At 38.2% G+C, this 66,686-nt stretch overlaps 3 pseudogenes; all 3 read right to left on the reverse strand.

The window, feature by feature from the left end:
* Positions 1–2,000: 2,000 nt before the first annotated feature.
* LOC133285707 (two-component response regulator ORR23-like) lies at positions 2,001–4,603 on the reverse strand (annotated as a pseudogene).
* An 895-nt stretch (positions 4,604–5,498) lies between these two features.
* LOC133285709 (protein IQ-DOMAIN 3-like) lies at positions 5,499–15,257 on the reverse strand (annotated as a pseudogene).
* Positions 15,258–23,601: 8,344 nt separating this feature from the next.
* Positions 23,602–31,084, reverse strand: LOC133285710 (uncharacterized; annotated as a pseudogene).
* Between the last annotated feature and the right edge of the window lie 35,602 nt (positions 31,085–66,686).

Consider the following 66,686-nt stretch of genomic DNA (forward strand, 5'->3'; position numbering starts at 1 on the left):
TAAATGTTAAAAGATTACAGTTAAGCTCAAGATCCAATCAGAACAAATCAGTTCTTGATCAAGATGAAGAATTGTAAAAAGAGCAAAGGAAAGAAAACAAGACGCAAGAGCTTATCCTGGTTCACGCACCTTAGTGCAATGGGATGCCACGTCCAGATCGAAGATGGCTTAGTTTTTATTACAGATTAAATATCTAAGTTAAAATCAAACAACACACATGCAGTTCCAATAAAAACACATCCAATACACTGTTAAAAATTTATCACAAAAAACAAGAAAAAAATAGGGAGGAGTACACCTTGTTTTGGGATCTGTACAACCTATCACCAATATTTGATTATCAGCAATCCTTAGCTCCAAATGAATATTATCCAACAAGAACTTATATGCCAAAGGAATATGTAAAAAAAAACCCTAATTTTAACACCAATAATCAATGAGAATCTCGGAATTTTCTTTACTGCTATTCTATGAAGCACCGACTCCGACACGGCGTTTTCGATACGTTCCTAATACGTTCTCATTACGACTGTTAATTCGTCGATACGATACAATACGTTTTTTATACGCGTATCCGATACGTTGGAAAAAAAATTCGGAGTATCGGTGCTTCATAGCTGCTTTTCACCAAAAATTATAATTGGAAGCTCTTCGTAAGAAACTGACAGCCTATTATCCTAAGTTTGCATAGTCTAATTTTTACTTTAACATATCCTATAACAGAAATGCATTTAACAAATTTATCATTACTTTTAATAAAATTACACAATTGCCCAAAAAAAGGTCCCATTTGATTAAAAGTGTTAATATAGCTTCACCTAAAAGCTTAAGCTTTTGGGCTGAAATGATTCTTTATATGGTATCAGAGCCTCGGTGTCACAGGTTTGATCCTCATTGTCCTCCATTTACTAAAAATTAATTATGTCTTGTAGAGTTTCTTAGCATAAGTAAGTTGTAGCCTGATGCATTGTTTACCCTTTGAGCCCAATGGACTCTCGTGTGAAGAGGCGTGTTAGATATATATAAAATCATTAATATAGCCTCAACCAAAAGCTTAAGCTTTTGGGTTGACATGGTTTTTTATGAAATGAGAGATGAAAATATATAGATGTTGTACCTAATATGCAAATATAGATGTTGTGTTGGCCATATAATACATGAACGCTGAATATTTAGCAAGCAAAGCTTGCTTAATAGTTGTTTAAGATAGGTCCCATATGTGCTAAATGTACCTAGTCTGTGATATAAAGCAGAGTTTGCTAGAAGGTTGGTATGTAGAATGGTTGCAAACTCTTAAAAAATAGCTCAGTGACTCATTTCACACAGACCACAAAGTAGTTCACAAAAATAGGATTTTATTCTAATTTAATTCTAATTGGCTCATGTTAATAAACGTGAATTCGTTGAAACCAGCATACAACATCTTTAGTAGGTTCAAATCACATGTCGCATTATGGTTGTTTGCTCAGGTTAAAAAAAAAAGATGAGGGTAAAAAAGTGTGATAGAAAGGTTTTTTATTTTTATTCATTGTTGTCTAATGAAGGATGAGTAACATTAGTTACATGAATACCACAAAAGTTAACAAAATTGGCTGAATGTTAAAAAAATGAAGACAACTAAATCATATTATGTCCAATATATTCATGATCCATTTGATGCTGGTACAACTTCCACCATTTTGATGCTGCAAGACTCTTGGTGAATCAGAAGGAAATATGTTCATGATCCAACAAGTAATCATCAAATCCCTTTTCTCCATCCATTAATATATTGAAATCCTGCATCATAAACAGTCTTACATAAAATGTTGTGAATAAGACAAAACTTAAGTGTTTTCATTTTAGACCAAAACGATGGAATTAAACAAAGAAAGATGGAGCAGATTTGAATCAGGTTAGACAATACCGATGGAATTAGAAAACCATTTAAAGAAAGATAAAATGGGAAGTGTTAATTTCTTAAAAATTAAACAAATACAAGAATATTTGATCATGCCTGTTTAACCAATATCACTCACTATGTCATGTAAAGTACCAAAAATATCCTCCTCGGTGAGTTCTTCTTGGGGCTGCAAAATGTAGGCATCATTTGACTTCATTCCTGCATCTAAATAGGATTTATCAACTTTTGTGGATTGGGTGATTGATGGAGCAGCCTCACTCAGTTGGCCAACCAAGGATGCATCAATTCTCTTTTTGCTTGAATCCTTTAAGATATTGTCAAGTAAGCCTTCTTTGCATTGCAGCTCCCCTCTAGCATCCTCCAAAGGAATACCAATAGCACTTGTGGAAGAAAAATCAACTGGATTGTTCCCTATATGAGAATTAGAGGAGGAAAACTTCAAGCTATTCAGAGGCAGTTGATCTTCATATAAAACCTCATCCAAAAGTGAAGAATTGCCAGGAAAGTTAGAGGAAACCACATATCCATTTGACCCATCAATTGAACTAAACTGCTCAAAACTAGTTATATAGTTGCTCTGCTGAAATTGGTTAAACTCGATTGAGTTTGGAATTCCCTGTGATAAACTTGAGCTTTGATTTGCAGAAAACATGCACGGCTGGATGTTTCCAAGTGTTTCTATGGAGTTGTTTATATTTTGTGTCTCAATAGATTGGACCGGTGCAGAGGGATCGATTCTTCTTGATCCAAATGAGGTGTCAAAATTTCCATATCTATCTATTGAATTCATTTGCACGTAAGAATCACTACAACGCGACGCAGCAACCATGCTAGCTTGTTGAGTTGTCTTCTTGAGGCAGCCAAGTTTGTATTTCTGCAATACAAAATAAGAGTGAGCTTATGCACTGTTATCGCAATACAAGTTATGGATTAAAGTTATGCATTTTTATGGATATCGATATTTCCTAATTAACTTTGTTCAAAATTTTAATAAACCATTAGTTTTAAACCATCATTTGCTTAAAGTTAAAAAGTATATTACCCCTTCAACTTTGATCATTGTGCCAAAATTGAAACCGAAGGGGTCTATATGCCAAAAAGTAGATATCATTTGTATTTTTTTTAGTAAACAAGATCATTTGTATTTTAAGCATAAACAGTCCAAAAATTTATGATAAATAAGGAATTTAAAATTCATACCTGTAGATGGCTTGCTACATTTTCTCTTGTAAGACCTTCAACATTCATCAAGTGAAGTATTTTCTTAGGAACTGCCTCTACAATAACAGTTGAAGAAAGATCATATTAGAAATGTCAATATCCATGTTGAGGTATCAAGTTCACATTATAAGTTCAATTTTCACATGTCAAACAGAAAAGGAAAATTAAATTTCATTATCATGTAAACTCACTATCAATGCCCAGTGAATTGACTGCAGCAAGAAATTTTGTTTGCAAGTCATCATTCCATTTTAAACGAGGCTTCTTTTGATTTGAAGGTTCCTCATTCTCTTTTGCATTCATTTCACCATTTTCTTCTTCCACACACGGTTCCTTCTTTTCTTACCATGCATTTGATTATGGTCAGCATTACTTTCTAATGTGATACTTTGACTACCTTCCCCCGCTATATTGCATGCTTTCTCCTCATTGAAGTGCGTATTTTGACCTTTGCAATCAATCTTTCTTCGCGCTACATGTTGCCATATATTCTGCAGTACTTGGATTCGAGGAGGTTTAATTATATAGTCACATGCGCCAAGTATAACACTTTTCTTCACGACCTCTATATCACTCAATTCTGACAACACTAGATCACCAAAAAAAATAAACAATGAAATAATAAATATCAGTAATCTCATAATAAGGAGAAGTAAATAACTTGTTGAATACATGCTAAGACAAGAGTATTTGAGCTTACTTATGACAGGTATGTCCATTTCATGTCCCACTATCTCTAGTAGCTTAAGTCCATCCATGTGTGGCATATTTACGTCGGTAATAACGAGGTCAAACATATTTCTATTTGTCCTCAACATATCTAATGCCTCAATTGACTGAATAGTTGTAGTAACTGCAACAAATATAAATCAGATGTTAGATTTATTCAGCATCGTAAAAGTTAAAGACCTCATGCAATATCAAAGTATATTGATTCTCCCAATAAGAAATTTATAGTTCTCACAGTAATGGGTTGTAAAGAACTTCTTATTACTCATACTTGAATTCCCAACAATATTTGGCAACACAAGAAAATAACTTTTTAAAATATTCTAATTTCAAAAGAAGTTTCAACTTTAAAAGATTTAAGAAAACGCTCGTCTTGCAAAGAAAGAAATTCTGAGTTGAAAATTTAGAAAATTGTCAAGTGATGTATATATAAGCGACAGGACACAATATCTGCCAATAGATTTAAAACTTTAGAGTGGCAACGAACTATATGTTCAGTTTATCACTACGCAAAATAAAGCATGACCCCACAAGCAAAAATCAATGCAGTTGATGAGCAAAAAATCAATGCAGACTCGAATTAAGAGAATAGGAAGAGAGAGGTGACAAACCCTGATACTGGCATTTGCGAAGCATGTTCCCTAACACTTCGAGACAAAGTTGATCATCGTCAACAAGCAAAACACGCATACCCACTGGAAAATGGTCTCCAGCCCCATCTTCATCTATCAAATAATTCTCCAGAGTCATCTTGAACCAGAATAAACACCTATATGAGAAACCAAGCAATGGTCAGATATCACAAATCACAGAGCAAAAAGCCCAAACTTTGACAACATAAACCTTATTTTTAATTTACCAAAAACAAAAAACCTCGTTTTTAGGGCCTCTTTCACCTAACATACAAACAATACATGACAAAAAATAAAAGGAGAAAGAGAACACAGGAAAATACTTGGAAAGTGATGGTAACTATTAGAGAGGAGAACAATAGATACCTATATGCAAAACCAAGCAAAGATTAGATATCACAAATCACACAGAAAATGCTCCAAACAAAAACAATTAAAAGAAACCTTGTTTTCAGGGCTGTCTTTAACCAAACAAAGAAACAATGCAACATGAGAATTAAAAGAAAAGAAAGAAAGAAACAGAAGAAAAGACTTGGACAGTGATGGTAACTAGTAGATAAGAGAACAACAGACACCTGTATGCATAACCAATCAATGATCAAATATCACAAAATCACAAAGAAAATGCACCAAACAAAAAGAATTAAAAGAAACCTTGTTTTCATGGCTCTTTAACCAAACAAAGAAACAATGCATTATATAATTTATTAAAAGTAAGTATATTTTAATATGCAAATTTTGAATATAAGCTAACTTCTAAAAATATTCTTTTATCCGCGAATGGTCATTGGTACAAAAGAAAAAAATCGGTATTGTGTTTTTACTGAGTTGGTTTCAACCTAATCAACGTGGCGGAGGTAGAAATTTTAATGACGAGGCGAAAAAAATATATTATATTATAAATAAAAATACTTGAAATATAATACAAATATAATACAAAGCAAATCTTTGAACAAATCAGACTCCATTTAGCATACATAATCAAAATCAAATGCACGGTTAACAAATTAAACTCACTGCGGATGAACAAAACAAAATGCAATCACTTTACCATTCAGAAAACTAAAGTAATCCACTGACAAATAACAAGTAGCATGAATATGAGCAAAGTGTTCTAGCAAGCTACAATGAAGTCCAAAACTGAAAATATAAAAAAAAAAGAGTAATGAAAGCATTAACGAGAATTAATGGAAAACAAAATTTTAATATTCATGGTTGTCTTTAAAAAAAGAATTAACGAGAATTAAAATAAAAAAAGAAGAAGAAAGAAACAGAAGAAAATACTTGGACAATAATGGTAACTATTAGAAAATAGTGAAGGGTTTAATTCAATTCAATTCAATTCAAACCAATAATGGAAAACACAATTCATACAGTGAAACTCTCTTCCTCTTTGTCAGCTGCCAAAGGCTTTGCTCTGTCTTATTTTTTATTTCTCTTATCTTTTTTGTTTGTTTAAGTACATTATGTCGTTAACTTTTGATTCCAATGCGAAAGATATCACAAGACACAAGGAAAATGCTCAGAACATTGACAACAGAAATCAAATCTTGTTTTCAATTTACAAAACAAAAAAATAAATAAAAGAAACCTTGTTTTCAATTTACAAAACAAACAAGAAATAAAAGAAACCTTGTTTTCAATTTACAAAACAAAAAGAATTAAAAGAAACCTTGTTTTCAATTTACAAAACAAACAAGAATTCAGAGAAGAAAAAGCGAAAATAAAGACAAGGCATGGAGAGGGAGGGAAGACCTGAGAGAGGGAGAAGATGAAATTTAAAGAAGAAGAATTCACTCAAAAGTCTCTTACTCTTTCTCTGCTCCCAACAGACAAGAAAATCGTTAACCTTGTTTCCTTATTCAAACTCTCAATAGAAAACAATGGAGTCGCCACCAAAGTTTATTTAGGAAAACATTGAAAAAACCTTTTTTAAAGGCAACTGGTCTTTGAAAACAAAAGAAATGGATTCGGGAGTCGAGTACGAGTAGGGAAGGTATTAGCACCCTACACCGTCTGTTAAAACGGTTACCTTATATTAATTGTGCAAATTATTGATAATATTTTAAATATTTATTTCACCCTAAATAAATAAAATTGATCGTTGGAAAAGAAAACTAATTTTGAAATTTTATTTTTGTACTTGACGGGAAGAGTCCCGCTCCGACGTATCCCTCGGTGCAATAGGGAACTCAAAGCTACGTCGTTCTGTAGAAAATATTTGTGTGTTGATTGATTTTAATTTTGAAAGTAGTTTTAAAGAAAATAATTTGAAAGTTTTGGATTTGATGGTTTCGGAATATCAAACTGTCGCAGTTAAAATAATCTGAAATGATAATTGCAGGATTAACAAGTTGTCTCAACTCAGCTAATCCTTTCTTTTAAAGAATAATAATATTCATATTAATCTTTTTTGTTATCGTAAATTTTGTGTTAAATTTGATTTTATTTTGAATCACCAAACCGTCACGGTCAAAATAAATATGTGGAGTTAACAAGTCGTCACGGCTCAGCTGACTCCCATTTCAGTTGATATCAAATTAATTTTTGGCTAAATTATAATTTAACACCCCATACTTAGACCCCTCTCCAGAAAACCACCTTATACTTTTAATTGAAACAATAAACCCCCTTAAACTATGTCATTAATGCAATTAAGCATATCTGTTAAGAAAACATCTAATTCTGTTAACTCTCACGTGATCAAAAAATATTCCACCAAGTCCTTCTCTTCCTTTCCAAAAAACAAAAATTGTTCATGTTTCGATATCTTCATCACCGTATCATTCCTTTTAGGGTTTTCTCAGCATCTAATTTTTCCTATAAAAGAAATTATTATTCTTCATTCTCTTCTTCCTTTTCTGTATTGACTCCCAATGGTTCATGTTGGAGTGTGCCGCAATTAGCTAGGGAAATATTCAACCCACCTCAATTTTCTGCCATCGTAACATTCCCTATCTTTCTCAATCAGGCAGTTATTTTCGATTGAAATTAAATAACTTTAAATTGCATTTAGAGATCCTATCTTCCATGAAAAACAATTGAGACTTAAGATATCTATAGCTGTATTGGATTTGCATTTATTCTTGTATACTATTGTCTACTGTGACAGACTAATGTAATAATGATTAATGTATTTGATAAGTTTTATTATATTAAAATAATCTTCAAAAAGAAAAGACTCTGATACAAATTAACAATTTGAAAAGCTTTAAGCATGGTTGATAATTGTTAGGAACATGCAAATGCATGGGACAAAATGAAATGAAAAATGCTGGTGGAGTTCATTAATAAAAATATGGATTTGACAGTGCTAAATTCAGATTTGATAGATTTTTAGTTCTTTTATTCAAAATGGAAGCCAGGAATTAACCACCACAATAAACTATTAGTACATTTTTTTTATCAAACAAGAAAAACATATTTTGTTGTTAGGCCACTAGGAAAACCTCTCATGAGAGACCAAGCTCAAGAAGACTCCAAAGGAACGTCAAAATGTATAGGAAGTCACGAAAGGCGATCAAGAAGATATTGCATGCTGATAATGGTGATGGAGGCAAAACAAAGAAATTTTAATTTAAACATGCCAAAAAATTTAACAGAAAACAGAAGACTAGTAGTTTTAAAAAACGCCCAAGATCCACTATTCTAGAGCAAGAAGAAGAAAAAAAAAACAATTTATAGGAATGATATTTGACCAGAAAAGATGTAAAGAACTACAAACCAAAAAGCAACCCAGAAACAAGAAGATTAGGGAACACAACTATATACATATATATATTTTTTTGTGGGAGAAATTAATTATCGTCACTTAAAAATCGATATAACCAACCCAATGAAAAAAGCATCTGTTGGAAAATGGGATTTTAGATGCTTTAGCGAACGATAGAAAGAATGATAAGGTGATCAAGAAATAGAACATTGATTTTTAGAAATGAAGATTGGACGATTTTCGATCATCACGTGAGATAGTTAACAGAGTTGGATGTTTCTTTTAACCGATATGCTTAATTGCTTTAATGATATAGTTTGAGGGGGTTAATTATTTCAATTAAAAGTAGGGGGTGATTTTCTGAATAGGGGTACAAGGTAGTAAATTGTAATTTAGCCTTAATTTTTTATTCTGTTTTAAATTAACCCAAAATCAATAATTTTAAATAAAACTTTGATTTTTTGTTTGTTTGTTTATTATTACTAAATAGTCTAAAATCATCGGACTGTCACAGTCGAAATGATTCTAAAGAATAAAGGAATTAACAAGATGTCACAACTCAGCTAATCATTTTAACATATATTTCATGTTACTTTATGATAACCTTAAATGAATTTTTGAATCACCAAGTCGTCTCGGCCAAAATGATTCAAAACCAAATCTATGGGATTAACAAACCGTCACGGTTAAATTACCCATGTTTACGTTAGCAAAATATTTTTGAACTTCCTTTTCACAGAGGTCAATATATGTGAAATAGATAAACCAATAATATTTTTGAACTTCCTTTTCACAGAGGTCAATATATTAACTAAAGGAAGAATTTCAAACATAATTGAAATACTGGGTTTTTTATTTTAATCATCGTTAATGGAGAAGATTTCAAAATTTAAATCAATACATTTAAGGGAAGAAACGTTCAACATTAAACACCGATTAAAAATAATAAAGAAATGGCAATCGACATTAAATGAGAAGATGATTATTGAGATCAATAAAGCTAATAATAATCTAAACAAAAGATGGAAATAAAATCAGTAACGAAAATCAATCTTTTAGAAGGAAACACATGAAAGATGTAAACATTAAATGACAAAAACTAAGTGATGACAACTCAAAAAAAGATTTTAATCATTTAGCATTAAATGCCAGAAACCTAGGTTTTCGATATCAGACCTTTATTTAGATAGCAAGAAATACTATATGTTAAAAACTTATTTGGAACAAGTCATAAGTAGAAACTCTTTACAGATTCATTTAAAAAAAAAAAACACACACCTGTTAGAACGAAGGAAAGGAATGAAATATTAATGGGAGGTGTGATGAAAAATTTATGACGACGGGTTGAGTTTGAACCATCTTTGTTTGAGGGAAGGTTTAAGTTATAATACTCTTTATACATATCAAGAACCAACCACAGTCAATATCGCTTTTTTATTTTTATTTGTGTTTTATATTTATTTGAGCAGATATTATAGACGAAAAGGGATCACTAGAAAAGGTACAAAAAATATCATTGGTGCTTTATCATATGAGTATAGAGAAACTAACCTCTGATTACAAACGAGATGGACTATGTTTCACTATTTCTTTGCTTTTCTTTTCTTTTTTTTTCCCTTTTTTGTTTGCACTGTCTTTAACATGCTGTCAATACTGTTACCCTTTTTATAATATGCGAGGGAACCAAGATTTTGGGTGGGTCGTTCTTGGACATTGTTCGGTAAGATACAGATTTAAATTAATGTATTCTTGTTTTTTAAAGTTGTTTATATTAATGTATTTTTTTTTCATATTTAGTTTTCCTAATTAAAATGAAAAAGTAATTTCCCTTGTTGACATTGTTTGTATTAATATACTTAGTTTCCAAATTTATATTAATGTGTTTAATTTGCTTAATTTGTTTATATTGGTTAATAAAGTTTCCAAATTTATATTAATGTACTTAATTGCCCCATTCATCAATTTGCACTCAAGAGAGCCAAAAGGTCTTTGCTGGTCTTCTAGGAAGGAGATTTTTTTTTTTTTTTATAACATACGAAGGAGATTTAATTTTACAATCAATCTGTTGATATTGTTTATAATAATCTACTTTCCAGATTTATATTCTCAGATTTATATTATAAAATTTTGCCAATCTAGTTTCCTAAAAAGGCCTTGTTTATATCAATAATCATATAAATATTTTTGAATTTTGTAAGATTTCAAAACATGATTCTGATTTATAAAGTGATATTTTAAAATTATTGTATATTTTTTTTTGTAGAAAAAATTATTGTACATTTATTATTAGGGATTAGTGTTTGTTTTTTTTTTTGGTGAATTGTATTTGTCCTTTTAAAATAATAGAATTGTGCTATTTTACTCAAAACTACTATTTTATAGTGAAAGAAACAGAAATCGTAGAGAAATAAAATTATAGATTTATTTAATTTAAATATTTAATAAAAAGTAATAATTCAAATTAACATGGCTGCTTTTTAAAAGGATAAATATTTTTTTCTTATTATTAATAATAAAAAATTTACTATTGACTTTTTTTTTCTCTTTTTGACCGAAAAATCAATCCTTTTTTGGTGTGTGTAGATACCGAAAGAAGAAGAAAGATTAATAATGAATAATAAAAATATTTCTTTTATGATTCTTTTATAATATATTCTCAACATGTCGCTAGTTTGTTGCTTGGGACATTGAGTATGTATAATGATGGATTTTATTTTGGGTAGAAACTTACGATGGCTCTCTGCATACGTAAAATTAAAATGGACAAAATGGACACTATAATGAAGGAAATAAAACAACGACATTTGACCTCACATTTGGGAGTCAATCAACTTAATGAAATATAAAAGTACAAAGAACATACTCCCCTAAAAGGTTACATCAAATTTAAAATTTAAAATAATAATAATAATAATAATAATTTGTCACTCTTGAAACCATTCCAGCCATATAAAGGATGTTTGGCATTGATTCTGAAGACAGTATAAGAAACTGATAAACAACTACTATGAAAGCCTATACCACCTTTTATTAAATCTTCATTCATATGTGACAGTAGCAATATCCTTATTGGAAACCATTTCAACCTTAGGAGACCAGAATACCTCTTTGAACCAGCTGAAGAAGAAGGGAAGAAAGCCTCTTCTTTGCAGAAACATAAGTTCCTTTCTCAAGTGATGGTCTTTGCATTTTGGACCTGGCCTTTGCTGAACTTGTAGGTGCCATGTACCTTGGAAGGGCAGGTGAGCTTGCAAGGCTCTCATCATTTCTCACTGAAGATCCTGCAATGCTAATGTCTGCGAAAACGTTCTGACTGAACACTTAACATGCTTCTCTAGTCATCGTCGCCACCCCAAGCACTACCTTTTGAGCTTGATGGCCTAGCCTTTCCAGTAGTAGATGACAAAGATGGGGCCTTTGAAGCTGGTGTTGAAGGGGAATTGTGGGTGGAAGGTCTTTTTCCTTTTTGGCCAAGAGAGGAAGCTTTGTTATCATGATTATGGTAATGGAGAGAATGCAATTTGATGATTTCCCCAACAGACATGGTATGGCTTGCAACACTCTTTATAGATGCATGATCATTGTGATCCATACTGCTTCGGCTCTCCCATGGCGGCACAACCATCCATCTCTCTAACCAATTCCAGCCCCATTGGGGATTTTTGGATCCATAAATGTTGGATTTACTGATTTTGAAGAGTTCTTCCATGTTTGCAGTTAGATGATTAGTTATACATAAAATAAATCACTTATATTCAATATAATACAAGTGCATCAATGCATTTTCATCTCTTTCACATATTTCATTTAAAAAGAACAATTCAATAATGCCTTGATGAGATATATATATATGTATATATATATATATATATACGGGGAAAGATCCGTTTACAAACTTTTTTTTACAAATTACATTAAATATGACCGGTCATACACTCTTGATTGAAGTATAACCGGTCATACTTAGTGTAATTTGTAAGAATTTGTTAACAAAACAAGTCCTGGTTGGTGATAGTTTCATGTTTGACCTGATACCATATTAACTGTTGTCAGTTGTCACTTGTCACCAAGTATCTATCTTGCCTATGTAACAACCTTGAATCCAATGACTATTTTATAAGATCAGCAAGCATTGGCCAGCCCTGACTAGTAACATTCATATGTAAATCAGTCTAATTAATGGGATTTCATTTATCTTGAATTGTGTATAGTGCCATCAGAAATACATTAATATTTAATCCCCAGAGTAATATTACGGAACTATACCATACTAATATCTATTTCCCTAGGCATATCTGTAAAATGACTTGAAAAAAGTCATTCTCCCAATTCATGTTTTTATCTTCACTTATGAATTTCTTTCAAACCTTATCTTAGCTAATTTCACTATATTTGTCTTCTAGAATTTTTCATACACCATTGTTAACTATCTTTAGCTATTTTGTGAATAATTAGTTAATTACAAATGTAAATAAAGAAATTTGTCTGCTAATATATTAATTCCAAGCCACCATAATTAACATTTGCTCAATTTTACTTCTAATACTCTCTTTTTTTTGGAGGGGAGGGTGTTAAGAAAATGAACCACAACTGATGTAGAAATATCAAAATGGATTTATTTTTGCACAGGCTTTTAGTAAGAGACTTAAATTGATTGAATCCAGAATTAATTAATCTCTATTCGATTAAAATCCAAAATAAAAATAAAATAAAACCATAAATGAGGTAGTCTCTTGCTACTTGATGTAAGAATGAATAGGCCAAAGCTCTCTATCTTCTCAAAGCAGCTTCTTGCCTCTGCAACGATTTTACTTCAATTTGCTCCTTGGAGTGCAAGCTATCATCCCATTCTTCTCCAACCTGCGGTAAGAGTATGTGCCACTTCAATACAAATTTTAGAAGCAGTACTCATAATATTTCAAGTTTTTGTTTTAAGAAGTAAAATCACCCATTCCCTATAACACACATTCTTTTCAAAACCTGCATTGTAAACAAGGAAAATATACACGAGTGCTTACCGCAGCTCGCAAAAGTTCTTTTTCATGTTTCTCCTGCAGTTGCTCTGAAGAGCCTGGTTATCCTCAGACATTCTAATTCTCCTCTCACGAATCTGAGACTACAATCTTACTAGAGTTTGCATGCATTGTAAGGTACTAGTTGTTTGTCGTTTGACAGATTGGCCTTGTATTAATGTTTTCAACCTCACCAAACCTTTTAAGGCTTGTAAATTCGTAATGCCCTTCTTGCCTGAAAGCTCAAGAACAAGAATAATTATATATGCTTACAGGGAACTGAATGCTGTTGGGAATCAGTGAGAGTAGTGATATTGGTTAGAAATGAACTAAGTGGGGACTATATATATAAGTAAAAGTATCCATTGAGCTCTTGTAGAGATAGAATTAGTTTGGTATCCCTCAAGCCCTCATGGGGGTGTAGTATCTTACTGCGTAGGTGTTCAAAGTAGCAGTGAAATGGACCAAAGCACAAGGAGAGTCACTATTGGTGGTTATTCTAGGTAGGGCTGAGAGTAACAGCTCATGAAAGTAATGGATGCAAGAGGCCTCTTCAATGGAGAAGAGGGGTTTATATAAGTGAGAAATATTCACTAATGATAAGAGAAAAGAGCCATAACTCTCATAACCGTTTTCCCAATACCTCAATGCTACGACTGATGACGCTGGAGTGAGGGTAAGATCCATATGTTCACTATGGGGAGGCAACGGGTCTTTGCAGACCGGCTTATATGTATTGAGCTATGTAGGCCATTCTAGAACACCCATAAACCTAACACCTCAGGGTTTTTTAGGTTGAGATCTAATGTGAGTCAACTTATTGTGATGGCTTTGTTGCTTAGCCCGATGGTATTTCTCCCCTACCATGGGCTTCCTGGTTTTCCTAAATCCTAACAAATGCAACATTGGTATAGATACAAATTTTGTTCATAAAGAAATGATTATGGTGTGCATTACATACTATATATAATACATTAAGGAACCAAAATTCCTGTAGATAACCATGAAATAAATTCATTGGAAGAAAATCAAAATGAGAGTCCTTGAAATCAATGAAATGAATAGAACAAATTTAAAATTTCTCCAAATCAATGCAGCATTCTTATAACTATCGCTTAGACCCAATTACAACAACTACATTAATTTTATTTAACAAAAACCAGGAAAAAAAAGGATGCAAATGTATATAATTGCTTTCATTTTCACTCTCTGTCTTTCTCTCTCTCTCTTTTTTCTTCTTCTGTCTTTCCCCATGAAAAGAAAGGAAATTCATACTGCAAATCTGTGCACAGCCAGATTCAACTAACGTAGGATGAACAAATTTTTTTCCGAAAAAGAGGGGTAATTTCTTTCTTTTTTTGAAATTTAGTAGTTTGGGTAAGCGGGTGAGCCTCGAGCAATGACAAAGCTACTCGTTAGTGACAAAAAGGTCACCGGTTCAAATTTAAGAAACAGCCTCATTTAAAAAATGCGAGAGTGAGACTAATTTCCTTCATCCCTACCCTCACAAATAACGGTTTCATATGGGTAATGGTTTTAAAGTTTGTATATCATTACCCAAAATAAATGATGGCAAGAAGTTCTAACCAAATATCCACGGAATGCTGTCTGAATCTTGATAGATGCTATTTCTTCCTTCGTCTTTCCAGTGTAATGAGGCATACAGTGAGACGAACAACCTCTGCAGTAGCCTGGGAAGCAGCAACAGCAGAGCAAAAAGCATGTTTGTTCTGTTCATTATGTGCTTCAGTTAATTTAACATCTTCTATCAGTGGAAGAGGGGGAGCAACAAGAACTGGTGCTTCTTCAGATGCCACCCTGTGACACCCATTACCTTTTGTCTTTGACTTGTGGTTTTTCTGCTTTTTCTTTTAAACAACAAAAATTAATGGATAGAATTAGAAATTGCTCAGATTTCAAAATCAATAATGTAAAAAATATTTTCTTCTTTCCCATAATGTAGTACATAATATTTAAACCTTATCTTTTCTGGAATCTGAATTAAAAACTTTCTTCACTGAAGAAAATCAACTCCTTTTCCTCCCCATTTGCTAGTCCTGTTACTTTTAGGGAAAAGAACAAACAAATTAGATCTTAATATCGAGCCAGACATTGTCCAAAAATGGGAATATAAGAAGAGATAAGATGAACAATCTTATGTTGATAAAATTCAACTAGGTTAACTAGAAACTGAAACTAAATAGCAAAAACACCACCCCAACAAAGTAAAATATATGCTTTCAGAAAATTTGGTATTTGTAGTGAACAAATAGATAAGAACCCATGTCAAAATCTCAAATCTTCAGAAAAGAAAGACAGTATTTTGATTGAAAATTACAAAAACCAAAAATGCCAATTTAGTAATGCTATAGGAAAATGGAGAAGAACCCATATAGTATAATACAAAAACCATTAAACCCATGTCAATTTTTCCAATTTTGAAAGAGATAAATTACAAATGAAGAATGCAAATGTAGTATTCAATGAACAAATGGAGAAGAACCAGATAGTATAATCCCAAAAAGTAAAAAAAAAATATTAAACCCAATACCAAAGTTCCAACTTAGAAGGGCTGGATTAACTAAAACTACAAAAACCACAAAAAAAAGTAGCAGAATGGACAAATGCAGTGAAAACATTCCAATACCTTTGCATGAGAATCCCAGATCTATGGAAATGAAAGGTACACAAGTTGAGGCCCACTAAGTGTCCCCCAAAGAGAATAAGAGTGAGGGACCGACCCGATCTTGCTTTCGGGAAATGAAAACTATCTCAAATCAACATGGTAACTAGTCGCACTACTGTTCCTATTCCTATTTTTAATTTCTAGGCGTTAATTACTAAAAGCAATTGGTTACGCTTTCACACAAATAGATATATCAGCACTAAATATTATATGGATTAGAGGCTATTTATTTTTTAAGATAAATCTGAACTTTTTATTTATGTATCAACTATAATTTAAATGATTATATTATTGGATAGTATTAAATTATAAATATTCATTTAAAATACTTTTATTCTTTATTTTATCTAAATTTAAATGTTGTTCTACCACCAAGCACGTTGTAACACCCCGTATATATACAGTAGTGGTATCATTACATCGTATTAAGCGGTGTTTAATTAAAAATGCCGAATATTCTTTTTCTTTTCAATTATGACGTCATTATCAATTACCAACTTGATTACTTAATCAATTTCATAAAATATCACCTGTATGTAAATTGCAATAAGACATCTACTGAAATACCTCAATATATAAATAAAGTGTGTATCTAAATCACGGCATTACATCTCGTAATCCGGACAATATCCTGATACATTATTACAACTCCCAAAAGACTCAAGACGAAACAATACTATGTGTCATGGACAATCCCCATGCTCACCAAATAAACAGCGTAAACAACAAGTCTTAACATAAAACTCCATAAACACGAACTGAAGCTATAAGCATATAAGCAGCATGCAAATCCAGCATCCAACATGTCAGCATAAATAACAGCAAATCTAACTCAGCTCCGGCCTTCTGCCGCCTAAGGTCTCAACATTACCTGATCCAGAAATAAGCATTCCCCAAACGTGGGGTGAGATCTCTAAACAAGAAATCTCAGTAAGACAAGGGGTCCTCAAGGATCTTCCACCCCAAGCTCACTTACATGTGCAATATAAGTTCTAAAAGCATTTATATCATTATCAGTTCCAAAACTATGTAGTGCAACAGATATCTATGGCATGTGTGTTTATCACTATCTACTGGCCAGAGAAATGTAGGAATACGTCTATACCTACATGTAGTACAAGGAACACCGCTTGCACCTCACCCACAGCCTCACCCTATTGTATGTTCTACATACTCAGGCTTACCGTATAGGTGGAACACCTCCATGCATATCAACAAGGCACTAACATACAATAGCTCAACAGCATTTCCAAACATCAAAAGCATGTAACACAGCATGCATATACCATACCCCCATGGGACATGGTGGAACCACAACATGGCTAAACCGAGGACACGAAAGCTTACCTTGCAAGCTCACTATCCAAAGCCAAGAGTCCTCACAGCTCAAGTCCAACACACAGCAGATCACAATCTGATTTAGGACCAGCAAGTGTATCAACATACATAACTCAAAAGCATTAACATAAAAACTACGTTCTCCTTAACGATTTACGTCTTAAGGCTTCCAACAAAGCCACAAGCCCTTAATCACATGATTCTGACTTAGTCCATTAATTACAGAAGTTCAACTTCATCAATCTAGGGTCCACAAACCCCCAATAGCCTACTGTACACACAGCACAGCTACTGTTCTACGAAATCCCAGAATATCCGGATATTCCTCGGGTACATATCCGGATATGCAATATCCGGATATCCCACTGTGCATATCCGGATATCAATATCCGGATATCCTGAATCCCATATCCGGACATCACATATCCGGATCCGGATATGCACAGTGGGATATCCAGATATCACATATCCGGATATCCAATATCCGGATATTCCACGGGCAGATATCCGGATATTTCACGACAGAATGCAGAAACTGCATTTCGTGAAGATATCCTTCCAAGGTTGGGTTTTTACCGATTTTAAACACTTAAACATGCATTTCTAGGTGGGTTTGACATTACCCAACGTTAAGTTATCATCTTTTAGCCTTAACATGCATCAAGCTTCCATTTTTAAGCATAAAACTCAAGTTCCAAGGTGGTGATCATACCACAAGCTAAAAACAGGGGATGAAGGTGCTCTTGGAGCTCACACAACACCTACAAGGTTCTGACTTGGCCCAAGCATGAAAATGATGCACAAGGTGGCTCTTTTACTCAACAAGGAAGCTCCTTGAAGCTTCAAAACACCAAGAGCAAGATGGCTCTTCTTCAACTCTCAAACTCAGAACCTAAACCTCACAAGCAGCAACTCAAACACTCAGAAAATGGTACCTTTCTCCCTCACCAAGGAAAAAGTCACTACTCAACTTGTATAGTGTTTACAACGAAAAGTAATAGCGAGGCTGAAAGAAATAGTGAGTGAAGGAAATCAAGAAAGGAAGTAACTTGGCCACAAAATGGAGAAGAAACTCAAGGAGGAGGCCTCAGCTGGTCAGCCTCCTGTCGCAACCGTATCGCGACGTGACGGCGAAAGAATATTGAATGGTTAAAACAATGGAGTCGCCACCAAAGTTTATTTAGGAAAACATTGGAAAAACCTTTTTTAAAGACATTGGTCTTTGAAAACAAAAGAAATGGATTCGGGAGTCAATTACGAGTAGGGAAGGTATTAACACCCTACACCGTCCGTTAAAAAACGGTTACCTTATATTAATTGTGCAAATTATTGATAATATTTTAAATATTTATTTCACCCTAAATAAATAAAATTGAAAATTGGAAAAGAAAACTAATCTTGAAATTTTATTTTTGTGCTTTACGGGAAGAGTCCCGCTCCGACGTATCCCTCGGTACAATAGGGAACTCAAAGCTACGTCGTTCTGTAGAAAATATTTGTGTGTTGATTGATTTTAATTTTGAAAGTAGTTTTAAAGAAAATAATTTGAAGGTTTTGGATTTGATGGTTTCGGAATATCAAACTGTCGCAGTTAAAATAATCCGAAATGATAATTGCAAGATTAACAAGCTGTCTCAACTCAGCTAATCCTTTCTTTTAAAAGAATAATAATATTCATATTATTATTTTTTGTTATCGTAAATTTTATGATAAATTTGATTTAATTTTGAATCATCAAGCCGTCTCGGCAAAAATGAGTCAAAACAAAATGTGTGGGGTTAACAAGCCGTCACGGCTCAGCTAACTCCCATTTCATTAATAACAAATTAATATATTTTATTTTTTTATTATTTTTAATTAACCTAAAATCAAATAGTTTTAAATAAAACTTTTGATTTTTTGTTTGTTTGTTTATTATTACTAAGTGGTCTAAAATCATCGGACTGTCACAGTCGAAATGATTCTAAAGAATAAAAGAATTAACAAGCTGTCACAACTCAGCTAATCCTTTTAACATATTTTCCATGTTATTTTATGAATTTTGAATCACCAAGCCGTCTCGGCCAAAATGATCCAAAACGAAATCTATGGGATTAACAAACCGTCACGATTAAATTACCCATGTGAATTTAATATGATAATTTTCATTTAGAAATATTGATAAAATCTAAATGGGTTTTACGTCATTATTAGTATAATGTAAAGAAGAGATGAATTTGCAATATTGTTTTATGAATGCGCATACCAAAAATGACGCTGGCTAATGTATGTTATTAAAATAATCCAATCATGTTATAATAATGTTACCATTGTTAGTATAAAGCAAGTCAAACAAAATGGTATATTGCTTCGTGAGTGTGCAGGCCATGGAGCTTATGTTGATGATCTATAACAAAATCTATTTAACAAGAATCAAAAGATACAAAGCAATATTAAAATATTAAATCATGCAACATGGCAGCATTGCATCATCGTGAAGGTGTATGTATAGATGCCAACAAAATTGAAATTTTTCTAATATTAAATATTCCCTTCATAAGAATCCAAAAAGGGATAACAACACTGCAATATTAACATGTTAGAATATTGTCCATGGAAACATATTATGGATACATAGATTTCTTTGTAAAAGCGTAGCTGTACCCAAAAGTGTGATGAAAAATAATTTTGCATGTGATATTATTTAGCTATAATATTTTAATCATGCCTTTAATATTTGATGTCTATCATAACTTCATGCAAAGAAGTGCACACTAATTAATTCTTCTCATATCACAAAGACAGTAAGAAACAAATTAAATTAGACAAACTCATGCATCAATATTCACATACCATCTTCATGCCACAAACAAAGCAAATAGAATAAATAAAATATGTGCCTATACCACATATAGTTAAAATCGAGAAACAGTATGCTAATATTAACGTTGTGCAACTCGTTTCTCCAGCATTTAAAACACACTCCAGATACATGCTTACGATCCACAATCAATAGTAAGCATAACATTCAATAGTAAGCATAACATTTACCCACTATTATATCTTTGAGACTTTTTTAATCAATTAACAGTGCATTGGCAATAATACTGATTTGAACCAAAACAACATACTAGTCCCTAAGCATGTGAGACCCTCACGATGAAGAGCAGTAAGGGATGATCTTCTAGTGGTAGCTTGCAGCGCTGGATGTAGCCTGGGCAGCAGCCTCCCTCCCTTGTTAGCGAGACTTGCAGTGGGTAAACTAATAGGTAGTAGCTGATTTAAGCTCTTCAAAAAAAATGTATTGATCTTGGGTTGGCCATCAAGATTATGGTGAGAGTTCAAGATGAGAGATGAAGATCAAATTTGTATCTGGTTTTATGCATCTAGGTGAATGACCATGGAAAAAGGAATCGGTCCTCTCTCTTTTTTTCTGTTCATTTTCTTTTAAAACATCATCCCTTCTCTCTGAGTTCTGTCTTTTCTTTTTTGGCTCTTTTTTTTTTTTTTTCTAACTCACAAAATTTTTAGTAGCTTTTTTTCTCCTAACCTCCCTTTTTATCGATCCTCTAGTATTTACAGAGTGATCCAAAAGATTTCTTCGCAAGAGGGTATTTTGCACCTCTTCTTTTTTCAAATTATGCAGGCTTTCTTATTCAACAGTGCGGCGCCTCTGCTTTGCTTTATGGCCCTTCTTCCACCGTTTCAAGCTCTACTTTCTATAGCCCCTATGCTTTATTTCCTTGTTTATTTTTTATTTTTTTAAATAACCCAACAATTTGGCTATTAGATATAGATAACAAGTGGATTTATTGAAACTTAATGATGAGTGATGGGTGGAAAGCAGTATCAACGTTTCCTTTTCATTAAGAAACCTATATTACTATCATTATGATTATTATTTTTTAAATAAATAATAAAAATCTGAACTCTCTCTTTTTTTATCAATATCTCTCTTTTACTTACTATTTTTTTATTAATATTTTTTATTCTCTATTTTCCTTTTTTCTTTTATAAAACAAAAATAATGATAATAGAAATTTCACATTTTTATTTTTTATATTTATATATATTTTTATATATGAGGACAAAATTGAGTGGTTACAGCTGCCCCTCTTTACTTATCTTTAGTAGAAAATATGAAGAACTGTAGTTTTCATATTATCATTATAAAGAATAAGTAAAGACGTGAACTCTCATTTTTTGTCCGGGGAACATATGAGGTGGTGAATATTAAGGTGAAAGATAATCAATGACGAGCACAAGGGCTCGAAAGGTAAACGATGATGGCGCGGGAGGCCTAAAGGTATATATATGCAGGATTGAGATCCCGGCTTTAATAGGAAAAATAAGTATGCTCTAGATAAGCTGTCAATTTCGAGTTATCAAACTGTCACAGTTAAAATAACCCAAAATTATATTATAAAATTAACAAGCCGTCACGGCTAAATTAATCTCAGTTGTGAGACAGGGGACCCAACTTTGATGATTGAAGGACAGAGGATCTGAATAATTATGGCGTGGGATTGAGGGCCCAAATTTAACTTAAAAATAAAATGGTTCGGGAAAATGGACCTGAATTGAGCTAAAAATAAGTGGTGCTGCAGAATGGACCCGTCTTAACAGAAATTTACAGGCGCGGGAGAGTGGACCTGTCTTGTTAGAAAAATTAAAGGCGCGGGAGAATGGACCCGCCTTGGCATAAATTTAAAGGCGCGGGAGAGTGGACCCGCTTCGACAAAAAATTAAAGGTGCGGGATAGTGGACCCGGCTTTGACAGAAATTTAAAGGTGCGGACTTGAACCCGGCTTGGACAGAAATTTAAAGGTGCGGACTTGACCCGGCTTTGACAGAAATTTAAAGGTGCGGACTTGAATCCGGCTTTGACAGAAATTTAAAGGTGCGGACTTGAATCCGGCTTGACAGAAATTTAAAGGTGTGAACTTGAACCCGGCTTGATAGAAATTTAAAGGTGCGGACTTGACCCGGCTTTGACAGAAATTTAAAGGTGCGGACTTGAACCCGGCTTTGACAGAAATTTAAAGGTGCGGACTTGACCTGACTTTGACAGAAATTTAAAGGTGCGGACTTGAATCCGGCTTGACAGAAATTTAAAGGTGCGGACTTGACCCGGCTTTGACAGAAATTTAAAGGTGCGGACTTGAACCCGGCTTGACAGAAATTTAAAGGTGCGGACTTGAACCCGGCTTGACAGAAAATTTAAAGGTGGCGGACTTGACCCGCTTTGACAGAAATTTAAAGGTGGTGGACTTGACCCGCTTTTACAGAAATTTAAAGGTAGCAGACTTGACCCGCTTTTACAGAAATTTAAAGGTGGTGGACTTGACCCGCTTTTACAGAAATTTAAAGGTGGCTGACTTGACCCGCTTTGCAGAAATTTAAAGGTGGCGGACTTGACCCGCTTTACCAGAAATTTAAAGGTGGCAGACTTGACCCGCTTTTACAGAAATTTAAAGGTGGCAGACTTGACTCGCTTTGACTAGGTGTAGGCATGAGTGCCATTTATGTAAAGAACCAAGATGTTTATAATAATAATTAATATTTTTTTTTGTAATGATGATGCAAGATGCAATGCATGTCACAAAATGTAGACACTCTCAAAAATTTACAAATTGGATATTTTCTCTCTCCTTTGCTTCCACGACAACCCTTAGTTCTGTCGCCTTGCAGTTTTAATTACCTCCTAACTCAGGAGTGAACTGGAAAGTGTTCTTGTTTCTTGCTTCATTTTGTGTACCCAGACTGTGGTGCTGGTCCTTTGAACTATACTCTTGATATCTGTTACCTATCGTACCCTGCTTGTGGGAGATTTATCGTGTTTACCATGATCCTTTGAAGCAATTATAGTAATTCTCAATGCATATATGATATATCACATATTTCATATTTCAGTATAAGCTTATCATAGAAAATGCATATGCAATCAACAACAGAAGTGAAGAAGAAAAAAAAATGTCATTATATGAAAAAGGTACAGTACAGATGAGTCATAGGAAAGAAATTTAAAAGGTAATGGTAAAAGATAGGGTTTCGGCTCATCCAGTGATGCTCTTTCCAATGACCAATGCTAGCTTCCCTTGCTTATCATCTTGAACATGCCCTAATCAACTTCCATAGATACCGGTTGCCCCAGCCCCATGTGCCTTGAGTGTCTAATCTGCTCCAGTTTGGGAGATCTTTTGATGCTAGCTTGATATATCAAGAGTGATACTTTACTTTTTAGACCCTAACTTTTGCCTAGGTTGCTCTTTCGAGTTTTCAACCTACCAGGTCGCTCTAAGTTTTGCCTAGGTCGCCTTTTCAGGTTTTCAACCTAGCGAGCACTTTTTTTTTTTTTTTTTTTTTCTTGTTTGTTTGTTTGTTTTTTTTTAAGCATAATACTTCTTGACTGCATCTGAATTGACCGGGAGTGGTAGATCTTCACCGTCCATCATTGTGAGTATTAGGGCCCCTCCGGAAAAGGCTTTCTTCACAACATAGGGCCCTTGATAATTGGGAGTCCACTTTCCTTGGTGATCCTTTTGAATGGGAAGAATCTTTTTTAGCACTAAATCTCCTTCCTGAAATTGTCGAGGTCGTATTTTCTTCTCATAAGCTTTCTTCATCCTCTTTTGATATAATTGGCCATGACAAAGAGCATTTAATCTTTTTCCTTCAATAAGATTCAATTGATCAAGTCGAGATTGGACCCACTCTGCTTCTTCCAATTCTGTCTCCATCAGGACTCTCAACAAGGGAATCTCAACTTCAATAGGAAGCACTGCTTCCATTCCGTACACCAACGAGAATGGGGTTGCACCGGTTGAGGTACGAATAGAGGTGCGATATCCGTGCAAGGCAAAAGGAAGCATTTCACTCCAGTCCCTGTATGTTATCACCATCTTTTGAATAATCTTCTTGATGTTTTTGTTTGCTGCTTCAACTGCTCCATTCATCTTTGGTCGATATGGGGAGGAGTTATGATGTTGTATCTTGAAGTTTTCACATAATTCCTTCATCATCTTGTTATTCAGGTTAGTCGCATTGTCAGTAATGATCTTGTTTGGCAGGCCATAACGACAGATCAACTCTTTCTTAATAAACTTGACGACGACACTTCTGGTTACACTGGCATAAGAGGCAGCCTTAACCCATTTGATGAAGTAATCAATTGCGACCAGAATGAAACGATGACCATTAGAGGCTTTTGGCTCAATTACCCCAATGACGTCCATTCCCCACATTGAAAATGGCCAAGGTGCTGTTAAGACATTCAAAGACATTGGCGGTGCGTGAATGTTGTCAGCATATGTCTGACATTTATGGCACTTCTTCACATAATTAAAACAATCAGCCTCCATAGTCAACCAATAATAGCCTGCCCTCAATATTTTGCTCGCCATTGCATGCCCATTTGCGTGAGTCCCAAAAGAACCTTCATGAACATCTCTGATAATTTTCTCTGCTTCTGCTACATCAACACATCTGAGAAGCACCATGTCATGATTCTTCTTATAAAGCATGTCTTCATTTAAAAAGAAACTTATTGCCAATCTCCTCAAGGTTCTCTTATCATTCTCCGAGGCACCAGGAGGATATTATCTGCTCTTAATGTAGCATTTGATATCATGATACCAAGGCTTGCCGTCGAGCTCCTCTTCCACTGCTTGACAATATACAGGCTGATCACGAGTTTCCATCCTTACTAGTGGCATATCTCTGTCATGGCTTATCTTGAACATTGAAGATAAAGTGGCTAAAGCATCGGCCAACTGATTATCTTCATGAGGGATGTGATGGAATGTAACTTCATCAAATTGCTTAATTAGTTCCCTTATGTAGGCATAATAAGGGACTAACTTGGCATCTCGGGTTTCCCAATCTCCTTTTAGTTGATGGATAACTAGAGCAGAATCTCCATACACCTTGAGAACTTTTGCTTTTGAGTCCATTGCCGCTTGGATTCCCATAGCACATGCTTCATACTCTGCTACATTATTTGTACAGTCAAAGCATAATCTGGCTGTGATTGGAATAAAATGGTTTTCAGGGGAAACTAATATAGCTCCAATTCCATGCCCCAATGCATTAGATGTCCCATCGAACAATAAAGTCCATCCTTCTTGCTGTGAAGACTCTTCTTCTTCTTCAAATAAAGCCATTATATCTTCATCTGGAAAATCACACTGCATCGACTGATAATCTTCCACGGGCTGTTGAGCCAAATACTCAGCAAGAGCACTGCCTTTTATTGCCTTTTGAGTGATATAGACAATATCATATTCTGATAACAGAACTTGCCAGCGAGCTATTCTTCCAGTAAGAGCCGGTTTCTCGAAAATATACTTGATCGGGTCCATCTTTGACACTAACCAAGTAGTATAATACAACATATATTGCCTCAAGCGACGAGCAGCCCATGCCATAGCACAACACGTCCGTTTCAACAACGAATAATTTGCTTCACAATTGGTAAACTTCTTGCTCAAGTAGTATATGGCGTGCTCTTTTCTACCAGATTCATCATGCTGCCCCAATACACAACCCATAGATTCATCAAGCACTGTCAGATACATAATGAGAGGTCTTCCCGGCACAGGAGGTACCAAAATATGAGGCTCTTGCAGATACTGTTTGATCTTCTCGAAAGCCTTTTGACAATCTTCATTCCACCCCCACAGTATGACTCTTGCGTAACAATTTAAAAATTGGTTCGCAAGTTGCAGTTAATTGAGATATGAACCTGGCAATATAATTCAATCTCCCTAAAAATCCACGAACTTCCTTTTCTGTACGAGGAGCTGGCATATCTGTGATTGCTCGGACCTTGTCAGGATCAACTTCTATCCCTTTTTGACTAACCACGAACCCCAATAATTTGCCTGACTTCACGCCAAAAGTGCATTTGGCTGGCTTCAACCTGAGCTTGAACTTTCTTAATCGCTCAAAAAGCTTTTGTAGGTTGACTATGTGGTCCTCTTCTGTTTGAGACTTTGCAATAATGTCGTCTATATAAACCTCTATCTCTTTATGCATCATGTCATGGAACAAGGTCACCATTGCTCTTTGATAAGTTGCCCCTGCATTTTTTAAACCAAATGGCATTACTCTGTAGCAAAATGTTCCCCATAACATGATGAATGTGGTTTTCTCCATGTCTTCAGGAGCCATTTTGATCTGATTATAACCCGAGAAACCATCCATGAAGGAGAAAAATGAGTGTTGAGCAGTATTATCCACCAGAACATCAATATGAGGGATTGGGAAGTCATCCTTGGGGCTAGCTCTATTCAAATCTCGATAGTCAACACACATTCGAACTTTCCCATCTTTCTTTGGAACTGGAACAATGTTTGCAACCCATTGAGGGTACCTGGAAACTGAAAGGAAACCAGCATCGAACAGTTTTTTAACTTCTTCTCTAACTTTCAATAGCATATCTGCTTTCATCCGTCTCAACTTTTGCTTAACTGGGGGACACTCGGGCTTCAAAGGTAATTTATGCTCAACTATGCTAGCATCTAGCCCAGGCATATCTTGATATGACCACGCAAAAATATCACTATAATCGTACAAGAGCTTAATCAACTTGCTACGCTCACTTTCTTTCATACATGTGCCAACTTTAATTTCCCTTTTGTCATGTTCAGTCCCCAAATTGATTATTTCAATTGACTCCTCATGGGGTTGAATTTCTTTGGCTTCTTGTTCTATTAATCTCATTAACTCAGGGGGAGGTTCCCAACTTTCTTCATTATCCTCGTCAGCATGATTAATAGGGTGATCAAAATCATATGATGAGATGCTAACATGGTCATTTTCAAGAGAAACACTTTCAGATCTGCATTTATTGGTGTTAACAAAAGAAGAGAAATAAAGATTGAAGTAGTGGCCAGGTGCAAGATAAAGAAACAAGGATAAATTGAAGGAAATGCATTTATTGATAACAAATACTGAAACAAAACATGTGAGCCCATGTTACAAAAAGTATTCCTAAAGCCTTGGGCAGAGCAATAGGATTAGCATTACAAATTACTTTGAATCTAAGATCACGGGTAACTCGACGACCTCCCAATTGCCAAGCTCTGTATCCGAAGAACATGGATATACCAAGTTAATATTGCCATTGCCAGGATGATCATCTTCAAAAGCAGCCACTTGATCCAAAAACACCAGTCCAATACTTCGGAAGCTTCGCCGAATATCACAAATGGGAACCCCCTCAGTTCTTGGATCCCTACCTTGATGATCATTTTCTAGCCACTTGATCCAAAAAACCGAGCACTTATCCGAATATCTTTCCTTCTTCTTTCCTTCTTTTTATGATTCTTCTTTTATCCGCTCTAGTGGGCCTGTATCCCAACCCAAATCTATTTTTATTCTCACACAGTTGTAGCGGCTCAGCAATGCCTTCTCCATTTTTCCCTAGCCCGTGCCCATACAAACAACCTCCTTCGAGCATAAGTTTAGCCACCATTAATGATGCATTAGATGGTGTTGGCTTTATAACTTGTGCTCCTTCCCCTACATAGGTGGTGTTAGCAATCTCAAGTGCTTGGAAAGAAGTTTCAAGGGCCTCCTCTGCAGCTTCAATATAAGGGTTTGATGATGTTTTACTCACCAACAAATCTTCTTCACCTGAAACAATTACCAACTTGTTGTCTACTATGAACTTCAACGTTTGGTGCAATGTGGAGGGCACAACTCCCGCAGAGTGAATCCAAGGTCGCCCCAAGAGACAACTATAGGCTGGCATAATGTCCATCACTTGGAAGGTGATTTCAAAAGTACATGGGCCAATCTGGATCGGAATGTCAATTTCCCCAATCACTTCTCTTCTAGTACCGTCGAAAGCTCTCACTATCATAGTACTTGGTCTCATGTATGAAATATCGAAAGGCAGCTTTGATAGTGTTGATAGGGGCATTACATTCAAAGAGGAGCCGTTGTCAATAAGTACTTAGCCATAGCATGATCTTGACATTTCACAGAAATATGCAGTGCTCTATTATGCCCCCTTCCATCCGCAGGTATTTCATCATCAGTGAAACTGACATAATTATCAGCAACAATGTTACCGACAATGCCATCCAACTTGTCCACCGCAATGTCATGGGCAACATGAGCTTCATTCAATACCTTCATTAATACCTTTCTGTGTGGTTCAGAGTTCAACAATAAAGACAGGAGAGATATTTTTGCTGGAGTGTGATTCAGTTGTTCTACCACTTTATATTCACTTTGTCTGATGAACTTTAAAAACTCACAGGCTTCTTCATTTGTTACCGCTTTCTTGCGCTCATCTGGACTAACTTCTTTTTCTCCACAAATGCTTCCATCTTTGTTCTTCGTCCTGTCTTCTTTCATTACTTCCTTGGCTGAATCACTTCGAAGCTCTTCGGGGTTATAAATACGACCACTTCGGGTCATCCCACCAATTCCAGAAACATTTGTGACAATAGAAAAGCATGTACTAGAAGACGCTGGCAATATATCATTCTGAGGGTTGCTAGTAAGAACCTGCACACCATACTTCCATGGCACAACTTTGGTGTCCTTGTAGGCAAAAGGGGTTGGTACTTGAATGGTAATTGGCTTTGGGCTGCATGTTGTCTGCATGGATGAGTTTCTTGTGTAATGAACTACCAGTGGTTTTTGGATGGAGGTAGTATGCTCAATAGTTGGCGGGATCACCATCGGAACTTGGGTACCCACATCCACCTGATCTTCTTGCTCCTTAACCACATTTACATCACCATCCTCATGTTGGTAGCCAATTTGCACAAATTGCACGTCTATCAAATCCTGAAGAATTTGCTTAAATTCGTCGCAATCTTCAATGGAGTGCCCCATATTTGGATGGATTCCACACATCATCCTTTCATCGTGGATTTCCTCTTCTTTAACTTGGGCTTGTATCATCCCATACTTACAAAGCTCTTCGAAAATTATTTTTAGAGGAGTTTTGATATCTGCCACTTTTCTCACAAGATGCTGATTTGAAAACTCTTCAACAACATTGACCCCAGAACTTCCATGATTAGGCAAAGGGTTATTGCCAACATTAGGAGCTTCGTCCTTAAAGTTCAACCACTTGGCATCAATTAAATTCTGCACCTTAAACTTTAAACCATTACAATTTTCAGTAGAATGGCCCACAATTCCAGCATGATAATCACATTTAGCATTCACATCAAATCCTTTAGGGTAAGGGGGCTCAAGTGGTTTCATTGGACATGGAACAAGAAGTGAACTTTGGATGAGGTGTGGTAAAAGCTCGGTATAAGACATGGGAATTGGGTCAAATTTAAATGGTTTCCTCTCTTGGTTATTTGGGGTTCTTCTTTGATTTGGATTTGAATTTTGAGCCCATGATTGAGGTGGTCGTGATGGTACAGTTGGAAATGTTTGTGGCTGGGAAGGAGGTGGCGAGTGGTAGGGTGTTGTTGAGTGGTAAGGTTGGGGATATGGGGTATGTGAAGTATTGGCCACATCAGGGTAATTAGTGAAAGGCGTTTGGAAACTTGGCTGAGGGTTACTATATGTTGGGTTAGGCTTGCCTTGCGTAAACCTTTGCTGATTGAAAGTCACAGCATGAGTTTCTCCTTCTTTTTTTCTTCCTATCGCAGTTGAAGGTTTCTTCATATTAACAGCCTCTATGGAATTAGGAGTGATCTTGCCACTCCTTATTCCGTTTTCTACCCTTTCTCCTATTATGACAATGTCAGAAAAATTTGATGACACGCTTCCGATCATCCGGTCATAGAACGATGATTGGAGGGTATCGATGAACGTAGCAACCATTTCCTTTTCTGACAATGGGGGGTCAACTTGCGCAGATAGTTCTCTCCATCGTTGAGCATATTCTTTAAAAGACTCAACATCTTTCTTTGTCATATTCTGTACCTGCAGTCTATCAGGAGCCATATCAATGTTATACTTGTATTGCTTGAGGAAAGCATCAGCCAAATCTTTCCAACAACGTATATGTGCTCGCTCAAGGTGCGTGTACCAATTCGAAGCTGCCCCCGTCAGGCTATCCTGGAAAAAATGGATCAACAAATTCTCATCTTGGGCATATGAGGCCATCTTTCGACAATACATGGTCAGATGACTCTTTGGGCAAGTGGTCCCTTTATACTTGTCAAAATCAGGTACTTTAAATTTGGGGGGGAATAACAACATTAGGAACCAGACAAAGTTCGGATGCGTTTCCAAGGCCATAATTACTTCCCCCTTCTATAGCTCTCAACCTTTCTTCCAAAACTTCCAATTTCCCCATAGATTGAAGAATTCCAATTGAAGAGTTATTCAATGTGTCATGAGGAACTCCATGAGGGTTATTTGGTGCCACATATACAGGATTGGAGTGTGGTTGGGATACACTTTGTGAGTTTAAGATAGGTGGAACCATCGGTGCACTACTAACAGGGAAGGGTGTTTCTGTTTGTGGACTTTAATTGAATTTGGGTGAGGACCTTGCGGTTGAGTAGGGTTTAGGGTAGGAGTTGATGTGTTACCATCTGGAGGATTAGTGGCTTGTGATGGTACAAATCCTGGAGTTAGGCCGTATGGAGGGAATGGGGGTACATGGACTTCTTGTGGGTTGGTGATTGGTGGTTGTATGGGAATATTTGGGTATACCGTAAGTGGCATTAGTACTCCTTGAGGGTTGGAACTTTGGAGCTGCATAGGAATTGGGGAAAAGCCAGGTGGGTAGGATGGTGTAGTTACTTGTTCGTCATTTACAACTGAAGGGTTCCCATCTGTGTTCCTCTTTTCCAACGATTGAAGAATCTCCAGCATTTGAGCCATCTGTACTTTCAGCTGGTTCACATCTTCTCTCAGCTCGCCTCGTTCTAGTTCATCCATGATCTTGGCTTGAGCACGAGTCCTATAAGGGTGCCGTGGAAACAGTTTTGCTTTTTGTTGATTTTTCTCTCACTGAGTAAGACAAGATAATGAGTATGCAAATGCTAAAGTAAAATATGCTTGTTGTGGATGCTGAAGACAAAATTTTCAAGATTTAATGCTATGCAAATGGTATTTAGAAAATAAAAGGATTCTTTTGTTGATGAAAATGCATGAATGAACTTCGCCAGGTTGTGAACCCCTGAGGTGAGATTATGATGCCTAGTATCAAAAGTACAATAATACTTTGGCAAGGTGTTTAAAGTTCCGGAGGTGAAATGCCTCCTGAGTGCATGACATTAAATGCTCATGGTTATGTTCAGATGTTGCAACATGAAAGAAAAAAAAATAGTAATAAAGATAGAGAGAGCATACTCCCATTGTCCTACATTAGGAAAGCCTAAGGGTTGGGCATATGCTTTTCTAATTCGTGAAAGCTCTCAATGGGTGGCTCTACGATTCTATATTGGTCTCTAGAGTTCAGATCTCATTTCGAAAAAAATAATCAAATAGGATGTACATCCAAAATGACTATATTCCGAAAGAGTCACACTCTAGCTGAGGTTTTCATGATAACCAAACAGGATGTACATCCAAAATGGATACCACTACACAACCTCTTACCTATCTTATGTTTCACTCAGACCCGGGTATAGGGCCCCACTCATAATTGTGTGTGAGTTGTGTGAGTGCGGTGTGTGAAAGGAGCATACAAACCTGTACATCCTAAATTAATTTAAAATTTCAAAGCTGCAAAAAAAACCAAAGCAGAACATATATAAAGGTTGTCTACCCTAAGGTTAAAACCAAACAGGATACATATTTATTAATGCAACTATAAATATAACAACAACACATGACGTTCAATAATGATATTAATACAAAAGATATAAAATAAATAAACAAAAAGATGGGCGAAACAGAATAAATAAAATTTATGAACAATTTGCACAATTAATAAAATAGGCTTGACTTTCTGAAAGGTCCCCAGTGAAGTCGTCAGCTGTCGCAACCGTATCGCGACGTGACGACGAAAGAATATTGAATGGTTAAAACAATGGAGTCGCCACCAAAGTTTATTTAGGAAAACATTGGAAAAACCTTTTTTAAAGACAACTGGTCTTTGAAAACAAAAGAAATGGATTCGGGAGTCAATTACGAGTAGGGAAGGTATTAGCACCCTACACCGTCCGTTAAAAAACGGTTACCTTATATTAATTGTGCAAATTATTGATAATATTTTAAATATTTATTTCACCCTAAATAAATAAAATTGATCATTGGAAAAGAAAACTAATTTTGAAATTTTATTTTTGTGCTTGACGGGAAGAGTCCCGCTCCGACGTATCCCTCGGTACAATAGGGAACTCAAAGCTACGTCGTTCTGTAGAAAATATTTGTGTGTTGATTGATTTTAATTTTGAAAGTAGTTTTAAAGAAAATAATTTGAAGGTTTTGCATTTGATGGTTTCGGAATATCAAACTGTCGCAGTTAAAATAATCCGAAATGATAATTGCAAGATTAACAAGCTGTCTCAACTCAGCTAATCCTTTCTTTTAAAAGAATAATAATATTCATATTATTATTTTTTGTTATCGTAAATTTTATGATAAATTTGATTTAATTTTGAATCATCAAGCCGTCTCGGCAAAAATGAGTCAAAACAAAATGTGTGGGGTTAACAAGCCGTCACGGCTCAGCTAACTCCCATTTCATTAATAAAAAATTAATATTTTTAATTTATTTATTATTTTTAATTAACCTAAAATCAAATAGTTTTAAATAAAACTTTTGATTTTTTGTTTGTTTGTTTATTATTACTAAGTGGTCTAAAATCATCGGACTGTCACAGTCGAAATGATTCTAAAGAATAAAAGAATTAACAAGCTGTCACAACTCAGCTAATCCTTTTAACATATTTTCCATGTTATTTTATGAATTTTGAATCACCAAGCCGTCTCGGCCAAAATGATCCAAAACGAAATCTATGGGATTAACAAACCGTCACGGTTAAATTACCCATGTGAATTTAATATGATAATTTTCATTTAGAAATATTGATAAAATCTAAATGGGTTTTACGTCATTATTAGTATAATGTAAAGAAGAGATGAATTTGCAATATTGTTTTATGAATGCGCAGACCAAAAATGACGTTGGCTAATGTATGTTATTAAAATATTCCAATCATGTTATAATAATGTTACCATTGTTAGTATAAAGCAAGTCAAACAAAATGGTATATTGCTTCGTGAGTGTGCAGGCCATGGAGCTTATGTTGATGATCTATAACAAAATCTATTTAACAAGAATCAAAAGATACAAAGCAATATTAAAATATTAAATCATGCAACATGGCAGCATTGCATCATCGTGAATGTGTATGTATAGATGCCAACAAAATTGAAATTTTTCTAATATTAAATATTCCCTTCATAAGAATCCAAAAAGGGATAACAACACTGCAATATTAACATGTTAGAATATTGTCCATGGAAACATATTATGGATACATAGATTTCTTTGTAAAAGCGTAGCTGTACCCGAAAGTGTCATGAAAAATAATTTTGCATGTGATATTATTTAGCTATAATATTTTAATCATGCCTTTAATATTTGATGTCTACCATAACTTCATGCAAAGAAGTGCACACTAATTAATTCTTCTCATATCACAAAGACAGTAAGAAACAAATTAAATTAGACAAACTCATGCATCAATATTCACATACCATCTTCATGCCACAAACGAAGCAAATAGAATAAATAAAATATGTGCCCATACCACATATAGTTAAAATCGAGAAACAGTACGCTAATATTAACGTTGTGCAACTCGTTTCTCTAGCATTTAAAACACACTCCAGATACATGCTTACGATCCACAATCAATAGTAAGCATAACATTCAATAGTAAGCATAACATTCACCCACTATTATATCTTTGAGACTTTTTTAATCAATTAACAGTGCATTGGCAATAATACTGATTTGAACCAAAACAACATACCAGTCCCCAAGCATGTGAGACCCTCACGATGAAGAGCAGTAAGGGATGATCTTCTGGTGGTAGCTTGCAGCGTTGGATGTAGCCTGGGCAGCAGCCTCCCTCCCTTGTTAGCGAGACTTGCAGTGGGTAAACTAATAGGTAGTAGCTGATATAAGCTCTTCAAAAAAAATGTATTGATCTTGGGTTGGCCATCAAGATTATGGTGAGAGTTCAAGATGAGAGATGAAGATCAAATTTGTATCTGGTTTTATGCATCTAGGTGAATGACCATGGAAAAAGGAATCGGTCCTCTCTCTCTTTTTCTGTTCATTTTCTTTTAAAACATCTTCCCTTCTCTCTGAGTTCTGTCTTTTCTTTTTTGGCTCTCTTTTTTTTGTTTTCTAACTCACAAAATTTTTAGTAGCTTTTTTTCTCCTAACCTCCCTTTTTATCGATCCTCTAGTATTTATAGAGTGATCCAAAAGATTTCTTCGCAAGAGGGTATTCTGCACCTCTTCTTTTTTCAAATTATGCAGGCTTTCTGATTCAACAGTGCGGCGCCTCTGCTTTGCTTTATGGCCCTTCTTCCACCGCTTCAAGCTCTACTTTCTATAGCCCCTATGCTCTATTTCCTTGTTTAATTTTTATTTTTTAAATAACCCAACAATTTGGCTATTAGATATAGATAACAAGTGGATTTATTGAAACTTAATGATGAGTGATGGGTGGAAAGCAGTATCAACGTTTCCTTTTCATTAAGAAACCTATATTACTATCATTATGATTATTATTTTTTAAATAAATAATAAAAATCTGAACTCTCTTTTTTTTTTTTGATAACAGAACTCTTTTTTTTTTATCAATATCTCTCTTTTACTTACTGTTTTTTATTAATATTTTTTATTCTCTATTTTCCTTTTTTCTTTTATAAAACAAAAATAATGATAATAGAAATTTCACATTTTTATTTTTTATATTTATATATATTTTTATATATGAGGACAAAATTGAGTGGTTACACCTCCCTAATTCTCACACTGGAAATCTGTTATCTAGGGCAATGTGCCCTTAATGAGAGTATATATAGCCCACTTAAAGATTAACACGCAGTATTTGCTTTAATTTCTACGCTTAGCATTTTGATCCCAAACTTTGGAACCTAAAACTACACATTTTTCCAAGAATTAACATATTTTTATAATATTTTTTTGAGCACCTTTTCGGTCCGCGCTTTTCATAGCCAGTATCAGTTTCTGGTACCAGTTCTCATTATTTAGACTTGAAACTCATTTTACAAGTCCTACATATTATTCTAGTAATTATCATGCACTTACATTAATTTTCCGGAATACTTTTTCGGTACGCATTTATACCGACTAGCAGAACCGGTATCTGCACTTTTCTTCCGAAAATCGACTTTCAGCATTCTTAATCACTTACCATAATTATTAAAGCCTCTTAATAATTATTAGGGTCAATTATGGAATCATTTCCTATTTTCACATAATTAATTAATTAAATACCTTAATTAACGGTGCGGGTTCTTACATTCACCCCACCTTTTTAGGATTTTGACCTCAAAATCAGAAACATACCTGGTCGAAACTCGGGGTACTGCCAGAGAAGCTCGTCCTCACGCTCCCAAATACATTCCTCAGGAGTCCTTGCGGTCCATTGCACCTTGACCATTGGAATGATCTTGCTCCTCAGCTGCTTCTCGCCACGATCGAGAATCTTTAGTGGTCCGACGGGAGTCTTCAGGTTCTCCCGAACCTCCATATCATCAGGCTGCTCCACGTGCGATGGATCTGCCACGTACTTCCGAAGCTGAGACACGTGAAACACGTCGTGGATGTTAGCCAAGTTCGGAGGCAAGGCAAGCCGGTAGGCAACAGGTCCTACTCGACCAAGGATCTGGTATGGCCCAATATATCGCGGGCTCAGCTTTCTCACTCTGAGTGCCCGACCAACACCGGTGACAGGTGAAAGTCTCACAAACACGTGCTCACCCTCACTGAACTCCAGTGGACGATGCTTGACATCATAGTAGCTCTTCTGGCGATTCTGCGTCTGCTTCAACTTTTCTCTGATCATCTGGATCTGCAAGGTGGTATCTTGGACAAAGTCCAAGCCAAAAAGCTCCTTGTCCCCAACCTCAGACGAACAAGTAGGAGTCTGATACCTCCTACCATACAGTGCTTCGTAGGGCGCCATGCCCAGGCTAGCATGAAAGCTGTTGTTGTAAGAAAATTCAACCAACGTAAGGTACCTATCCCATGCCGAGCCTTGCTCAAACGTGCAAGCTCGCAACATGTCCTCCAAGGTCTGGATGGTCCTCTCAGTCTGTCCATCAGTCTGAGGGTGATAGGCAGTACTCAATCTCAACTGCGTACCAAAAGCCTCCTGCAGCGCCTCCCAGAACCGAGATGTGAACTTCGGGTCCCTATCACTAATGATAATCTCGGGCATCCCGTGAAGCCTCACAATCTCGCGAACATAAAGCTTGGCCAACTGCTCTGTAGTGAAGCTCACCTTCACTGGAAGAAAATGGGCAGACTTCGTCAGTCTGTCCACAATGACCCAAATAGAGTCACAACCCGTTCGAGTCTTCGGCAATCCCACCACGAAGTCCATGGAAATACCTTCTCACTTCCCCTGTGGTACTTCAAGAGGTTGAAGTTCACCAGAAGGTCTCTGATGTTCAATCTTCACCTTCTGGCAGACCAAACACTTGGACACGAAAACAGCAACATCTTTCTTCATGCCCGGCCACCAGAAGTTCTTCTTCAGGTCTTGATACATCTTAGTAGCACCAGAGTGGATAGAAAACAGACCCTTATGGCCCTCTGCCATAACCTCTTATGTCAACGGACCTCAAGGAACTACAACTGAACTCCATCCATCTCCTCTGCCTCATGTTCAACTCCTTCTGGTCGAACAGGTACTTCAAACTCTTGTGGTCACTGAACACCACAAACTTCAAACCAAAAAGATAATGCCTCCAAATCTTGAAAGCAAACACAATAGCAGCCAACTCCAAGTCATGAGTAGGGTAGTTCTCCTCATGAGGTTTCAACTGCCTCGAAGCATAGGCAATCACTTTGCCCAACTGTATCAGCACACAACCTAGCCCATTCCCGGAGGCGTCGGTGTAAAGCTCAATCTCAGGAAGGACCAACACAGGTGCAGTAGTCAGTCTCTCCTTCAACTCCTGAAAACAGACATCACACTTGTGAGTCCACACAAAAGAAGTCTCCTTCCGAGTAAGGCGAGTCAATGGCAAAACCATGGTGGAGAATCCCTTGATGAACCTCCGATAGTAACCTGCCAAACCCAGAAAGCTCCTCACTTCCGTAACTGTCTTAGGTCTCTCCCAATCCAGTACGGCCTCGATCTTGTTCGTATCCACTGCAACTCCTTCGGCAGAAATAATATGCCCAAAAAACTTCACAGACTTGAGCCAAAACTCACATTTGGAAGGCTTCGCATACAACTTCTTCTCCTTCAGCACTTGCAGAACAGTTCTCAAATGCTTCACATGCTCCTCCTCCGTCTTCGAGTAAATCAAAATATCGTCAATGAAGACGATCACAAACTGATCCAGGTACGGCTGGAAAATCCCTTTCATGTAATCCATGAACACAACAGGTGCATTGGTGAGTCCAAACAGAATCACCAAGTACTTAAAATGACTGTATCTCGAGCGAAATGCGGTCTTTGGGACATCCTCCGGCTTCACCCGAATCTGATGGTATCCGGACCGGAGATCAATCTTGGAATACACGCAAGCACCCCTGAGCTGATCCAACAGATCATCAATTCGAGGAAGGGGATACTTGTTCTTGATTGTCACCTTGTTCAGCTGCCTGTAGTCGGTGCACAATCGCATTGTTCCATCCTTCTTCTTCACAAAGATAACCGGTACTCCCCAAGGAGACACACTCGGTCTAAAGAAATCTTTCGCTGAAAGATCCTCAATATGCTTCTTCAGCTCTGCCAACTCCGGTGGCGACATCCGATATGGAGCTAAAGAAGTCGGCCCCACACTAGGCAACAGGTCTATGGAGAACTCTATCTCCCTCTATGGCGGAAACTCAGGAATCTCCTCAGGAAACACCTCGAGGAACTCCCTCACCACAGGAATGCCAGTGATATCCTGCTGTGTCCCACACACCAAACCTCCCAACAAGAAATAACCAAATGCCCCTGCTCTCAAGGCTCTCCTAGCCTGCAGCAACGAAATGTACGGCGAAGAACTGGCTGTGGAATCACACGGAGACAACACTACACGCTTGGCACAACAGTCAATCATCACACCATTTCTGGACAGCCAATCCATGCCCAGAATAACCTCCAAGTTGGCCATCGGCAATCCTATCAGATCTACCGAGAACTCACGGCCATCCCACTGAAACACTACATCGCGATGAACAGTGGTAGCATCACATCTTTCTCCGGTGGCGATGGTCACCCGCAGCGGTGGAGAAAGCACAGACATGGGCAACTCAAGCCCCACAGCAATCGGGGTAGCAACAAAAGAATGCGTAGCCCCAGAGTCAAACAAATCATCAACAGCTGATCTACCAATCGTAACAGTACCTCTGACAAGGTTCGGAGCTCGATCCGACTGCTGACGATCTAGAGTATAAACTCTCCCAGAAGATGGAGGCACTGTCGGTGCCGAAGTAGGTGGAAGGGGGACCATCTGAAGTGGCACTTCCTGCACTACAGTAGCCCTCGCCGTCGCCGACGGACAGTCTCTAGAGAAGTGGCCCTCCTTGCCACACTGAAAGCAAATCAACTGGCCAGTAGAGCACGACCCAAAATGAGTCTTCCCGCATCCCGAACACTTGGGAGCAGGAGGTCTCGCTGCACTCCCCTAAGCAGAAGTCCTCTTGAACTGATTCGGCGCCTGCCGAACTGCCATCTGTTTACCCTTGCCCTTGTTCCCAAACTTCCTGTCTCGCCAAGAAGTGGAACTACCAGCTACAACCTTCGTCGCCTCAGCAACCTTGGCCTTCTTGGCCTTACTCGAGCTGTAGAAATCTTCAATATCACACTGCTGAACCAGTGTCCCAAAGTCTCTAGAAGCGGAACCAGCTAGGTAACCAGCAATATTCTCACTAAGTCCCCTGCGGAACTTAGCAGCCAGAAATGTAGGAGTAGGCCTCGCCATCCTGAAGTGTGCAAACTTCACCAACTGGTTGAACTTAGCCAGGTACTCGTCCACAGACAACAAGCCCTGAACCAATCTGTCAAACTCTCCCTGCTGCCTCTCCTGAGCGTCATACGAAAAGTACTGACCCAAGAAGAAATCCTCGAACAAAGGCCACGTCATCACATGACCCTGCATCTCGTAGACATGAGAAAGGTTTCTCCACCACTCATGGGCATCGCCCTCCAGCATGTAAGTAGCGAACATCAACTTATGTGGATTTGTGCACTGCATGACCCGAAATATCATATCCAACGCCTGAAGCCATCTTGCAGCAGCAATGGGATCATAAGACCCATCAAAAGTAGGTGGCTTATGCTTACGGAAAGCATTCAGCCGGCGATCAATCGCATCTCTGTCCTCAGCGGGCTCCACAAAGGGTTCCATCACCCCAGCATCAAGCGTAGCACTACCAATGTGACTCAGGGTCTCATCCTGAACACTAGGTGGAGGCGGCGGTGGCGGTGGTGGCGGTGGAAACTGACCAACAGCTGGACCAGCTCTCATCTCCTCCGACATGGCCCTCATCAAGGTCATGTTCGCCAACAGATTTGCCTCAAGAGCATCCTCCGTGGCCTTCTGGTTCGCTTCTCTAGCAGCGTCCATCATTGCCACGTTGGCCAATCTAGTGGCCTCCTGCATCTCAGCCAATGCAGCCAGGATTGGATCGAGTTGAACCTCAGCAGTCTCACGTGTTCTCCTGGATCCTACCATGACTCTGCACAAGTTGCACAAATTATGAGTTGATCAGGCTCACACAGTGTGATTACATATGCAGCATCATAATAAAACCAACGGAGCAAACACAAAAGACAGACACAACAAAACATCCTAATCATTGCAATACATACAAGCTTTTCCCTTGAACCGTTGCTCTGATACCATAAAATGTAACACCCCGTATATATCCGGTAGTGTTATCATTACATCGTATTAAGCGTGCTTAATTAAAAATGCGAAATATTCTTTTTCTTTTCAATTATGACGTCATTATCAATTACTAACTTGATTACTTAATCAATTTCATAAAATATCGCATGTATGTAAATTGCAATAAGACATATACTGAAATACCTCAATATATAAATAAAGTGTGTATCTAAATCACGGCATTACATCTCGTAATCCGGACAATATCCTGATACATTATTACAACTCCCAAAAGACTCAAGACGAAACAATACTATGTGTCATGGACAATCCCCATGCTCACCAAATAAACAGCGTAAACAACAAGTCTTAACATAAAACTCCATAAACATGAACTGAAGCTATAAGCATATAAGCAGCATGCAAATCCAGCATCCAACATGTCAGCATAAATAACAGCAAATCTAACTCAGCTCCGGCCTTCTGCCGCCTGAGGTCTCAACATTACCTGATCCAGAAATAAGCATTCCCCAAACGTGGGGTGAGATCTCTAAACAAGAAATCTCAGTAAGACAAGGGGTCCTCAAGGATCTTCCACCCCAAGCTCACTTACATGTACAATATAAGTTCTAAAAGCATTTATATCATTATCAGTTCCAAAACTATGTAGTGCAACAGATATCTATGGCATGTGTGTTTATCACTATCTACTGGCCAGAGAAATATAGGAATACATCTATACCTACATGTAGTACAAGGAACACCGCTTGCACCTCACCCACAGCCTCACCCTATTGTATGTTCTACATACTCATGCTTACTGTATAGGTGGAACACCTCCATGCATATCAACAAGGCACTAACATACAATAGCTCAACAGCATCTCCAAACATCAAAAACATGTAACACAGCATGCATATACCATACCCCCATGGGACATGGTGGAACCACAACATGGCTAAACCGAGGACACGAAAGCTTACCTTGCAAGCTCACTATCCAAAGCCAAGAGTCCTCACAGCTCAAGTCCAACACACAGCAGATCACAATCTGATTTAGGACCAGCAAGTGTATCAACATACATAACTCAAAAGCATTAACATAAAGACTACGTTCTCCTTAACGATTTATGTCTTAAGGCTTCCAACAAAGCCACAATGTAATGTCCTGTTACACACAAACCCTTAATCACGTGATTCTGACTTAGTCCATTAATTACAGAAGTTCAACTTCATCAATCTAGGGTCCACAAACCCCCAATAGCCTACTGTACACACAGCACAGCTACTGTTCCACGAAATCCCAGAATATCCGGATATTCCTCGGGTACATATCCGGATATCCCACTGTGCATATCCGGATATCAATATCCGGATATCCAGAATCCCATATCCGGATATCACATATCCGGATACCATATCCGGATATCCAATATCCGGATATTCCACGGGCAGATATCCGGATATTTCACGACAGAATGCAGAAACTGCATTTCGTGAAGATATCCTTCCAAGGTTGGGTTTTTACCGATTTTTAACACTTAAACATGCATTTCTAGGTGTGTTTGACATTACCCAATGTTAAGTTATCATCTTTTAGCCTTAACATGCATCAAGCTTCCATTTTTAAGCATAAAACTCAAGTTCCAAGGTGGTGATCATACCACAAGCTAAAAACAGGGGATGGAGGTGCTCTTGGAGCTCACACAACAGCTCCAAGGTTCTTACTTGGCCCAAGCACGAAAATGATGCACAAGGTGGCTCTTTTACTCAACAAGGAAGCTCCTTGAAGCTTCAAAACACCAAGAGCAAGAGGGATCTTCTTCAACTCTCAAACTCAGAACCTAAACCTCACAAGCAGCAGCTCAAACACTCAGAAAATGGTACCTTTCTCCCTCACCAAGCTCACACTCAAGTGTTTACAAGAGAAAAAGTGAAGGAAATCAAGAAAGGAAGTAACTTGGCCACAAAATGGAGAAGAAACTCAAGGAGGAAGCCTCAGCTGGTCAGCCTCCCTAATTCTCACGCTGGAAATCTGTTATCTAGGGCAATGTGCCCTTTATGAGGGTATATATAGCCCACTTAAAGATTAACACGCAGTATTAGCTTTAATTGCTACGCTTAGTATTTTGATCCCAAACTTTAGAACCTGAAACTACACATTTTTCCAATAATTAAAATATTTTTATAATATTTTTCTGAGCACCTTTCTGGTACGCGCTTTTCATAGCCAGTATCAGTTTCTGGCACCAGTTCTCATTATTTAGACTTGAAACTCGTTTTACAAGTCCTACATATTATTCTAGTAATTATCATGCACTTACATTAATTTTCCGGAATACTTTTTCGGTACGCATTTATACCAACTAGCAGAACCGGTATCTGAACTTTTCTTCCGAAAAGCGACTTTCAGCATTCTTAATCACTTGCCATAATTATTAAAGCCTCTTAATATTTATTAGGGTCAATTATTGAATCATTTTCTATTTTCACATAATTAATTAATTAAATACCTTAATTAACGGTGCAGGTTCTTACACACGTGGGTCAACTGCTAAGAGATTGTTTTAGCCTAATAAGTGGTTTAGAGTTCGAATCCCTATTAACGTAATTATGTTAAAACTTGATAGGTAAAGCTTTGTTGCCCTTATTATTCTACCCGGCTTCAGTTGGGTAATTGACTAACTGATTAATTATATCCCAAAAAAAATTGCTCTTGGTTCGGATATCAAAAGGCAAGTTTAAAAGGGAAGACTCACTCCATGTCAAAGGATGAAACTTACATAAATATATTTATTTTCTAATTTAATCTTTTTAAAATCCTAGCTTTCCATATATTGTTGCAGACGCATCATCTTTTTTCACCTTTATAATTGATCACCCAAACATGGATTTAACATTAATCACGATACCTCCCGATCAAACAATAACAATATAAAAAAAAGAATTTTTATTTATTTATTTTTTACAAAATAAAATGGATTTCTCTAAGAAAGAGCCATTCATAATGGCTTTAAAATAATGAAGTTTTATGGTGCCAAAATTGCATTTGGTAGTTGATCTAGACCTACTACTTGTTATATAAAGGCCCAAGAGCCTAAAAAAAACCCCAATGACTTAGCCACCGAGGAAAACTCATCCCGCGTAGAAAGCGTGGGATCTCGCTAACCTCATTCCACTAAGGCAAACTCATCCATCGTTGCCAATAGCAGTAGCTCAAGCAAGTTGGCCACTACCAAGAACCATTGAATGAATGGTAATTCCTGCTTACCTATTGATGGGAGGTAAATTCGTTCCCATCTAAGCCCATTTTGATGGCAAAATACCATACGTTCCCTCATCTGATGAGCAACTTCAGCATGAAAATCACTTGTTTTACACATTTGTGACAAAAACACAGTGGGGGAACAGATGGTAACGTATTCCTTTAAAATATATTAAAAGGGGAACGGACTGAGACGCATTTAATGCACCTACTCCATTCATTTAATGCTTCTGTACACTTTGCAGGTAACATAGAGTTAAAGACTTCTATAAAGCAAGGAGGTGCACCAACTGCAGCTGGAAACGTGAAGAACAGAGAATCAAGAGTTCTCATTGGCTGAAAACAGAAGCAAAACATGGGAAGGTCTGCAAACAACGGCTAATCATCACCAAAACCTGTTCCATTCAGCAATTCACGCAACTTCACAATCTGCTGCCACAGTCCCATCCCCTCATTCAAGCAACTAGCTCCAAAGGAATTACAGTCTTGCCATTCCTCTTCCAGCTATAAATTGAACCACCCTCACACAAAAACATCATCGAATCCTGGAGGGTTTGCAGTCCGAAAGGAAGAGATCACTTAGTAGTAGTTAGTAACTTAGTTTAATTTTAAGTTGTAACTGTAGTAAGTGACAACCCCTTTTCTCTTCTCTGTAAACAACCATCAAGACTCCTCACGAGCAAATACCCATCTTTTTCCATTTTCTGTTTCTTTTTTTAAACTGTCTTTTAAATTAATATAAGTATTTTTCTCTTCGTTCCAATCATTATCTTTTGACTGAATCTCGGGTCTATGTGATCTCAGTTGAGAATAATTATGTTTAAACTATCAGCCATGAGCTGAACTATCTGTGGAACGGGTAAACTGTGAAACTCTTAAAGAACTGTTTTCAAAACTCTTGACCGAAGCTTTTTGTATTTCTTTGGCTAAGTAAGCTATATTCATTGTGCGCCAATGGAAGTTGGGTACATACTGAGAAAGGAACTTCCATAAGGAAGGGATTTCAGACAGCTTAGCCATTGGGGGAAGGTAGATGTCATGGCAAAAACATTACTGGTCACCTTAGGAATAAGGGGCTAACTCGTCCATTTTAAGGTTCTGAACTAAGTACCTGTTGGAGTCAAGGGAGCCGTAGGAATATGGAAACTTGTGAGCCATCTAGACCATGAGCTGAGGAATCAGAGTTGGCAGGCAAAGAAACTGGGACAAAGCCAAAAGGTGCTAAGTCTTGAGCAGAGAAAACAGCCCCTTTAAGAGTGAAGCAGTGACTCTGTTCCTTCTGTTAAACTGTTTTAACCACCACCCTGTTGTCTCTTGATTATAGTTATTTCTGTTTTAGTAGTTTTATTTTATTTTATTTAGTACTTATAAAAACTCCAATGATTATTATCTCACCTTCTTCTAAACAGGAAGGATCACATACATAACGCAGCGAGCAACTGTTTGCCATCAGATTGAACCTACTGTTCCTGAGGAACATTGTCAAGCCAGTAGGGAACGTTTGACCAGGCAGTTCATTTACTAACTTTTCTTCTCATTTTCACTTTTATAAACAGTGATAAAACAATAATTAGCACTCTATCCCCATGGGAACAATAATTTGGGCATTAATACTCCCTTTATTACTTGATGCGTGCACTTGCGCACTTGGGTTGGAACTAAGGGACGAATCTGTGTTCTGCAAGAACAGAGGAACGTCCCCTATCAGAACTTATATTTTTCCACCATCAGCAAACCACCCAACAAGTTTTTGGCGCCGTTGCCGGGGATAGAAACACTAACTGTTGTTCTTATCATTGTTTTCTAACACATATACTGTATATCTGACTCTACTTTTATATTTTTTTTCTCTCTTTATCATTGAATCTGATGTGCATGTATATACCCTGTGCTATTGGTTTATGAGTGAAGAGTTTGAAACAGACTCTGACCACTCCGTTGAAGCACCTGAGTTTCTCTTTGATCTTGAGCCAGAACGTACACTCCATAGGAGAAGAAGGAACCTCAGGGAAGAATTTCTCCAAATCTTTAGTGATTCGCAACTGGTCACATCGTAAATCGAAGGAAGCTACCAAGCTAAAGGACCGTTGTTAGCAAAATACTTGGATTCCACAAGACTGTTAATTACGGAGTTCGAAAAGGTAGAAGTCCACCATATTTCGCGAAATGAAAGTAGCAGGGCTGATATACTATCAAAACTGGCAAGCACTAAAGGATGGGGAAACCACAAGACGGTGGTTGAGCAGGACATCCCAGAACCCACATGTGTCATGCAGATAGCCGAGGGCAAAGATTGGCGTAGTGTCATCATTGACTACATAGAAAACAGAACCCTACCCCCCAGAAGGAGGAAGCTCAGAAGCTGGCCAAGGACGCAGCATTATACACAATGATGGAAGGGCAGCTTTACAGGAAAGGAGCCTATTCCCCCTTGCTAAAGTGTCTAAACTCGGAAAGGGCGAGATATGTCTTGTCTGAAATCCATGAGGGGATCAATGGTCAGCACATTGGAGGTAAGGCACTAGCCCGGAAAGCTCTCAGAGCAGAATATTTCTGGCCCTCTATGGTTTATGACGCGAAGGAGCACTTGCAAAAATGTGATCAATGCCAGAAGCACGGCAAGAACCTATTGGCACCACCAGAAGAGTTAAGTATGATCACGGTTCCATGGCCGTTCTTTAAATGGGGGATGGACCTTTTGAGTCCGTTTGCTGCGGCTGAAGGACAGTTAAAATGGTTAATAGTGGCTCTCGATTACTTTACTAAATGGATAGAAGTGGAGCCAGTGGCAACAATTACCCCGACACGAATGCAGCGCTTCTTCGAAAGGAACTTGATCTGCAGATTTAGGATTCTAGCCGAGGTAGTTACCGACAACAGAACCCAATTCTCAAGTAAGACTTTCCAAGAGTTAATGGCAAATCTTCACATCCAACATTGTTTCGCGTCTGTGGAACACCCTCAATCCAATGGCCAAGCCGAGGCGGCAAATCAAGTTATCATAGCCGGGCTGCGCAAAAGAATGGAGCAATGTGCCAAGGGAAAGTGGGTAGAAGAACTATGGTATGTACTGTGGGGGTACAAGACCACGATGCAAACTTCTACTGGAGAAAGCCCATTCAGATTGACCTACGGTACCGAGGCCATGATCCCGGTGGAACTTGGAGAACCATCGTGGCGAAGGGTCCAAGCTTTATCACAAATTGAAAAAGAGAATAGTAACAAAATAGTTGTGGAGCTGGATTATATTGATGAAGCTCGAGTCACTGCTCATTGTAAGAATGTTGCGGCAAAGCAACTCGTGGCAAACCGATTCAACAAAAAGGTAAAGCCGCGGTCATTTGTCGTGGGAGACCTTGTTCTTCGAAGGGCGGATATCAGAGGGCGAAATGCGGCTGAAGGAAAATTGGCTCCAAGATGGGAAGGACCATACAAAATTAAAGCCAAACTATCAAAAGGAGCCTATGTGTTGGAAACCTCACAGGGGAAGCAGGTTAAAAGGACTTGGAATGCGGACAAGTTGAAGAAATATTTTAGTTGAAAAGTTATTACTCATAAATTGTAGTTTAAAATTCAAGTTCAATAAATGGAATAATCCGAGGTATTTGAAGAAATAAGATTTTTCGAGAAGTTCATTTTCGAGAAATAATCCGAGGTATTTGAACCCTCTTGCCTACGGGCAAGGTTGGAGTTCCAGCCCGGCCAATAGCGTCGAGGTATTTGAACCCTTCTTGCCTACGGGTGAGGTTGGAGTTCTAGCCCGGCCAATAACGTCGAGGTATTTGAACCCTCTTGCCTACGGGCGAGGTTGGAGTTCTAGCCTGGCCAATAACGTCGACGTATTTGAACCCTCTTGCCTACGGGCGAGGTTTGAGTTCTAGCTCGGCCAATAACGTCGAGGTATTTGAACCCTCTTGCCTACGGGCGAGGTTGGAGTTCTAGCCCGGCCAATAACGTCGAGGTATTTGAACCCTCTTGCCTACGGGCGAGGTTGGAGTTCTAGCCCGACCAATAACGTCGAGGTATTTGAACCTCTTGCCTACGGGCAAGGTTGGAGTTCTAGCCCGGCCAACAATGTCGCGATATTTGAACCTCTTGCCTACGCGCAACTGGATGGAAGGATTCATGCCGACCTACCGAGGTAGGGGGAATTTAAGGGGACGCCCTTACTTCCCTAATATTCTTACAAAAAGAAGGCCGGTTGAACAACAGATATCGATGCACATCAATCACGCATATTAACAAAGATATAAAGTCAAATTTGCTATAATAATTAAGCATGTTTTTGAACTGGCGGAGTACTCAAAATGGTCGAAAAGAAAAGAAAAGACAGGAAAATTACAAAGTTAAACCGGCATTCCTGCTCTTCATTCTGCGCCGTCATTTTACATCATCCCCCTCACCTCAGCCTCAAACTCGGCACTAGCTGCCTCTGTAGCGGCATTGACTCCAGTCTCCTCAATCCTTGGCGTAGTCTCAACCTGTTCGGTGCTGCTCTCTGGCAGGCTTGGAATGGATGGAGGGGGGAAATAAACCCCGCCACAAATGTAGCCAAAGCAGTCAAGCTGGTCGAGCTTGAGAGGAAATTCCAGATTAAAATACCTTACCTGGTTGAATCCATTTTTGAATGCATTGACAGAGGCTTTTTGCAAAGCCGACTGGTTAAAATCATAAGCCTGTTGCAAGTTTTGGAGGTCCGACTTCAGCTTATTAATCTCCGCAGTCAGCTCGGCAACCTTTACACCCCTCTCTGCCAGCGCATCAGATTGGTCTTTGAATTGCTTCACGATATTATCCTTACCAGGGGTCACACCGACGACGTCAGCAATAGACTTCAGGTCTGACTGGGAGGTCTCCAAAGAAGCCTTTAATTCAGCAGAATTGTTTGTTAGTTCTTTATTGACAAGAACAGCTTTACTATACCTCAGACGAAGCCCGTCTAGCTCGGCGATAGTCTCGGAATGCTTCTCCAGCAGCAAGGAATATGGTTTCACCATGGAAGCAGTCTTGAAGGTGTACAACTCAGCCTTCTGGAGCTCTTCCATCTTGGCTCTTGAAATCATCCCTGAACCGGAGAATGCGGGAGGAGGACGCACGACACCCCGTAACTCGGCTGTTACCCCTGAGTCCCATAACGCTCCCCTCCTCAGTCTGGCTGGGAGAGCGGCGGGAGCAGGGGTGCCCCGAGGAAGAGTAATTACGGCATGCGTTCCGCCTCCATTAGCCGAGACCGGAGGGTCTGGAATTCCATCAGCCTCCGTATTCTCACCGTCTTCGGTAAGATCCAAGATGGAGACCCAGAATTCAAAGCCAGGGTGGAAGCGGCCGCAACCGGGCTGACTGTCCTTGGCCTCTTAGCCGGGGGTGCAGGCGGAGCAGAAGTTTGCCCTGTTATCGATAAAATATATTCCGGACCTGGCCCTTCATCTTCTTCGTCAAAATTCATGTCGGAATCTGCAAACAAAAACAAGTTATAAGAGTGACATGAAAGTAACACAAGTAACAAGGATTTAAATAGCACAAAGTATATTGGTAGGCTCTGGGGTGGAATGAGATCTGGCTACTAGAGAAGCTGCGCTCAGATGACCCTTGGAACCTACATGGGCCAGCAAGGTCTTGGCATTAGCTTTATCCTCTTGTGACAATCTCAGCTTGAAGTCGGCTGGCCTGCGTTGGTGATGATCCTGAGTCCAGTACAGGGGAAACTTCGGTTCCCCATCATCACCAATGAACCATGGCCTCTTTCCCACCTCGGCCACCACTTTATAAAAGTGGGCTTTGAAGCCTTTAAAGGAATCACTGCATACAGAAAATAGCTTTCGCGAGAGATTGCTAACTCGGCCTCGAATGCTGCTCCACCCCTTAAGTTCAGGAGGTTCTGAGCCGGTACGTGAAGTATAAATAGTAAAAAATTGCAAAAATAGGGGAACAGTACACGGAAGGGACAGCGAGTCGCAGAGCTGTTCAAAAGCAACAACATAAGCCCAGCCATTGGGATGAATCTGGGTGGGTGCGAGCAGCAGATGGTTTAGGAGCTGTATCTTGAATGGGGAAAAGGGAAACCGAACCCCAATCTTCGTCACCAGATCCTGGTAGAAGAAAAAAGAATGTGGCTCCTCAGGGTTCTGGCCTGAGCAAACAGGTTCGTCATTGGCAAGAACGAACGTGTCGAAATCAACTGGGTTGCCAATGGGAAGCCCAGACACTTCTTCGGTTGACATCTCAGAGGCAAAGCTCAGCACCTCTTCCGTAACCCATGGATATTGGGTACGAAGATTATTGGTCACTGGAGCAGAACCCTTCTCGGCCGTACTCACCCCGGCCTCTGTACCTTGGCTAGAGGAAGCAATATTCGCATTCAATTCTGTAGAATGGGACTCCATAAATACCTAGAACAGTAAAATGGAGGATTAAAAGGCAAGAATAACACGTAACAATGAGGATAGGTACCCGAATTAAACAAACTACTGTCAGAAGAGCTAGAATCGTCAGATGCAAAAACAGGAGCAGGGGTTGGTGAACCCGGGGTGTGTGAGAAGCTACCCAAAACTAGGTTGGCCATGAAGTCATTCCCCCTCTCCACAAATTGAGCACTAAGGTATACGCAGTTAAAGCAAGGCTCAGGGTTGGTAATATTGGGGCGAGAAGGGACTCTCACACTCCGGTTCGGAAAGGGAACATGTGTACTAGCGTGAACCGGGGTAGAACCTAAGGAAAGAGGGGAAGTTTCCCTGGATGGGTTGCCTAGGCTACGGGGACCAATGCTTCGACCCCGGGCTGAAGAACCAGAGGAATCCCTTCTACCTCGAAGACCCCCCCTGCGACCACGGACCAAAGAGCAAGATGAAGAGGCTCTCCTATGGCCACCACCTCGATAGCTGCCTAGCAAAGCAGCTTGTGTTTCTTCCTCGGTTCGAGGCCTTCCATACAACCAGTACCTCGAACCAGGAGGTAGGCTCTAAATGAACCTTTCCTCTTCTTCAGCAAATCGTCCTTCCTCTTCGGCATCAATTTCATCACCACGACCGAAGATGCGGGGGCAAGAGGGTCTTCCTCGAATGGTATAATTTCTCTCACCCTTATCAAAAACTATTCAAAGCAGGGTGTGCAAGAAGTGAACAAACATCAGATAAGCTTATGTAGACAATGCGAGACTAGTACAGAAGGTTTAATCAGGAAAGAACAGTATGATGCGTCACACATACAGATTGACACACGCAAAGGAACAAGCAAGTAAATAGGTCTGGAATAAAGAAAAGCATTGCAAAACCAAAAACAACGGTCATATTGAAAAATTAATGGAAAATACGTCAGAAAGGAAAGGCATGCTGAAGGAAAATACCTGTGGAGAAAGGCGTTGAAGAAGTTGGAGATTGACGAACGCAGGAGATGGTTAACGTTGAAGGAAAATGTTCTGGGTACTGCCAAGCGATTCGAGATAGTAACAAAGGCAAACGGACGATTTGTGAGACATATGGTCTGAAATTGAAAACTGAGGGTGATAATATGGGGGCTGAAATTGAAAGGTTAAACCCGCGAAAGCCAAAGGGCAGGGCATTGCGGTAATTGCAGGGTGGACAAGACAGTTGAGAGACATTTTTGCAGAAGCATTAAAAGCTAAGGCGGTAAGAAACGCACGAAGCCACACGTTGAGCCTATTGGAAGGGAGTACGTGGAAAAGTAATCATTAGAGAGAAGGGAGACCGTTTCTCACTTCAAAGAAATCATCAGGTAGCAGTTAAATACAACCATTCTCTACGTTGCCGAAATGAGTGACCGAGTTTCTAGTCTAAGAGGGTCGCATGCCCTAAAACCCGACAACGTAACCCGGATGAAAACTTCCGTAGAACATACCGGATGCAAATATGCTTGTAAAAACCAGGGAAAACTTTCCCTCTCGAAGCCAAGTGGGGAAGCCAAAATAACAAACCAGCTAGGTGACCAACATCCGAGCTAAAAGCACAACAATCGGCTTGACTTGGACATCCCGGCAACCTGAAGACTCAGTCTACCGGGCTGGGGGGCAACTGTTATGGACCAAGAAAAGGCTCACGACAGCAAGAAGCCCAACCTACACAAGCCCAAAGGTAAGCTCTATAAATAAGGGCTAAAGACCACAGGTATGGCTGATCTCTCTCTAACCCTATTTCTTTCAAACACGACAGCGCACACACACACACCCCTTCAGGCTAAGGCCATCGTACTGTGTGTAGTGATTTGCTGTCCCCAAGATACCTAATCCATAGGTATCTAGAGAGAAAGCTATAGATCCAACATCAAACAACCGACTTACGGTCGGACACCTCTGCCCACGGCAGAACAGTTTATATTTTTTTGCATCGAAATTTTTTGTTTTCACCCTTATGTGAGCACACCAAGGTTTGACCAAGGTGTTGCCTTTATTAAATTTCAAGTTGATTATATCCCATATATATATATATATATATATATATATATATATATATAGAAAAATATTAGTCTAATGTGATAAGAGACAATAAGTTTCTCCTACACACTCAAAAAGGTGTGGGGCCCACTTCAAATTTTTTTCCTCTCTTTTCCTATACATTGGAACCCACATAAGTTTGTGAGTGCAACATGAGATATCTTATCTCCTATTGCATAAGAAAATATAATCTCATATATATATATATATAGGTAAAATCATTTCTCCGGCTGCTGGACGTCCAACAATAGATCTTATACCGTTGATTGGTTATGATTTCCCGCATTTAATATTTTCATGAACCTTTGTATGATTATGATTCCTCGAATTTATTTGTTGGACAGCTGAAGTAGGGCACTGCTTGGGACAGGTACTTGTCATTGGTGGAATTCTCTTATAATAACAGTTTTCATTCTAGTCTAGGCATGGCACCATATGAGGCATTGTATGAACGGAGATGTCGTACTGCTACTTGTTGGACTAAGGTGGGTGACAAAGAGAGATTTGGGCCAGATTTTGTGCAAGAAACTATAGTACAGATTGAAATGATCAAAGAAAAGCTTAAAAAGGCACAGAATCGGCAGAAAAGTTACTATGATAATAGACACAGACCGCTGGAATTTGAAAAAGGTGATCATGTATTTGTGCGGTTATCTCCAGTCACGGGTGTTGGCCGTGCATTGGGTGTGAGGAAGCTGAGTCCTCGGTTTGTTGGGCTGTATCGGATAATGAAAAGAGTGGGATTAGTGTCCTATCAGCTTGTCTTGCCCCCACAGTTGTCGAACCTACACGATGTTTTCCATGTATCGCAGCTGCGGCATTATGTCCCGGATGAATCACTTGTGGTGATACCGGATGATATTGAAATTCGGGAGAATTTAAAGACTCATGTAGGCCCTATTGATGTCCTTGACCGCAGTGAAAAGAGGCTGAGAAGCAAAAATATTCCAATGATAAAGATTCAATAGGAAGGACGTACACCTGAGGAGGCTACTTGGGAACGGGAGGACGAGATTCTTCGGCAGTATCCTGAATTAGCGAACATGTATGGTTTAATTTTGCGGAAAAAATTTCAAAATGAGGGGTGAATATAACACCTCACATTTCTCAAACACATATTAATATATTAAATATGGATTAAAGGGAAGGATTAGTGAAAATCCTAAAAATTAGGTCAAAATACAAAGGAAGGGTAAAACGATAATTAGCAAAACACATAACCCTAGGAAGGTAAATTGAGTAGGAGGTCTCAAATGATAAAAAAAACCCTGGAAATGGATTCAGATCGAAAAATTGAGTGGTTAGGCAAGTTTCGGAAAATTCGGTGAATAGTATTTTTACCGGATAAAAATATCGCGGTACAGTTGCACCGTAAAGCGTGTCGATTGAATTTTGATCTCTAGGTTTTGAATACAAGTTATAAATGGTATATAAGACTAGGAAATATGATTTCTGATGAAAATTGACGGAAATTAGTGAGTTTGGGGAAGCGTGCCTACGGCGCGCGTAACAGCTTAAAACTGCAATTTCTCCGAACGACCAGAAAACTCCGGATTCATCTGATCAAGGGAAATTAAAGGACAATGGTTTATGTTAAAAATTAGAGCTTCTAAATAGGTTATGAAATTATGAACGTTTAATGGGATCGGAGGGAGTTTTGAATTAGTTTGAAATCGCGTGAGGTGGCGGTGGGGCCCACCTCACTTAAGTCACTTAACTCCACTTGTCAAGGACTATTCATCATCACCATCACACCCTCTTTCTCTTAAGATTTATTTTTCTTACATGTACCGGTGTAAGTTGGTCTTCTATATATATATATATATATGGGTTTAGCGGATGTACAGTGACTGCACCTAAGGACTGGTGCAGTCATATAAAACTATGTTTTTTATAGTGTGAAAGCATTAAATATGAGGAAAAATAACCATGCAAAGACAGAATTAAATATAAAGCATTAAATATGGAAAATCATAATCATACAAAGTTGAAAATAAATATAATATTTCCATTTTCTATAATTAATTTTGAACACAAACTTCCTTTATCCCAACCAAAATGACGCAGTTTTTAGGTGACTGCACCAATGCTTATATGCACTCATATTACAAATCATTTTGCCATATATATATATATATATATATATATATATATATATATATATATATATATATAGGCAGGATCCTTTGACACCAGTGTCAATTTTCAAATTTGACACCTCATCTGAAAGCCGTTAGATAAAAAAAGATCAACTGTGTCACATGCTTACAAATAAGAGTAGTTGATTTTTTTTTATCTAACGGATCTCAGATGAGGTGTCAAATTTATTTGAAATTTGATACTGGTGTCAAAGTATCCTACCTATATATATATATATATATATATATATATATATATATATATATATATATATATCATTTTTTTAAAAGAAATGGATTTCGGATAAAGAACTAAAAATTCCGAAGAAAAAAAAACTGAAAATGTAACAATTAACTTGTCTTTATATTTCATGTTTCACTTGAAAAAACCCAATCTGTGTTTTAAAAATCATTAGACAAAGTTCAATTACTAGAAGTAAGTAATACATTTCTATAACAAATTAAGTTGAATGTTATAAAGTCCTTGTTATGCTTTCTATCACATGATATATATTCGAACAAATAAGTAATATGATAGATTAGAAATCAATATTATTAAAACATTCATGAGTAGTGTAACACTAAGTTTTAAAGATCAAAAAGAAGTTTAGATCCTCCATAATTTGAAAAGTCATTAAATACTTCATCAATAATTTAAATATTTTTTAGGTTTAGGCATTCAAAAGCACCTCTAAACTCTCTCATAAATGCGACCAACACACTAAGTGGCATTCTCTTTTCAATACTTGATTTATTATTGTTTAAAATCTTTGCTACTTCCACTGATTAAGGGTGTTCATGGTTCAATTTTCTTGTCGAACCAAACTGAATTGGAAGAAGTAATTTAATTCTAAGAAGTGAATTGATTTATTAGTTCATTTTAGTTCTGAACTAGTTTTGAATTGATTTTAAATCAGTTCATAACTAGTGTATTACCCGTGCGTTCCACAGAGAGAGAAAAAAAGAAATCGATTTGTTTGTCTTGTAAAAGTTAATGCAAATCGTAAAAGTATATCACTGTATTTTAGCTTATCATGTAGTCGCTCAAAAATTACAAAGTTTGACTCGGCTTCTTTCAATATTTCTCAGAGATGGACTTTCATTTATCACAATCAGATTTACAAAATAAGAATAAATAATTACTTTTTTGCAAGGATTTGTGTCCTTAGTATTGAGAATTTTACAAATTTGTATTTACAAAAATTGAAATTAGATTTAGGAATTTAACTATAAAAGAAGAAAAATGAAATTTTAATTTAATTACTATCTATCTATGTTTTCTATAGTTGCCTTTAAATCGACTATCTGAGGTGTGTGTATTTATGACATATGTATTATATGAAGAGTTGGCAAATATTTGAGTTAGTACGTTTAATTCTAATAAACACTTCGTAATTGAAGTTGAATAAGGTAATATCAAAAGACCATTCATTAGCTTAGTTGCATAAGTATAAATAATTATTCTAAAAATTAACATATATATATATATATAAGCATATATTTAATGTATTGTATTTAATCTCAATAATACTTCAACTCTACCAATAATAATTTGGTGAAAAATATGAAAAGTCAACTACTCAATGTGTTAGAAACAACTAATCATAAATAACATTAAAATAATGATATACGGCAAAACATTGAATGATCATTCCTTAAAATTGAGTAATTAATAAAAATAAATAATTATTCTTTTCCAAGAATTTGTGTCCGTAGTATTTGAAATTTTATAAATTTGTATATACAAAAATGAAAAAAAAAAAAAGTTTATGGGCAAATAACATGAACTACAAAGAGAAACATTGTGTACTAAAACTAATTTTTTAAAACTTCTAACAAAATAATCATTGGTTCGATCGTTTGTAAACCCGAAAAATTAATTAATCCCAATAGACATAATAATAAATATTATTAATAATGTGAATTACGAAGAGACACATAATGTATTAAAACTTATTTTTTTAAAGCTTATAACAAAATAATCATTGGTTTGTTTATTGATCCAAAAATTTAATTAATCTTAATAGATATAATAATAAAATTTATTAATAGACTTAATAATTTTCGATGCAGAAAATAGATGTATTATTAATATGCTTAATAATTACCCATGCAAAAAGTAGTGAGATTAATACAGTTGTTTGCCACCAAAAAATGCTAAAATCTTTTCCAACCTATGAAGTTTAAAATTCGAATTTGAAAAGTTATTTAAAAAGGAAAAATTTTAAAATAATTTCAAGTGTGAACATAAAGTGGATATTGAATGAGAGAGCGACACATCGGCAAATTTCCCAAAAAATGCTAAAAACTTTTCCAACCTATGAAGTTTAAAATTCGAATTTGAAAAGTTATTTAAAAAGGAAAAATTTTAAAATAATTTCAAGTGTGAACATAAAGTAGATATTGAATGAGAGAGCAACACATCGGAAAATTTCCCAAAAAATGATAAACATGCAATTAAAGTGGATATTGAATTTTTTTTCTTTCATAACCATGGAACTAAAAAGTTTAGAACCCATAAAATAAAAGTCAGATCTTGCGTCGTTTGACTTAAAGTCTGTTTCCAAAATTTTATTTAAAATGTATGTGTGTCTTTAAATTTTTCTATAATATGTATTTTACAAAATCATTTTATTTTTAAATTTTTTTGAAAAAACTTCAATTTATTTCCTTTATTTTTGTTCCTTCATTTTATAGATATTTTTGTTCCTTCGTCACTTTCAAATGCTAACTATAATCCAAATACATACAAAATTATTAAAACAAATTATGATTAATTGTTAAATTAAACAAAATATCAATATTCTATCATATTATAAAGATCTGCGTTGGTTAAAAAAGGCAATATCTTTTTACCAAAAATAAATAAATAAGCAATATCTTAATAGAAGGAACTATAATTTCATCACAAATCAGGATGAAGTGAGATTCCCCAAAATCTTTGAGAAGCTAATGTAGTTTATTCCAATAACAGTATATAGCAATAAAATATGTAAACATAAAGATGGAAACTAATCTCAAATTCTAATAAATATATAAATTAATTGAAATGTTATCATCGAAAATATATATGGTCGTATTAAATTAAGTTTGAAAAATAGAATACAAATGAAAAGCAAAATGGCTGTTGGAGTTAAGAGCAGAACCGAGGTTCAGTGAGTTGCGACTCTGCTTGATTGCATTTATGGCTGGTTGGATTTTCAAAGTTTCGTTCAAATGAATAATTTTTATTTTTTCTTGTAATGGACCTTTGAAAATCGAAACCAACAATGAAAGGAATCCAGCAAATGCACCGACAGCCAGCACGCAGAAATATATCTATATATCGATACATATATATGTGGGGTTGCTTGAGGATGCGGCCACGTACGTGTTTACGGGGGTGCTTGAGTAACTAAATAAAGGTGAAATATGCATTTCACCCACGCAACTCTGGATAAAATGTATAAACCAAGGGGAAAAAAACAATATGTCTGTGTGTCCCAAACATGGTTGTTAAGATCGCGTGTGAAATCGCAGGATCGTTCGTTCCTACGTTTTTTCCAATTGCTATGATTCAAATCGTAAGTAGAATCGTTTTCTTCTTCAGTTGTGTGAGATCGTTGTGCAAGAACGTGGAATCGGTGGGGTCGTACGATCCCACCATTTTTGCAATTCAACTCAGATAGCTTCAAATGTCCAGATCCATCTCACTTCGTCTTTGTGTTCCATTATTCTTTGCATTTTCTGGAAGCTTTTTACTTGTGTTTCACTGATACTGGCATCATTGCCTTGAAGCACTTGAACGTTGGCTCTTTTGCCCCATCACCTTATAAGCTTTGCACTTCAGACACCATGAAGAAAAGGACTCGGCGTTGTGCTATTAAGAAAATGACTTGGTGCTTCAAGCGCGGAAGGAAGAATGGGCTTGGCTCATGGGTCTACACTCTACACTGAAGAGGTGGAATCGAAAGAAATGGGGTTCACTCGAGTTCGTTGGACCCAAAGCAAAGGTTGGTCCACTCAAGCTTGTACGAGTCGCTCTGAACGAACCTTCCTCGAGAGGTACTGGGGTTCCGCCACTTGCGTAATAAAATTCTTTAGTTCTTTACCAACGCCTTTGAATATGTGCGTGGAAGCGGTGGAGCGCATGGACCATACAGTATTATTTAAATATTTTAAAATAACTCAGATTTGATATGTGGACCAAAGTGGCGAATATAAAAATTAAATTATATATATTATATACTTTAAAGGGTAATGTTAAGTTAAAACAAAGTTCATACTATACCAGGTAGCGATGATAATGGTCAACTGCAATATCCCCATTATTTTTGTCGAGTAATTTGATTATTTATATAATTTTAATATTTTACATACACAGTTACGATCTTACGATCCGTATCGATATTGCGATTTACGATATTTTTATCCTTTCCCGATCTTAAGTAAGATCTCGATCTTAACAACATTGGTCCCAAAAATCAAATACACTTAGAGATAAGAGGTTGCACTACATTCTTTTGTGCTTGCTAGTTCTTTAAAATGGTCCAATCTAAAATATAATCAAAGTCATAACCTAAAATATATCAAGCAAGTCAAAATAGATGGAGAAAAAATTACACTTGGGTGAAGAGATGAAAAAAAATATGGCAAAATTTACGTATTTTATAATATATCATGCCCAAAGATACTTTTAAAAAATAATATCAACACAACTCTGCAATTTATTTATTTTATAATATTCAAAAAATGAAAAGAATTGTGGAGAAAATATTTTTAGAAGAAAAGCAGATAGAGAATTGTTCTGCCTTGGGCAGATGTGTCCGACCGTAGGTCGGGTATTTGATGTTGGATCTAGGGCTCTCTCTCTAGATACCTATGAATTAGGTATCTTGGGGACAGCGAATCATCACACACTATATAATGGCCGCAGCCTGAAGGGGTGTGTGTGTGCACTGTCGTGATTGCATAAAATAGGGTTAGAGAGATTAGTCATACCTGTGGTCTTTAGCTCCTATTTATAGAGCTTACCTTTCGGCTTGTGTTGGTTGGGCTTCTTGTAGTCGTGGGCTTTTCCTCGGTCCATAACAGTTGCCCCCCAGCCCGGTAGACTGAGTCTTCAGGTTGCCGGGATGTCCAAGTCAATTCGATTGCTGTATGTGCTTTAGCTTGTACGTTGGTCATCTGGCCGTTGTGTTTGTTACTTCGGCTCCGAGAAGGAGAGCTTTACCAGGTTTCTACAGGCATTACTATATCCGGGGTGTTCTATTGCCAATTTCATCCGGGTCACTCTGTCGGGTTCTCGGTCCTGCGTCCCTCTTAGACTAGAAACTTGGTCACTTATTTTGGCAGCGTAGAGAATGATTGTACTAACTGATGTCTGATGATTGCTTTGAATTGGGAAACGATTTCCTTTCCACCTAATGATTACTTTTCCATGTACTCTCTTCCAATAGGCACGACGTGTGGCATGGTGCGTTTCTCACCGCCTTGGCATTTATTGCTTCTGAAAAAATGTCTTTTAACTGTCCTGTCCCCATGTAATTACCGCAATGCCCCTGCCCTTTGGCTTTCGCGGGTTTAACCTTTCGATTTCAACCCCCATATTACCGTTTTCAGTTTTTCAGACCATTTGCCTCTTTCATCGTCCATTTTGCCTGTTTTTTCGTCCATAATCGTTTTCCAGTATCCACATCATTTTCCTTTGGCGTTCACCATCTTCTAAGTTTGCCAATTCCCAGTTTACTCAATGTCATTTTCCGCAGGTACTTTCCTTTGGCATTTCTTTCCTTTCTGTCGCATTCTCCGTCAATTTTTTAACTTGGCCATGGTCTTTGGTTTTACAATGCTTCATTTATTCCAGACTTACTTGCTTGCTTCTTTCCTTTGCATGTGCCAACCCGCATTTGTGACGCATCATGCTGTTTTTGTCTGATTAAATTCTCTATACTAGTCTTGCATTGTTTATATAAGCTTATCTGTTGCCCGTTCACTTCCTACGCACCCTTTCTGATATGGGTGAGAGAGATTATATTATTCGAGGACGAACCTCTTGCCCACGCATCTTTAGTCGTGGTGATGAGATTGATGCCGAAGAAGAAGAACGACACGCAGAAGAAGAGGAAAAGTTCATCCAGAGCCTATCTCCTGGTCCGAGGTATTGGTTGTATGGCAGGCCTCGAACCGAGGAAGAAACTCAGGCTGCTTTGCTAGCGGATATCGAGGTGGTGGCCATAGGGGAGCCTCTTCATCTCGTTCTTCGGTCCGTGGTCGCAGGGGGGGTCTTCGAGGCAGACGGGCTTCCTCTCGCCCTTCAGCCTGGGGTCGAAGTTAAGGTCCCCGTAACCTAGGCAACCCATCCAGGACAACTTTGTCCTCTCTTCCCTTATATTCTACCCCGGTCCATGCTATTACATCTGCTCCCATTCTGAATCCAAGTGTGAGAGTTCCTTCTCGCTCAAATATTATCAATCCTGAGCCTTGTTTCAACTGTGTATACCTTAGTGCTCAATTTGTGGAGAGGGGGAATGACTCCATGGCCAACCTAGTTTTGGGCAGCTGCTCACACACCCCGGGTTCGCCAACCCCTGCTCCTATTTTTGAATCTGAGAAGACTCTAGTTCCTCTGACAGTAATTTGTTTAATTCGGGTACGTATCCTTTGTGCTACGTGCTATTCTTGCTTTTTAATCCTCCATTTTACTGTTCTAGGTATTTATGGAGTCCCATTCTACAAAATCGAATGCGAATATCGCTTCCTCTAGCCAAGGTCCAGAGGCCGGGAAGAGTACAGCCGAGAAGGGTTCTGCACCCGTCACCGATAATCTTCGTACTCAATATCCATGGGTTACAGAATAGGTGCTGAGCTTTGCATCCGAGATGTCAACTGAAGAAGTGTTCGGGCTTCCCATCGGCAACCCCGTTGATTTTAATACGTTCGTTCCTGCAGATGACGAACCTGTTTGTTCAGGTCGAAACCTTGAAGAGCCACACTCTTTTTTCTTCTATTGAGAACTGGTGACAAAGATTGGGATTCGGTTTCCCTTCTCCCCGTTTAAGATACAACTCCTAAATCACCTGCTACTCGCGCCAACCCAGATCCATCCCAATGGCTGGGCTTATATTGTTGCTTTTGAACAACTATGCGACTCTTTGTCCCTTCCATGTACTGTTCCCCTGTTTTTGCATTTTTTTACCATTTACACTCCACGAACCGGCTCGGAACCTCCTGAACTCAAGGGGTGGAGTAGCATTCGAGGCCGAGTTAGCAAACCCTCCCGAAGGCTATTTTCTGTGTACAGCGATTCTTTCAAGGGCTTCAAAGCCTATTTCTTTAAAGTGGTGGCCGATGTGGGAAAGAGGCCATGGTTCATTAGTGATAATGGGGACCCATCTTTCCCCTCTACTGGACTCTGGATCACCACCGTCGCAAGCCTGCCGACTTCAAGCTGAGGCTGTCACAAGAAGATAAGGATAATGCCAAGACTTTGCTGGCCCATGTGGGTTCCAAGGGTCATCTGAGCGCAGTCTCTTTAGTATCCAAATCTCATTCCACCCCAGAGCCAACCAGTATGCTTTGCGCTATTTAAATCCTTGCTACTTATGTTATTTTCCTGTTACTGTTATAACTTGTTTTTATTTGCAGATTCTGACATGAATTTTGATGAAGAAGAGGAAAGGCCAGGTCCGGATTATATTTTGTCCTTAACAGGCCAAGCCTCTGCTCCGCCTGCACCCCCGGCGAAGAGACCTAGGATAGCCAGCCCAAGGCAACTTCCACCTTGGCTTTGAATTCTGGCGTCTCCATCCTAGATCTCACTGACGACTGCGAGAATACGGAGACTGATGCAAATCCAGCTCCTCTGACCTCGGCTAGTGGAGGCGGAACGCATGCCGTGATAACTCTTCCTCGAGGTACTCCTGCTCCCACCGCTCTTCTAAGCGGACTTAGGAGGGGAGCGTTGTGGGACTCAGGGGTAACAGCCGAGTTTTGGGGTGTTGTCCGTCCTCCTTCTTCATTTTTTGGTTCTGGAATTATCTCGAGAGCCGAGATGGAAGAACTCCAGAAGGCCGAGCTTTATACTTTCAAGACTGCCTCAATGGTGAAACCATATTCCTTGCTGCTTGAAAAACATTCTAAAACTATTTCCGAGCTAGATGAGCTCTGTGTGAGGTATGTCAAAGCTGTTCTTGTCAATGAGGAATTAACAAATAATTCTGTTGAATTAAAGACTTCTTTGGAGAACTCCCAGGTAGACCTGAAGTTTATTTCTGACGCCGTCGGCGTTACCCATGGTAAGGATAACATCGTAAAGCGGTTCAAAGATCAATCTGACGCGCTGGAGGAGAAGGATTTAAAGGTTGCCGGGTTGACTGCTGAGATTGATAAGTTGAAGTCAGATCTTCAAAATTTGCAAACAACTTATGATTTTAACCGATCCACTCTTCAAAAGGCTGCCATAAGTGCCCTAAAAAATTGTGTTAACCAGGTAAGGTATTTTAACCCTGAATTTCCCTTAAGGCTCGACCAGCTTGACTGCTTTGGCTATGTTCGTGGCGGGGTTTATTTTCCCCCTCCTTCATCTAATCAGAGCCTGCCAGAAGGTAGCACCTAACAAGTTGGGATTACTCCAAGGGTTGAGGCAGCTGGAACCAATGCGGGGATAGAGGCAGCTAGAGCCGAGTTTGAGGCGGAGATGAGGGAAATGATGCATAACCACGGTGCAGAGTGAAGAGCCGGAATACAGGTTTTGACTTGTAATTTTCCTATTTTTTGCTTTCTGACCATTTTGAGAACTCCTTCTGTTTAAAAACATCTTTAACTGTTACGGTGAATTTGGCTTTATGCCCTTGTTAATGTGCGTGATTGATGTGCACCGATATTTGTTTGTTTGACTGGCCCCCTTATTTTTGTAAGGATGTTAGGGAAGTAAGGGCGTCCCCTTAATTTCCCTCCTTAGCTTGATAGGCCAGCATGAACCTTTCAGGCCACTTGCCCGTAGCAAGAGGTTCAAATACCTCAACGTTGATAGTTGCCCTTTAGGCAAGAGGGTTCAAATACCTCGACGTTATTGGCCGGGCTAGAACTCCAACCTTGCCCTTAGGCAAGAGGGTTCAAATTCTTCGACGTTATTGGCCGGGCTAGAACTCCAACCTTGCCCTTAGACAAGAGGGTTCAAATACCTCGACGTTGTTGGCCGGGCTAGAACTCCAACCTTGCCTTTTAGGCAAGAGGGTTCAAATAACCTCGACGTTATTGGCCGGGCTAGAACTCCAACCTTGCCCTTAGGCAAGAGGGTTCAAATACCTCGACGTTATTGGTCGGGCTAGAACTCCAACCTTGCCCTTAGGCAAGAGGGTCCACATACCTCAGATTTAATCTCGGAAATGAAGTTCTGGAAAACATGATTTATTCAATTTATTGAACTTGAGATTTGGACTACAATTGAACTTCAAAAAAATTTCAACTAAAATATTTCTTCAGTTTGTCGGCATTCCAAGTCCTTTTGACCTGCTTCCCTTGTGGGGTCTCTAGCACGTAAGCTCTTTTTGATAATTTAGCTTTAATTTTGTATGGTCCTTCCCATCTTGGAGCCAATTTTCCTTCAGTTGCATTTCGTCCTCCGATATCTGCCCTTCGAAGAACTAGCTCTCCCATAACGAATGATCGCGGCTTTACCTTTTGTTGAATCGATTTGCCACGAGCTGTTTTGCTGCAACATTTTTGCAATGAGCAGTGACCCGAGCTTCATCTATCAAATCCAACTCCACAGCTAATTTTTTATTGTTTTCTTTTTCATTTTGTGATAAAGCTTGGACCCTTCGCCATGACGGTTATCCTAACTCCACCGGGATCATGGCCTCGGTACCGTAGGTTAACCTGAACGGGCTTTCTCTAGTAGAAGTTTGCATCGTGTTTCTGTATCCCCATAGTACATACCATAGTTCTTCTATCCACTTCCCCTTGGCACATTGTTCCATCCTTTTGCGTAACCCGGCTATGATGACCTGGTTCGCCGCCTCGGCTTGGCCGTTAGACTGGGGATGTTCTGCAGAAGCAAAACGATGCCGAATGTGAAGATTTGCCATTAATTCTTGCAAAGTTTTGCTTGTGAACTGGGTCCCGTTGTCGGTAACCACCTCAGCTGGAATCCCAAACCTGCAGATCAAATTCCTTTCAAAGAAGCGCTGCACCTTTGTCGTGGTAATTGTTGCTACTGGCTCTACTTCTATCCATTTGGTAAAGTAATCGACAGCCACTATTAATCATTTTAACTATCCTTCAGCCGCTGCAAATGGGCCCAAGAGGTCCATCCCCCCTTAAAGAAAGGCCATGGAGCCGTGATCAAGCTTAACTCTTCTGGTGGTGCCAGCAGGTTCTTATCGTGCTTCTGGCATTGATCGCAATTCTGTACGTGCTCCTTTGCGTCATGACCCATGGATGGCCAAAAATAGCCTGCTCTGAGAGCTTTCCGGTCTAGTGCCTTGCCCCCTACGTGCTGGCCATTTATCCCCTCATGGATTTTAGATAGGACGTATTTCGCCCTATCCGAGCTTAGACACTTTAGCAGGGGGAATAGGCTCTTTTCCTGTACGGTTGCCCTTCTACCATTGTGTACAATGCGGCATCCTTAACCAACTTCCGAGCTTCCTCCTTTTGGGGGGAGCGTCCCGTTTTCCATGTAATCAATGATGGTGCCACGCCAATCTTTGCCTTCGGTTATCTACATGACACATGTAGGTTCTGGGATACTCTGCTCAACCACCGTTCTGCGGTTTCCCCAACCTTTAGTGCTTGCTAGCTTTGACAGTATGTCAGCCCTGCTATTTTCATTCCTTAGAATATGACTGACCTCCACTTTTTTGAACTCCGCTATTAACTGCCTTGCAGAATCCAAGTATTTTGCCAACAACGGTCCCTTAGCTTGGTAGCTGCCTGCAATCTGGGAGGTGACCAGTTGTGAATCACTATAGATTTGTAGTCTCCTTGCTCCGAGCTCCTTGGCCTGCTGAAGCCTGGCTATGAATGCTTCATATTCTGCCTGATTGTTTGGTGTTTCAAAGTTCATTTGCATGGAGTATTCAACCGAAACCCTTTCCGGGTTCTCAATAATTACCCCTACTCTGCTACCTTTGGAGTTTGAGGACCCATCTAAATAGATTTTCCAGGTGTCTGGGTTTGTTAAGCTCTCCTTTTGGATTGAAGTAAGCTCCCTGATAAAATCTGCCAATGCTTGAGATTTGATTGCCTTTCGGTTTTCGAAAGCTATATCAAATTCTGATAATTCCACAGCCCAAGCCATCATTCTTCCTGCTAAGTCGGGCTTATGCAAAAAATTTCGAATTGGCAAGTCTGACCTGACTACAATCTAGTGTCCTTGGAAATATGCTCTAAGCCTTATAGCCGAGATTAGTAAGGTGAAAGCAACCTTTTCTAACTTTTGATAACGGAGCTCTGCTCCCTGCAAGAGCCGACTTACGAAGTAAATCGGTTGCTGCCCCTCTTCATTTTCTTGAACCAGGACCGAGCTAACAGCAACATCTCCCACAAAAAGATACATTCTCAATGGCTCCCCTTCTCTTGGAATAGATAAGACTGGTGGTGATGCCAGCTGCTTTTTAATTTCTTGGAATGCCGCCTCACATTCCGAAGTCCAGCCATATTGCACCTCCTTTTGTAACAGTTTGAAAAAAGGTAGTGCCGTTTCTGCAGACCGAGGTAAAAACCTAGTTAGGGAAACTAGCCTTCCATTCAACTGTTGGATCTCCTTTTTGCTGTCCGGGGCCTTCATTTCCAGCACGGCTCTGCACTTGTTCGAGTTAGCTTCTATGCCCCTGTGAGTCAGCATGAATCCTAGGAATTCTCCTGCAAGGACTCCAAAAGTACATTTAGCCGGGTTTAACCGAATGTTGTGCTGCCGCAGTTCGTTAAAAGTCTGCTCTAGATCTTCAATGTGCATTGTTGAATTCATCGATTTGACTATCATGTCGTCTATATTTACATCCACATTCTTGCCGAGCTAATCCGCGAATACCTGATTCATCATTCTTTGGTAGGTGGCCCCTGAGTTCTTCATTCCAAAGGGCATCTCATTATAACAATTGTTTTCCTTCTCTGCGATGAAAGCAGTTTTCTCTTGGTCTTCGGGGTGTAGTGGGATCTGGTTATACCCCGAATATGCATCCATGAAGGATAACATCTGGAACCCGGATGAGTTGTCAACGAGCTGATCTATATTGGGCATGGGGTATGCATCTTTGGGACATACCTTATTCAGGTCAGTGTAGTCTGTACACACCCTCTATTTCCCATTTTGCTTTTTTACCATCACCACATTAGATAGCCAGGTTGTGTATTGTATTTCTCTTATGAATCCTGCTTCCAGCAACTCCCTCACATGACCTTCCAGTACTTGCCGACGTTCCAAGCAAAGACGTCCACGTTCCTTCTTAGGCACTCAGTAAGTCGAATTTTGTCCTCATTCGCCAGGGCCTTTTATGTTTTGGCTGCTTGAGTTTCTTCTCCAATGACTACCTCCTCCAACTCTCCATCAGGTTCCGACCTCGGGATCTGAGTTTCATCCCTCATGTCCAACTCCACCAAGTTAATCGATGTTGTTCCCTTCTTCCCCGAACTATCCTGCTTATTATTGGGGTT

Source organism: Gastrolobium bilobum, unplaced genomic scaffold (assembly GCF_033153095.1).
Source record: "Gastrolobium bilobum isolate Gb01-03AN ecotype WA unplaced genomic scaffold, APGP_CSIRO_Gbil_v1 utg98113, whole genome shotgun sequence".
NCBI lineage: Eukaryota > Viridiplantae > Streptophyta > Magnoliopsida > Fabales > Fabaceae > Gastrolobium > Gastrolobium bilobum.